Source organism: Antechinus flavipes, chromosome 1 (genome assembly GCF_016432865.1).
Source record: "Antechinus flavipes isolate AdamAnt ecotype Samford, QLD, Australia chromosome 1, AdamAnt_v2, whole genome shotgun sequence".
Lineage (NCBI taxonomy): Eukaryota > Metazoa > Chordata > Mammalia > Dasyuromorphia > Dasyuridae > Antechinus > Antechinus flavipes.
The window spans coordinates 113236988-113309076 of NC_067398.1; the positions used below are offsets into that span (position 1 = coordinate 113236988).

The 72089-nt window shown below is 36.4% G+C and overlaps 1 protein-coding gene across 3 annotated transcripts; it reads right to left on the minus strand.

The window, feature by feature from the left end:
- Positions 1 to 717: 717 nt before the first annotated feature.
- On the minus strand, positions 718 to 19809 carry ZKSCAN2 (zinc finger with KRAB and SCAN domains 2). 3 transcript variants are annotated; one of them, XM_051988185.1, is made up of 8 exons: positions 19739 to 19809; positions 18129 to 18590; positions 17462 to 17648; positions 14493 to 14584; positions 14006 to 14129; positions 12468 to 13145; positions 8137 to 8625; positions 718 to 2396 (listed from the first exon to the last, which is right to left on the minus strand). In XM_051988185.1, the coding sequence occupies exons 2-8, from the start codon at positions 18528 to 18530 to the stop codon at positions 1486 to 1488; spliced, it is 2883 nt and encodes a 960-aa protein (XP_051844145.1). In that variant the 5' UTR covers positions 18531 to 18590; positions 19739 to 19809; the 3' UTR covers positions 718 to 1485. The 3 variants fall into 3 exon arrangements, with proteins under 3 accessions (XP_051844145.1, XP_051844153.1, XP_051844164.1); XM_051988193.1 differs by lacking the exon at positions 19739 to 19809 and having other exon boundaries at positions 18129 to 19593; XM_051988204.1 differs by lacking the exons at positions 17462 to 17648; positions 18129 to 18590; positions 19739 to 19809 and adding an exon at positions 16844 to 17032.
- Between the last annotated feature and the right edge of the window lie 52280 nt (positions 19810 to 72089).

A 72089-nucleotide genomic window follows, 5' to 3' on the forward strand; every position in this document is an offset into this window, starting at 1 on the left:
CTCCCACAATTAGAATGAGAGCTCTTTGAGAATGGGGACTGTGTTGACTTGCTTTTGATTAGTAATTGATGGAATGAGGACTTGAACCTAGGTCTCTTAAGTCTTAACACTCTTTTCAGAGAAGTCCAAAAAGAAAGTTCCTCATTTGTCCCATGACATGTACCACATCTAGGATCATCTTCCATCCCAAATAAAATATCTAATCTGCTTTTCTTGGTATTAAATTCTACAATTCTTCCTCAGTCTAATAATTTTTTTCCCCTAAGGAGTTTTCCCTCTAAAATGAGAGAATCTGGACTCTTTGATTCTATTTTTTGTCTACCAGGATTCAGTGTTCCCATTCTCAGTTTTCTCTGAACTCCTCTCCAGTGCATAAAATAGGGTTACCAGTCAAATCCCTAAGGTTTTGATTTGATGTTTTATTATATCCTTTTTAGATTTTTTGATATCCTATGACTAGGTAGGAAGAAATTAGGAAATTTGGATTTCCTGACAGGAAACTACTGGTGATGTAGAGACTTAGAAATTATTCAGTGTGTTATAGGCAGATCAATATCTTGGAAAACCTCACTCACCTATTCAGTATAGTATTGTATTAAGTATAGGCTAAAGTAAAGTGCCATTTAGGCACTGGGGATTCAAGACCTTACTTTGGATAAAATGTTCACTGACAAACCAAGCTATTATTTTAACAAGAAAAATTATTGGGTAGAACTATAAGGTATTTGAAATTTTATTTTATTCTGACAATAATATATATCAGAAGCATGCATTCTATTTAGTCCAAGATGGATATAAAAATTCAGACATTTTAAACAACAGCAAGAATTTAAAAGAGTTAAGAACTACAAGAATTAAAAAGAAATAGGACTTTTCCTTGAAAAGGCTAAGGGAATTTAATCTCCAATTATATATTACACAAAGAAGGTGACCAGTTTCTGTCTTTCTCCCAAAGATAGAAGGACCGGAACAATGAACTTAAAATACAGTACAAGAATAGTTAATCATCTATTTAGGATGCTTTAGATACAATTCTGGGGAGAGGTTCTTGAAAGTCCCTTCCAGACCCAAGATTCTGATATACTAATGAGCCCAAATTCATTTGGGGATTGTTAAGTGATTATGTTTAGGTTTCCCATTTCCTTAAAGAAACATCTTTCAACTGATATTGTTGGAATCAATAATCCAGTATAATCAGCCATAAGATAGAGAACAGATTAACATCGTTAAGTAAGACACCATGTTTTCACCACTTTTTAAAAAACAGGTGGCATCAAATCATAGAAGAATCAGAGGAAGATTCAAGTTGAGACAAATAGGAGCTTGACCTGAACATCAACACTTCCTGGCTATCTTAAGAATTATTTTTTATAATAAATACAGAATTGATTCCAGGACTGTGACAGATTATTTTATGAATGAGGATGAGGAATGCAAATTATTTTTTTTAAGCCAAAGGGACATTTAATTAGAAGATGCCCTCTATCAAAAAGTCTTTCCAAACTCATCAGCCCTGTCTAAATTTTCTGGGGTACAATCAGATTTAAGTTGTGATGCAAGCTTTTCTCTCTCAGTGTTTAGTAAGAGCTGAGCTTTTGCTGAAGCTTTTACTACAGTGAGAACATTCATAGGGTTTTTCTCCTGTGTGAGTTCTCTGATGTTCTCTAAATTGGGTACAGTTGCTAAAACTTTTTTTTCACAATTCACACATTTATAAGGATTCTCTCCTGAGTGTATTCGAGGATGGGCACTAAAGTGAGAGCTGTTGGTGAAGCTTTTCCCACACTCATCACACTGATAAGGCTTTTCTCCTGTGTGAGTTCTTTGATGTATTATAAGGCTTGAGCTCTGACTGAAACATTTTCTACACATACTACATTTATAGGGTTTCTCTCCTGTGTGGATTCTCTGGTGAGCACCAAAGTTTGAGGACTCATTGAAGCTTTTCCCACACTCAGCACATTTAAAAGGTTTTTCTCCTGTGTGGATTCTTTGGTGTCTAATAAGGCTCCTGCTTCTACCAAAGCACTTTCCACACATACTACATTTGTAAGGATTTTCTTTCTGATAAGCTGTCTGACACATAAGAAGATGTGAACTCTGAAGAAAACTTCTCCCATATTTGAAAAATCTATAAGGTTTCCGTCCCATGAAAGGTCTCCGATGACCTGTAACCTTTCCTAAATCTCTCTGCTGGATAATGAATTTTTCTTGTCTATCTCCTGGGAGGAAATTTCTCCACCGTCTTTTTAACTTGTACTCCATTGTGTGATCTTTTCCTGGATCAGTATCATGGGGAATGCCATCTTTAGATTTTCCTGGTAATGTTGAATGTAGTTCTACTTTCTCATAAATTTGTGTTGGCTCTTCCTTATTCCTACTACTCATCTCAAAACCTGAAAAAAAAAAAAAAGAAAAAAAAATATGATTCTGTGCCAAAGCAATAGGAGTAAGTATGAGTTACTATGCTAGTTTCTGGAGATTACAAAGGAAAAAAACCAGACTCTGCCCTAAAGGGGCTTATAATCTATTAGAGGTAACATATATATCCACTAAAATACAAAATAAAATACGAAATTGAATTTGATGGAAGAAAGGGAAGACCCAAAATCTGAGAAAGAAAAATACCTTTTAGCTGAGGGAAGGAGGGAAGGAAATTAAGGAAAGATTGATTAAGAATTGGTACTTAAGCTGAGTCTTCAAAGAAGAGGATTGCTGTAGATAAAGATGAGAAGGGAGAATATTCTAGACATGGCAGATGGGAGCTGCTTGCATGAATGAAAAGAAGCAGGAGAATGTAGGACAAGAACAAGTAACAATTAGTTGTCCAATTTGGTTTAAATATAAACTATGAAGAGAATAAATCTGGAAAAGTAGATTGGAGCCAGATTGTGGATGGTCTTAAATATCATGTTAAAGAGTTTGTACTTTTGTCTTACAACAAGGAACCACTAAAAGTTTTTAAGTAGAGTAATAAAATGGCAAGAACTATATATAAGGAAAATTACTTTGGCAGCTATGAAAAGGTTGAATGGAAGAGAGAGTAAAAAAATTAAAATGCAATTAATAAGATCAAAGTAGGGCAAGTGTAATCTAAATTTTCAAAAAGGAGAAAATTCTGCAAGCTATCAGCCAATTTGATTCTGATTCCTAGAAAAATTTCAGCACTGATTATTCAAAGCAGGTTTATAAACAACTAAAAAAAAAACAGTGAATATAAAGAAAGATCTAACTAGAAGGAGACAAAGGCATATAATAGATAACAATCTATATTGATGGATCAAAAAACTAGTTGAATGGCTGATCTCTAAAAATTTTTAATGGCTCAATGTCATCTTGGCAGGTTGCTGGTAAGGTGCCCCAGGTATCTAAGCTTGGCCCTGTGCTATTCAGCATTTTTATTAATGACTAAGGTTAGCATAGTTAATATACTCATAAAATTGACACAAAACACTCAGTGACGAAGATCTAAAAAGATCTCAAGAGACTAGAGGATGTGATGGAATCTAATAATATGAAATTTTAATAGGAACAATTGTAAAGTCTTAAAATTGAACCCAAATTAAAACTGAGTTAAAATCAGTTTCACAAGTATAGGATGGGAGAGGTGTGGCCAAGAACAATTCATCTGGAAAACATTAGGTGGCTTTAGCGAACTGCAAGCTCAAGATGAGTTAGTGGTGTGATGTGGAAGCCTAAATAACTGAGATCCTAGATACACTGATAGACATAGCTTCCAAGAATAGATGATAATCTCATTGTAACTTGTCCCTGTCAAGACCGTATCTGGAGGATTATATTTAGTTCTACATATCAAAGTTTAAGAAAAACATTAAAATTTGTTCAGTGTCCAAAGGAGAGCAACCAGGATGGTTGAAGGGCCTTAAATTCTTGTCATGAGAAAACTGAAGACACTGGGGATATTTAGTTGGGGGAAGTAAGTGGGGTGATATCAGTATTCAAGTTTTTGAAGCACTGTCATATGGAAGAGAGATTAGACTTGTTCTCTTTGGTCCTTGACCGCAGAACCTCTGTATGGAAAATGTAAATAGGCAACTTTAGGCTTGACATTAGGAAAAAAACTAACAAAGCTTTCATAAAGTAGAATAAGTTACTTTGGGTTTAGTTGATCCCTAATCAATGACGAGCTCTGAAACAGAGGCTAGATGATCACTTGTCAGATGAATGTTATTATGGGGATTTCTTCCCAGTAAGGGCTGAATCAGAAGGCTGTTAAGGTTTCTTCCAACTCTTAAAATTTTTTGATTCTGACTCAATTCATTAAACTTTTATTCAATGCCTCTGATGTGCAAATCACTATGTTAGGCATTAGGAACATATAACTGAAAAACAATGCAATTCTTACCCTAATGACATTCATAATTTAATAGAGGAAATAAAAGAAGTACAGAAACAACTATAGTAAAAGTGAGACCACGTGTAAGGGATCAAAAAAAGTAACAGAAGATTTGAAGAGAGAGCACTGCCAGGTAAAGAAAAGGTGAAGTTATCACTGAAGAAGTCATTGAGTTTTAAGAAAAAGTGTGCTTTTAAGAGGTAGAGATGTGGGAGTTCTAAGCACTGGGAAAGATATGTGCAAATCCAGAGAGACAGAAAGGACAGGAAGAAATAAGGGAGTAATGAATGAGTGAATAGTACAATATAGTTAGACTGTAATTGGTAAATGTAGGAAATACAACTGGTAAAATAGGTTAAAAGTAGATTATAAAGAGCCTTGAAAACAGGTTAATTTTAATGAATGATGTGGAGTCATTGAAGAATTTTTTAAAAAGGGCAACATGATATGTTTGATGGAAAGTTTACTTCCGTAGAAATACAAAGGACAGATTTGAGAAGTTTGAGAAGACAGATAAGTTAAGAAACCACTGAAATTGCTCAAGTGAAGGCTTAAAAGGATGACTGTGAAATATATTTTGGAGGTAAACTGATAGGACTTAGTAAAACTGTTAGGCAACTGGAAATGTGAGCCTGGGGCACAGGAGAGAATTTGGTAGCAGAGATCTAGATATGAGAATCATTTGCAACAGAATTATCCAAATCATGGATGTAGTTGAGATCACCAAGAAACAGCCAATAGGGAGTAAAGAGCAGATTTTGGGGATGTACAAACTTTAGGAATGGGAGGAGAAAGAATTATCACATAAAGAGAGTGCAGAGCCAGAGAGACAGAAGCAGAAGACAACAATATCACTGATGTCAAGAAAGAAGACAATACTAAAGAAAGGATAAATTATATCAAATGTTGCACATAGATAAGGGATGAGTACTAAGGTCACTGATCTGACAATTACATCATTAATAACCTTAAGAGAGAAGTTGGAATGCTGATGACAGTGAGGAAGTAGAGGCAATACCTTATCTTTTTAAATGTTAATTTTAGCATTAAAGTAGATGATAGCTCAAAGGGACAAGATCAATGGAAGTTTTTTATAAGTCTAGGGCAGATTTGATGATGAATTTTGAAACAATATCTCATACTCTCAACCCCTACACGATCTCATTGGAGTAGGCCAAACAATATTCATGAAATTAGGTCATAAAAAATAATTTAAAAATGGTTCCAAAATTCTCCATTTCAGAAAGAAAATGTAAAACAAAAACATGTTGAAGTGTTATATGCAGTTTAGAGTTTCCAGTATTTCCTGCATTACTGACAATAGGTCTTAGATTTTGTTAATCTCATTTTTTTAAGATTCCTCAGACTGTTTTTTCCAGTATTAGAGAAATGTACCTTTCTCTTATTCCCAGCATTGCCACTAGCCGTGACTCTAAGTCATGCATCCTCTCTGGGCCCTATTGTTCTCATGTGTAAATTAAGAGGTTGGCCCACAAGTCCTTTAAGATTCCTTCTGCTCTAACATTCTATAATTTTATGAATATTAATATAAATAATTCGCACTTGAAGGTTTGTAAAACTCTTTCCTCACAACCATTCTGTGAAGTAGATTAATAAATTATTATCCTAATTTTGGAAATAAAGACACTGAACTATTAAAGGACTTGCCCATGATCACCCAGGAAATGTTTGATGAGTACTTTATTCAATTCAATTAAACAAACACTTAGCAGCTGAGGATGCAAGTTTCTACTCTCAAAAAGCTTATAAAATACCCAAGCATCTCCCATTTACTAATATGATAATAACCTAATAGCTAACATTTATCTAGAATTCAACATGTGCTAGGTACTGTATTAAGTGCTCTAGAATCATTACTGTAAAGTCTAGGAATTGCACAGAAAGTGCTAACCAGCCCTGCTAGAGGGGAGTTTCCTTATCTGGTAGTTCCTCCCATCTTTAGTGAACATGATTTGAAGACATATGACTGAAGCATAGACTTACTAAATTAAGTTGTTTCATCTCTTTGATAGATAAGCATTTTGTCTACTCTCTCAGGCACTGCTCACTCTATAGGTGAGATATTCTGAAGCAAAAACTGAAGATGAAAAATGCAGCCTCTCACAGAGATGCCATAGCTACTGGGCACAAGATGGGGAGTTCACATAGTTCCAAGTTAGTAGAATGAAGCAGGGACCTATAGCTAAAAAGCATCCATTTTTCTAACTTTTATTTTTTCCAATTCTAACCTATTTTCTATGTCCAACAATTAGAATGCCAGGCTTCCAAAAAATACCACCACCCTCCTCTCTCCCCGCCCCAATCCATTCCTAACCAAGATGTCCTTAGTGTGCTGCTTAGGTGAAGACCTCCTACTAGTTGCAAGAAGAGAGATTTGAGAACTAGAGTTGGATTCTATTCCCAGCTTTGCCTTTAACTTGCTCTGTGACCAGGGGTAAGACACTTCCTCTACGGGCTTCAGTATCTACAGGTACCAAATGAGCACAGTCAGACCAGATCTCTTCTAGCCCTAAGGGGCTGTGATTATGTCTACTGCTACCTCTTTGTTTGTCTTACCTGTCTCCCACAAAGCCTTCTATTATGCAATATAATTTCCATTCTAATGAGGCTGCCTTTCTCTCAACTTTCTTCTGTGTTCAGTGATTCTCCTTTGTACTTTGCTTGACATTCTTTTGACTCACATTCTCTCTTGTATTACACTTATGTATAAGAATGATACCTCCATTAGATGGTGAGCTTCTTGAGAAAAAGGATTGAGTAATTTTTCCCATCTTTATATTTCTAGAACTTAGTATAATACCTTGAACACAGCAGGTGCTTAATAAATGTTTGTTGAATTAAACAAGTTTTGATATTGCATAAGTTTACCAAGTATGGAAGGAAAAGTCCTTAATCTGCATTTCCAAAGGTTTCCTTTGGAACCTTTTGCAGGGTTAGAGTTATGTTGGCATTAAGCCAGCTTTCTGGCATGGTTGACTATTTTAAACTTCTAGTCAAGATTCCTACAATTTCACTTGATTTTCTTTAGAATTTTTTTATTCAATAAAAACTCACTAATTGTTTATTATATATGTGCACTTAGCTCCATATGGACACCTATTTCAGTAATTTAATTTCTTTCTTTTTTTTTTTCCATTTTTTTATTATAGTTTTTTATTTACAAGTTATATGCATGGGTAATTTTACAGCACTGACAACTGCCAAACCTTTTGTTCCAATTTTTTCCGTCCTCCCCACCATCCTCTCCCCCATATGGCAGGTTGACCAATATATGTTAAATATGTTAAAGTATAAATTAAATACAATATAAGTATTTGGTGATTTAATTTCAATACACTACTTTGACTTTTGCTTGGAAATTTCCTACCTTAATACAAAGAGTGGTTTATTTTCATTCTTCAACACTTGCCCATTGTTTAACTCCTTTCAGTTGGGCTTCTGCACCCACCAGTCCATCAGATGATCTCTTCTCTATCTTCATTCTTGCTGACCTCCCTGAGGTGCACCCCTGCTCTCCTGCTTTGGCTCCTGACTCAGTAATAATATTCCAGTTCTGTATCTCTCTCCACTATCTCTGCTGCTCATCCTCTAAGGGGGCTGTCTCTGACCTCAGGCCCTCCACTTTCCTCTTTAGATAAACGTCTTCTTAGGAGATTTCTCACCCACTTCAATTGTCACTGGTCTCTCTCCTCCAAAGCCAGCAACTAGGCCCTACTTTCTCCCTTTTAGGCTATGACCTCATTGAGGAAGGTTCTTACCGCTCAGGTTCTGACCCAAAGTTGGAGTGCACGGGGATCCAGGCTCTTCTATCAGTTCCTTGGTACAAATTCTTTGGCTTTCAGAGTCCTCCACCATAGCTGCTTGTAAGGACTCTTCATGTTCCCAGTCTCTCTGCTCTTGAGGTTTGATGTCAGTACCATGTTCTTCTTGCACCAGAGGCTTTATTTCCTTCAGGGTAGCAGTGGGGGCAGCAGAAGCCTTGGTATTCATCAGGGCATCCAACTCCTTATAGAAGACACATGATTCTAGCACACTGCCACTCTGTACTTTGCGGTAACTCTTCTGAAGACTTTTGAACTTGGTCCGGCACTGTTCTGGTGTCCGAAGGAAGCCACATTCTCGAAGCTGCTCAGCCACTGCCCCATATACTTTGCTCTTTCGATGACAGGCTTGAAGGGCTTCATAAAACCGAGACTCACTAAGAATGTCAAGGAAAGTCTTAGTTTCCTCATAGCCCCAGTGTACACCTGCCATCAGAGCACAAAGTTAAGAAATAAGATCATATGCATAGTAGACTCTAGAGCCAACAGCAACACAGGATGAACTATTGATTTTCTGTAAAAATTTTCTGAGGTATCAGAAATTATCCTTTCATCAGTCTACCATAAAAATATTCAGTCATATTACTTAAATTGTGACCTAAAAATACTACTCCAAAGTTTTTTACACTCCAAAAGAGCTCAAAGAAAGAAGAAAAGGACCCATATTTTGTGATATTATTCTTTTTGTAATAGCAAAGAATTAGAAACTATGTGGCTATCTATCAAATGAACAAATTATAGTATATAAGTGTAATGGAATGCTACTGTGTTGTAAAAATGGTGAAGAGGTATTTCAAAAGATCCATATGAAATGATGCGGAATGAAGTGAGCCGAACAAGAATTATTTATACAATAACAATAATATTGTGAAGACAAATGTCTGAAAGACATGAGAACTATAATCAATGCAATGATCAGGTACAATTTCAGAAATGTTATGAGAAAACATGCTTCTTACCTCCTGACAAAGAAGTGATGTATTCAAGGTGAAGATTGAGAATATATATTTTTGGACATAACCAAATTTGTTTTGAATGACTATATATATTTGTCCTAAGGATTTTATTTTTCTTTCTTGGAGGGGGATAGGAAGGAAGGAAAGGTTGATTTTCATTAATTTTTAAAAATAAAAATTTAAAAAGTCAATAAAATATTTTAATACTTTGAAAAGTATAATATTAAGAGCTGACATATTTTAAAATTCATCAAGAGAGCATTTTATGTGATGGTATCTATCCAAATTTCATAGGATCACAGGATGTTAAAACTGGAATTGATTTTAGAGATCATATAGTCAAAACCTCTCATTTAAAAACCTGGATGTCATGAAGGATAAAAACTGAATAAGAATGGATTTTAAAGCTCAATATCCTTAGCCTTGATTCAGGAGAAGTATGAATATTATAGAGTTGGGAAAGCAAAATCTTTTTGTCACTGTGTAGAGAACATGGAGTCAAATTCAAATAAAAATTGATCCTTGCCATATTAACTGACATAGGAAACCATAAACTAATATTATCTACATAGTATTGTTTTTATTTATTTTGTTAAACATTTCTCAATTACATTTAAATTTGGTTCCAGCCAAATTTGAAAGTTTTGTGGACTGTTAATTTGACACCTTTGATATGGATGACATACCCGTATGAAATAGAGAATTTAATGAAGTGGAGTAAATAATTAATATAATAACAACTTATACTTACATGGTACTTAAAATGCTTACAAAACGCTATTACAACAATCTTAAAAGGTAGATAGTACAAAAATTGTTACTCCCATTTTACAGAGGAAGCTGAAGTAAACAGAGTTGTGAAGAGGTCAATTTAGACTTTAGATTCTAACTGAATTCCCTATCTGCCACAATCAGACAGCAGAGTAAAGAAGGGACAGTTATGAGCTGCACTGGTAAAAGAAGTACCCATGCTAATAAAAAGCCAGATCTATATAAGTATCAAATTCACTCATTCTTAGGATTTTATATTAATTATACATAATTCATTTTTCACACTGAACTGTAGTGAAGTCCTTCTTTTATTCACACCACAGTTCTAAGCCTAAACACTGCACTTTCATGGAAGAGATCCTATCATAAAAGCCTCTCATTGGAGATTGAAATTTTTATTATCTGTATAGAACTGAAACCTGCTACTGAATTAGCGTAGTGTCACCTCTGGACAATTCCATAGGTAGTTAGAAATTTGTTTTTGTTCCCATCTCATCCTTAAGGATTTTTAGCATATACTTTGCCAAAGCATCAAATGAATGCCCCCCAAAAGATCATCCAAATGTCTACTAACTGTGCCTTTTATGTCTGTTTATTCCTTCTATATGTTCTAATCTGGGAATATAATTTCTTTTCAAGAATTTAGTTACTACCCTAAATTTAAACTACTTTATTTCTATCTAAACATTTTTTTATATTTTAAGTATTTTAAAAATGATCTGTTTATTTTAAAGGGATTAGGTCCCTTTCTTAAACAATTAGTGGGTTGTCAAATTAAATTGATAGTTGATGAGAATACTATTGTCTGTATGGAGGAAGGTTATATGAAACTGAAGAGAGGGAGTAAGTCTTTATAAAAAAGGAAAAATCCCAAAGGGATACATCTTTTTCTGACCAGAGAGTGTTCCACTGCTTATCAGTGGCATCTATCTTATTCCTTTCTACTTTTTCTTTTGGTAGGAGAGGCAGGAAGAACTAAGAGGTAGGGAAGATTAAAGGACATGTTTTATTTTTAAGTATTTGGTAACTGGCTGTATGAGAAGAATAGGGGCAAGGCTCTGACAATTGGAAAAGGTGCTGAAACATTCTCACAAACCTGTAACCATGGCATCACTGCTCACCTGTTGGAAGCATATCCTAAATACATGCAAAGTGGAACTACAGAGTCTCTTTTATGGCAGTACTAACCTCATAAAGCAACACTACCTTTAGGTAATTCCCACGTACTGATTTCTGAATTCTCTCTTTTCACTATGTCTAAAGAATGCTCAATTGCAGAATACCTTTGATAAGCTATTTTACTACTGACTCAAAAGGATCATGAGGAATTTCAGCTTCTGTTAGTACTCTGCTGGGGCCAACATCTTCCTCATAATGGGCAACATCATCATTCTCTAACATCTTGAGTAAGCAATCTTCAACTCATTCCCCATTATAACATTTTTACTGCCAAATCTTGCCACTTCTTCCCCTACAGTGTAGCTTGGGATCAGACACAAAACCCCATTCAACCCACAACACTCCTGAATGTGGCCCAAACCAAATTAAATTTAACTGGGAATATTTAACAAAGTAAATAAAAAATACAATAACACATGGAAATATTACCGTTTAAAACTAAATTCATATGTGGCCCCAGGCATGCTTCTGTATGGATTTGTGGCCCTGCTGCATCTTGAGTTCATCACCAGTGCCCTAGATAACTACAAGCAATTCCTCCTTCTTAATGGCTTTGCTGCGTTCAGTGTCATACTCCTCTCTAACCTTTCCATTTGCGTCAACATTTCATTTTTTGTCTTATTACCTTGACCATACTGTTCCCTTTTTCTCTAAAGAGTTCTTTTATAACTGTAGAAACAGATGTACAAAGCTGAGAAACCACTTGGCAATAATACAATTAATATAACTGGTGGCATAAAATGTACTTGTTGTACATTTTAGCAAATATGCTAATGAAGGGAATGTCAATAAAGAGTGTCACTGGCTTATCCTTGAATATGGATCAAGACCAACACTAACCAGTCCAGTCTAGAATCACTACAGATTGGCCCTAAATGTTTAAATTAGACAGACAAGGCTGATGTATAATATACTTATTCTAAGGGAGTGGGTGGAAGTATAAAGTCATCTAGGATTCCCTGTTATGTTCTTAATGCACCAGAGCTGCTAGACGCAGCCTCATTATTCAAGTTTTCAGGTTCAGAAGTTATTTCAGACTTGGAAAAGAACCATTTGCAAAGCCATAGATCCCTATGATCTGAGACATTTAAGATCAAGGTCCTCAAAAGTTCAAATTCACCTTGAGTTTTAAGCTGGAGGAAATTCCACTGTGATAATGTGATTTGAATTAGATTTATCCTGCTATTAGGAACAGAGAAGATAGGGATTGAATTTTGGAGGAAGTTAGAGATTCTATAGGAAGATTTGTGATATATAATTATGTTGTAATCTTGATTTAGTCACTTCTAATACAATGACTTCTCTCCACACCAGACAACACTACATTTATTTTTATGACAAAATAAGATAAAAAAATCTTACCACTTAAGTTTTGGAAGAAGTCTGGAGTCCCAGAGATCTCAGGCTTTGGGGTAAACTCAATGCCCATTTCATCACTATCAGATTCTTCTGCAGCTTCCTCCTGCTTCCATCTGTTCTGTTCTTCAGCTTTGGGAATGACATCCCCCTGCCTTTGAGGAGAGTCAGTCTCTTTTAGGATGTCAGTAGTTCTGGCATTGGGTCCAGGATTCAATAGGGCATCCATCTCTTCATAGAAGGCACAGGGCTCCAGCATGTGGCCATTCCTTACTTTTCGGTAGCTCTTTTGGAGACTTTTAAACTTGGTCCTACATTGCTCTGGTGTCCGGAGAAAGCCACATTCTCGTAACCACTCAGCCACAGCTCCATATATCTGGCTATTTCGAGGACAAGCCCGAAGTGTTTCATAAAACCGAGACTCTTTGAGAATTGCCAGAAAGGTCTTTGTTTCCTCATAGCTCCAATGTACCCCAGCAATCCTTTCATCTTCCAAGACCCATGGCTGCTGCTCTCTCCAGGTTTTTCCATTCCTTTTTGCTAGTACCTGGATGGGTCCCCGCTTCTCCCCTGTATGAATGCCTCGTAGGACATGTCTTTTACTAGAGCCTTGGAGGGCTAAGACCCATGGCTTTTTCCCTCGAGTTAGTTGGGACACTTTCTTAGCTGCTGAAATTGGAATTCCTTTTGGAAGAAGAATATATTTTATATTTGTCAAAGAAAGTACACCCTGAAGTCAATTCTTCCTTAATGCATTTTTTCTTTCCACATTACTTCTGCATAGAATACTTTTCTATAGATTCAAAATCTACCTTCAAAGTTCAATTAAAGACTACTTCCTATTATGTCAGTTCCATATAACACCTCTTCCATAATCCTAGTGCACTTTTATATTAGCCAGTTACTTGGCATAATAATATAATGCCTTGTATTATTATTTTTTACCAAACTTATACCTCACTTTACCAAATAAACTGAAAGCACTGTGAGGGATGGTATCAGACTTTATGTTCCTTTAAAAATTTTTTCCTATCACCTAGCATTGCACTAAACAGATAATAGGTACTCAATGAAATCATTCAAATATTCATGTCTATTATGTGAAGGTAAAATGCTATGGGAATTAGGACGCAAAAGAACGTGATGAATGAATGAATTTAAAATCTATCTTTTAAGGATATCATGGATCATAAGTAAAGAATTCTGGGAAACATTCTGTCTATGTTAAAAAAAAAAGAGGAGGAGGGAATAAGAAATGGAAATAAACATTTAGGTACAGAATGAGAATTAGTTCGTTTATAGCTTTGCAGAGAATAGTGTGTCCTCTGAGGAGAAAGTCTTTGCCTGGAAAGCAGAACTAAAAATTTCTTGTCTCTATATCCTGACGTAACATTAATTAAAGTTCCTGTTAGAAGACCTTAGAGGATGAGAATTTATTTTCACCCATGGAAAAAGTGGAAGTAGGGATACTCTTACTATCTTGAAGTCCAAAAGAAAGTGATAATTTTATTATTAGCAGAACTGAACAGGAAAGAAGTCCTTACCTAGTGAAACCATGTTCCTATAATTCTCCTTCATGATACCCCTGCAGAAGTTCTTATGAGCAGGATTTAGATGTTCCCACTTTTTGTAGGAGAGATTTCTGGACATTCCTGAACATATAGGTTCCTGTAACAACACTGACATCTAGTACCAACAAGAAAACCATCATTGCTCTTTCCTGAATGAATGACTGAGAATGAAACACAGAGGGTCCTTGAGGTAAGAAATGTGATAAAGTTATTTGGGATGGGTTATTTGTTGGCGAAGGAGAGAATCTTTGCAGGATAGCCATTACATAAGGGAGATTTGCCAGCATTATAAATAAAAAGCCAAGTCCAGTCTCCTCCAGAACATAAAACACAAGAACTCTACCAACCATCTCAATGTGGGTGCAAAAGGTGGTAAAGAACAAAAGGAAGCAATTAGAAAGGTAGGTGGCAAAGAGACCTTATGATTTCTGAGAAATCAGAGAAAAGAGCTACAATGTACCTGGGACCCAGCAGTAAGAAGGGGCATAGCCATTATTTCCTGTTGTCTAGTGTTCCTCTTTTCAGGAAAGTCAGGAACCCAAGGAGGAAAAGCTGAGGGAAGAGAAAGAAGCTATTAGTGCACTGGGCTTTTTAGTCTTTTAATTATTGCCTCTTATCTATTTTAAGGACTTATATTTTTGTCTTTGTATTCCCAGGGCTTTTAATGTGTTTTTAATATGTGTTTATATGTATACATAGAAGGATAGAAAGATAAAACCTCGCTTTGGAATTATAATGATTAAGCTTAGCCCTGGGAAAGAGTTGAGAAAAAGCATTTCCTTTCCTTCTTTGCAGAGGCAAGAGTACTACAGGTGTGAATACTATATTTATTGTCAAACAAGGTTTCTATTGGTTAATTTTGTTAGACTGAATTTTTTCTTTCTTTTTTATTTAAAGGAATAGTTTCCTAGGATGAGTGATAGTTATGAAAATGAAGGTGATACAAAACCCAAACATACCAATAAACTTAAAGAAAATATGATTCTTTAACTGAATTAGTATATACAATATGCTACCATTACTATAAGGAGAAGAAGAGATAAAGAGACAGCTCAAGCTATGGACTACTTCTCCCCTGAAATCCAACATTCTAGGAATAAACTATATACTGAAAAAGCTTACTTAGATCTCTAGACTTTTGAGTTTGTTCTACTTTTAAATCTCTTTTGTTGAAACATATCCTCCCTTAGGTGTACAATCATGAGGCTGTATTTCTCCCTTTGGAACCAATCTTTATAAAACATCCTCCAGGCAATCAATGTACCAAAATTGTACAAATATCTTAAAACCAGGAATTCCTTCTCACTGTGGGATACCACCATTCTGAGACAATTCCAAATGAATGAATACAATAGGAAGTAAAGTCACTCCAGGTTAGAAATAGCAATACATATAAGTTATTATATAACTTATATATATATGCCTGTAATCAATAGTAAACGAATATCATTCAGAATGATATCAGTCACATTTGATTATGCAATAAATATGATTTTTTTTGGGTAGTCACAGATTTATTTTCCTAACAGTTTCTTATTTGTTTATTAAAATTAGTTGATATTCTTTGAAGGATTATGAACTATTACATTGGGGAGGGGAGGGGAGCGGGGGGGAGGAGGGGAGAAGGTGGTGATCTAGCCAGAGGTTTAAAAACTGTTATGAATAATCTGTATACTAATTACTAATTTCTATACAAACTAATCTTTCCCCTTTAAGAGTCACTTGGAATAAAGACTTAAAGGAATGAGTTATCGGAGAAAAAAAGTTACAGGTTCCCTTTAACAAATTTAAGTTTTATAAATTTAATTTTAAATTTAACAATTCCTCCTCCTCCTCCTCCTCAGAGAGCCTAAGGGATTCGGTAGTATTGGTGTGAGTGAATGCAGATACTAGATGATGATAGACACCAAAGAGTTGGGATTCTGTCATGTGAAGAATTCACAATGGCTATTCTCTTTGGCAAAAGGTAGATTTATTTAGGGAAGAGGTTACTAACAAAATGAAGGTGAATTGGATAAACTGAGTGAAGATTTCAAATGGGAATGTGGCCTTAAACTGTGCCCTAATTGTGACTTGGGATTTTGCAATAACAAGTTGAGCTATAGCTAAAAAGCTGCAGTGTTTGATTGTCTTAAATGACCATTTCCCCTCCTGTCCAGCCCCCCTCCACCCCTTAATTAGCATTTAAGTATTTCTTTTAAAGATGATGCTGGCTTTGGGAATTCTCTCTCATCCAAGAATATCTACTTGTATAATAGTTCTCTAGGGAAATTCGAATTGAGTTTTACTTGTATTCTTTTGTTTCTGTGAACAGATAGAGTATAAGAGCAATCCATCAATAAATCAAAATGTATCTAACATGCTAGGGCATAGAGATACAAAGGCAAAAATGAAAAGCCACTGCCCTCAAGAGGCTTATAATTCATTGAAATAGTATATATACATACAAATATATACAAAATATAAAAAAAATTCAAATAAATATAACCCCTCCCAAAAAAGTAACAGGATAAGAAATATATTTTGAGTTACTTTCAAAAACTTCAAAATATCTATGTGATTTCATTATGGAATTCACAAATAAAAATAATATAATTTCAGCAGGGAGGCAATAGTAGCTGGAAGGATCATGAAAGACTTCATAGAGAAGATAGGGATTGAATTTTGGAGGAAGTTAGAGATTCTATAGGAAGATTTGTGATATATAATTATGTTGTAATCTTGATTTAGTCACTTCTAGTACAATGACTTCCCTCCACACCAGACCACACTACATTTATTTTTATGACAAAATAAGATAAAAAATCTTACCACTTAAGTTTTGGAAGAAGTCTGGAGTATTAAATACTAAAACTGGTTAATGATGTGGGATAAGGAGTCCTCTTCTGTGGAGATCTTTTGGAAGAATAACTACTTCTCTGTTCTTTGAATAGATACTTAATTTGGTGTAGTTCTAGCCAGGAGCCTAGAGGTAGAATTGTCTGGATCACTGCTTTTTTTTTAACCTGTGGGGTTAGAAATGAGGTGCAAAGAGCTTTATGATTTGTAGCAAGATCTTCCAGATATGGCGATAAGACCTTGCCAACCCAGTAAAACTGGGTGATATGTAATTATGCTCCTGGCTGCCTGGCACACCTCATAATTAAGTTTTCTATCATCTAATGAGACAAAATTTGTTCCCTTAAAGCTTTTCCATTAGCTAGCCAAGTAGCTGATCTACATTATTAGTCATCATCATGATGAACAATGAATGTGTAGAATCGATTGTAAGAATGCTATGCTATAAAGCAAAAAATAGATATAATGACTAGAAAATGGAAAATGATATTAAATTCTCACTTAGATGACTTTTGGAAGCTTTGACAAATCTAAGACTTCAAGCCCGATCAAGACTTCCTAATCTACTCAAGATAGGCATTTGCTTCTTACCATTTTTTTGTAAGGGTCGTGACTCCCCTTTATGGTTTAGTTGTCCCTGAAGTCCTAAATGTAGTTTCCCAGCCTTCTCCTCTGTTATCATCTTAGGCTGGCCTTTTACTTGTTCCATTTGAAAGCTTGGTACTTCCCATGCTGCTCCAAGGGACAGTGTCTTCTCTAAGTGCACATGATTTGTAACCTGGCAAATAATATCCATCATCACAAATGAAAATGGGGGAAAAGAAGGGCAGGAATCAGGGTTAAAAATCCCCCAATAAAATATTATTTAAGGATACAGGGAATAGAGAAGGAATTAGAATTGCGTTGTTTTGGGGCAAGAAAAAGCAGCCTGGAATGCTTTGAGAGTTAAGTTAACATATATCCAGGAAGAAGGCAAAAAGTATAGGTGGGCTTGATTCTCTTAAAAAGAAAAAGAAGAAAAAAACCTATTCAGACACAAAACTTTACATGTTCCCCAGAGAAAGACTTCAGACAGCTACATAAGAAATCTCCTGACTCTTGATACTGCCCAAACATTACCCATGAAAGCAAGTACACCTTTAGACGCTAATAGTGAAGTAATATGCACTAATTTATCCCCACTCTTTTATAATTATGTTTTTCTGTTCCTTATTCCCATTTCTTTCTAATTACATAGATCTGTATTTCCTCTTCTCACCTGCTGCCTCAGGCTTCCAGGTTCTTTTTCCAAATCTGCAATTAGGGCTACAGCTTCTTCACCACTCTCTGGACACTGTTTCCATGCCCAAGTCTGCATTTCTTTGGGCAAAATGGTCAGGAACTGCTCAAGTACCAATAATTCAAGGATTTGCCCTTTGGAATGCATTTCTGGCTTCAGCCACTGGCAGCAAAGTTTCCAGAGTTGGCTGAAAGCTTCGTGGGGTCCAGATACATCCTCATAACGGAATTGCCTAAAGTTCTTGCGCAAGGTCTCAGAATCAGAGTCATTCCCTTGATAGGTTGATTCAGAAGACCATGAAGTGTCCTTTTCTACTTTTATCAGGTGTCCCTCTAGCTCCAAAGGAGTCTTTACTGGAGGGCAAAGAGCTGTAGCCATCATCTACTTCATCCAGCTAGAAGTTGAGTCACAAATCTTGGTCTCTTGGTCAGAGGAATTTCTCTAAGGTGGCAGAAAGAAAGTCAAGAGAAATAATACAGGGCAGACATACTAACTTGATTCAGCTTCTTGTCTCTAATTCGAAAGACAAAGGGCATTTATACATCCATTGGTTTATAAACTCTGCTTTATATCCCACAAGGATTGGAGGAAATTAATTTTTTTGAATACTTTCCCCTCATAATCACTCGAGCATTAGGCTTTGAGAAGGAACCAGAGGAAGAAGCTAGTGTGGTATAATAACAAACCACCAAAAGGAACTAAGCTCTAGACCTAGATTTGCAATTAACCTGCTGGGTGACGGGAAAGTTGTATCATCACCTCTACTATGTGTTTGTTTTCACCTCTGTAAAATTAGTTCAGACTCCATGATCTAAGGTGTCTTCTCACGTTATAAGTGCTTCCCATCTATAACATTCTAAGTTTTAAGGTTCCTTCCAACTTTGACATTTGATTCTAAGATCTTCTTCCCTCTAACATACTAGGTTCCAAAGTTCCATCTAATTCTGATATTCTAGGTTCCAAAGTTCTTTAAGTTCGAATGCATCTAGTTCTAAAATCTCTTTCAGTCCTGCCATCTCCCACATATTCTAATGTCCTTCCAGTCCCCAAATACCATGTTCTAAAGTTTCTTACAGCCCTGCTATCACGTTTTAAGCTCTCTTCCAGCTCTGACTTTGTCCCTTCAAGCCCTAACATCCTGTGTTCTAGGTCTCTTTCTGCCCTGCCATCCCGAGTTCTAAAGTGTTTCTAGATGGCACAGGTCTTTCCTGCCCTGTACAGGGCCTGGCCTAACAACCCCGGGGACCACGACTGGGCCGGGGGCAGACCAGGTGGTCAGCACGCGGCCCTCTCCTCTCTTTTGTCTCTGAACGCCAGCGCTCCCGAGGAGAGAGGGGGTCCCAGGGCCGGCCTTCGGGCTGGGGAAGAAAGAAGCGGGCTTTTCGGTTGGGCCGGGTCGGTTTTCTCTGTCCCTTTCCCTCCCGCTCCCCCAGCCCTCCCCGCTGCAGCTATGGAAACCAGGCCCCGCCCCACCCGCTCCACCAGCCTTTCTCCAGCACACGCCCACCAACCGAGCTGCCGAAGCACCCCAGGCGGCCCGCAGCAGGGATCGCCCCCGCGGCCCGGCAGGCGTCTTCATAATGACTCACCCCCGGCCCCGCCGGTCCCGCCCCGCCTCGGATGCCACACCTGCCGAGCGAGCGACCGGAGTGAAGAACGCTGGGAACTGCGCATGCGCCGATCCCAGTGCGCATGTGCGGCTCAGGGCGTGGGGTGGCGGTGGAGGTATGTTTCCATACCTGAGTCCCTCCCCCAGCCTGCCCGGCTCTTCCTTGACAAAGGGGCGGGGTCGCTTTTCCTCCGGGACTGGGCGCTTCTTCTAAATCTCAGGGGGTCCCTCAGCTGAGATCCGTGAAGTTTTTAGAGTAGTTGATTGCTATTTCAGTGTAATTAGTTTCTTTTGTAATTCTGAGAAGGGCTCCAGAGAGTTCCAGGGCACACGAAAAGGGGAGTCTTGCCCTTGGAGAATGAACGTTCAGATTGGCAGGGCACGTTTTCCTTTGAACCACGTGACCTTGGACAAATAGCTTTCCTCACTGAGCTGCATTTTCCTTAACCAAAAAATGAGCTTTAAATCTCTACGAGCGGAATACCTCACTTCTCGTGGACCCCTCTTTCACACCCATGATCTCAGTAGACCCTCCTCCCAGCCATTTCAGGGAGACAGGGAAAATCATAGACTCTCAGAGGTGGAAGAGAACTCAGAGGGCAACTCGTGTAACCCACACCTGTCCTGAGATAATGCGTACAATACCCCGCAGTCAGCCCGGCTCTGCCTGGACAACAGTATAGCAAAGAGGAGCCCATATTAGGGAAGGCGCTTGTGATTCCCCATCTCCTCTGACACTTCGCCAGTCCTGGACAACAAAAGAAAAATCATGGGGAGTCACCTGAGAAGATTGCCTTCTAGACTCTTAAGGCCTTCATGATGCCTTTAAGAAAAACTGAATGAATGAAAAATGCTTATTGTGGAGACAACGACACAAAACTGGAAGACCAGTCCATGAAACAGATCCGTCCCTCTGTTGGTCTATCCATCTACCTCAGGCACTGCCGATGAGAATAAATTGGGCTAAGAATTAAAGAAGAGGGGAGATTGCATAGAAGTTGGGAAAATACAGTTGTTTTTTGTTTTTAAAGCAGTGCCAAATTGTTCTCTGCCCCCCAAACTCACCTTTCAAATAAAACACACATGATGATGGTTGCAAATCTGGCAATAGCACATGGCCTGAGGAACTGGAGTTTCAGATCAATGGAGAGATCTATAGTGAGTGGAAGTTGGCAAAGAACATTTTTCCAATGATAACTTATGTATGAGAGATGACGTAAGGGAAATCATTCAGGAAACATGATCAGAAGAGGAGATAAGTCTAATGTACTTTCTTTGAACAAATAGTCCAAATATTAATCTTCCTATCTATGTCAGCTGCCATTTGGGGGCCATTCAATCTGTTTGCTTAGATTCAATTTTTACTTTTTTACTTATATATACCAGAAGACTTTGTAGTTACTCCAAGAGCTTTGGGCAGTACTAATTATTTTTGTACATTTTGTATTTTGTACATTGCATGTGAAATCTAAAAGCTTTATAACAACTCCATTAATATGCTCCAATTTCTGCTTCCCCTATAACATTAGTTTGACTTCAATGAGTTAGATTCAATGCTTTAATGATTGTCTTTTCCTTTTGACCACATTTCTATTTTATCATTTTCTTATTAAACCCAATTGGCTCAAGGATATGCAATTTAATTTTACTGATAGCATACTTTCTAGAAGAAATACAAGACTTCCTGTCATATTTTGTTATGTTAGATGTCCAGTTTCTTTTGTTCCTCTGTAGAAAGTGTTATGATTTCTGAATCATGACACAGATAAATAAAATAGACCATATGCAACCAAGTTGCCTTTTTTGAATTATACATTATATTATATGGTAGATTAGAATTTAGTTTCTTTTTTTTATTTTTTATTTTTTATTTATTTATTTTTTTTTTTATTTTTATTTTTATTTTTATTTTTTATTTATTTATTTTTATTTTTTATTTATTTATTTAATTTTTTTAATAATTAGAATTTAGTTTCTAACATATGAGAGTTAGTTATTTTCTTGGACATACTTCGGCCACAGGTGTTCATTCTGTTCACACTGATTTTTTAAAAATGTCTAGTTGAATTATCGTGGTAGGTTCCTTTAATGGAGTTCCAGTGACTGACCTCATTGATCCATGAGCTTGAATTTTTCCAATTTTTTAAGAGGAAACTGAATGGCATCTTGGAACAGAATCTTGAAGGGAGGGGCTGATTTGGTAAGGTCTTCCCTCATATAGTCTTCAACACAGAACATGGTAGGCTAACTTTATTTAATTTCTTCATACAATTCTCTTCAATGGCTTCCTCTCCTCCCCCCCCCCCCCCCTTCTTGATCCATTTTTTTTTTAATCAGGTGCAATTAACTTTGAGGTAGATGCTGGGAGGCTATTCCTACTTTTTATTCAGCTGTAGTCCACCATAATAATAATTTACTAATCCTCCTTCTAATCCCGAGACAATGTAACCTAGTTCAGGCATCCTTGTTACTGGTTTATTTATCAGTGCTTTCTTTGATCCTTTCCTAGCCCTTTTACCATCTCTGGAAAGCTTTTTACCCTTTTCTTGGGTTGTGTTTAGGAACTGAATAAGAAAGGTACTCAAGAGTTCAGTCCTGTCATGGTAATTAGAAGCCTGGGGCATTCATGTTCTCTTAACAGATGGGTTTTCCATTTTTAAAGTAAGTTACTCATAAAATGAAGATGCTTTAGGCCCTCTAGCAGTTGTTCTCACTTTTCAGTGTCTGACACCTGCCGTTCTTTTGTTTTTGTTTTTTCCACCTGCTACTTATAGCATTTCAGCAGCATAAGCCTGCCAGAGTTCAGATTTCTCCAGTGTCTTCTTATTATAGGAGTTTTATTCAGGGTACAGCTGTAATAGCTGTCTCACCTCCCCAAAGACTTATGTTCTGACTTCTGGTGACATAACCATGTTTGAAATTGTGTGTTTTGTTATACATGAAATTGTTTCTATTTTGTTGGGAGAAAATGAATCTCTTCCACAACAACAATAACAGCTATTCATTTGACCATTTAAGGTTTGCAAAGAAATTTACATATATATCTTGATTTTCACAACAAACCCAAGATGTAGATTCTATTATTATCCTCATTTTGAAGATGAGAAAACTGTGGCAGACAGAGATTAAGTGGTATATAGTAGGTATTTGATAAATATTTAATGATTGAGTCTGAAAAAATTTAAATGACTTGTCCAGGTATACACGAGGAGTAAGTTTGTGAGCAAGATTTGAGGAATTCAGTGTTTAAGGTATGAGGGATCTTTTTCACATGCCTTTCCTCCTGAGATATTGATCCAGGAAATTTGAAAGGCTTTTTACCTCAAAAAACTTACATGAGGGTAGCATATTCATTGCCTTCTTTTCTGAACATCTTAGTAGTCTGTGCTATCTAGAGATTCCAAAAGCAGCCTTGTAGGGTCTTTTCAATAGTTTTACAATTTATTTCAGTTTATTCAGTTTAGTACATTTTTGGATTCTATGTAACTAATATACCAATTACTTCTTGCATTTCTAGAAAAATGCTCCTGTCAACTGAACTGGACCTGGAACAGGAATTAAGAGTATGTCAAAAGATGTAATGGATCATCAGCTTCTATCTGTCAGGTCCCTGGGAGTTCTCTCAGTGAACACCTGGGTATTATCAAAGCAATACATTTTGTCAAAGAACCTAATAGTGGTATTGATGGGTCAAAGGTATACACAGCTTTATATTCCTTTGGATAGAATTCCAAATTCTTCTCCAGAATTATTGGATCACTTCACAATTCTACCAACAATGGATTACTGTCCCAATTTTTCCACATTCTCCCCAACATTTTCATTTTCATTTTGTTGTATTAGACAATCTGATAGGTGTGAGGTGGTACTTCATAGTTGTTTTAATTTGTATTTCTCTAATCAATAGTGATTTGGAATATTTATTTCATATGACTATAGATAGCTTTGTTTGAAAACTGCCTGTTCATATCCTTTTATCAATTGGAGAATGACTCATATTTTACAAATTTGACCCACTTCTCAACATATTTGAGAAATAAAGCCTTTATTAGAGAAATTTGCTAAGAATTTCCTCCAATTTCTTGTTTTTTTCTAATCTTGATTGTATTGATTTTGTTTGTGTAAAACCTTTTTAATTTAATGTTATCAAAATTATCTATTTTACATCCCATAATGCTCTATTTCTTGTTTGGTCATAAATTCTTCCCTTATTCTTAGATTTGACAGATAAAATTTTCTATGCTCCCCTAATTTGCTTGTGATAAAATCCTTTATGCCTAAATCATGTGCCCATTTTGAACTTATTTTGGTATGTGATGTAAAATATTGGTCTATACTTACTTTTTGCCAACTGCTTTCTGATTTTCCCTTCAATTTTATCAAATGGTGAGTTCTTGTCCCAAAAATTTGGGACTTTGAATTTGTCAAACACTAAATTATTATGGCCATTTTATATTTATGAGGGAATTGAGGAGATTAGGATAGCAAGTGGTTGATTGTAGAAATTGAATGAACCATACTGATTCCATCTTCTAACTCAGTTCTGGAGCTAGTACAGTTCCCTTTCTGTTCAATTATGGACCTAGTACAATATCTATCCAGTAAGAAAACTTAATTCAAATGTGAGAATTGGGAGAAAACCTTATTATATTGTTTGAACCTAGCCATGGCTGGAAAGCTGGACCACCTCTACATGTTGCTTAGAGACCCTTAACTAAGGACCTAGCTTATGCTGACCAGAAACTCAATCAGATCCAAAGGCTGATGCAAAGAGTTTTCTTTTAGTTACATATTTCAAGTAACTCATATGCTTTAGTTGAAAACTGGCCCTCAAGTAATCCATTATTTTTTTCCATGTCCATCTGATTGTTTACTGACACTTGAAAGGAGTGGGACATCTCTTTTTTCTGATTTCAGGGAATTGCATTTGTTTGCTTTCCTCCTAGCAACTTGGAAAGTCCCTAATCTCTCCTCCAATTAGAAATCAAATTGTTTAATGTTGTATTGCTTACTTTTAACTAATTGACCTAATTTGATTGTTTTTAAGATATAAAAGTTCCTCTCCTCTTTTATTTGGGGTTCAGCCCTAAGCTGAGGAGTATAGTTCCATTTTATTGAGCAATTGGCATTCATTGCTTAATAAATCAATATGCTCAGTAAATTTGATCTACTGTTTTCTCAGTCATTTTATCTTTAACCTGCCACACTAAATATATTTGCTGATGCATCACTCTATTTCTTAACTAATACCAGATTGTTTTGATGATTATTTGTTATTTTCTTTTATTTTTTTTGTTAAAGCTTTTTATTTTCAAAACATTTGCATGGATGTTTTTCAACATTGATCCTTACAAAACCCTGTGTTCCAAATTTTTCTCCCCCTTCCATCCCCTCCTCTAGATGGCAAGTGATCCAATATACGTTAAACATGTTAAAATTTGTTAAATCCAACACACACACACATATATACATATATATGTATATTTATACAATTTTGATGGTTATGTGTGATGTAGTTTGAAGTCTGTTATTGTTACTATTGTGAGGCCACCATTCTTCATATTTTCTTTTCATTGTGTTCCTTAATATTCTTGATTTTTTGTTCTTTCAGACAAATTGTGTCAGTATTTTTCTAGCTCTCTAAATACGTTTTTGGTAGACTGATCGATATGACACTGAATAAATAAATTAATTTAGGTAGAATTGTCATTTTTATTATATTAACTTGTTCTATCCATGAGCAGTTTTATATCCTGTAACTGTTGGTTAATGGTTTTAGGTAATTTTAAAATTGATTCTCTAGAATTCTCTAAGGATATTATCATTTTGTCTCCAAAGGATAATAGTTTTATTTTCTCATTGCAATTCTAATTCCCTCAATTTCTTTTTCTTGTCTTATTGATACACCTAACATTTCTAGTACAATATTGAATAATAGTGATGATAATGGACATCTTTGCTTCATCTGTGATCTTAATGGGAAGGCTTCTTGTTTATCTTTATAAATAATGCTTCCTGATCATTTTAGGTAGATAGTACTTATTATCTTAAGAAAAGTTCCATCTATTCCCATGTTTTCTAAAGTTTTTAAAAATAAGGAATGGGTGTTATGTTTTATCAAGAGCTTTTTCTGCACCTATTGAGATATGTAGTTTCTGTTGTTTTTATTATTGACATAGTTTATGTTGATAGTTTTCCTATTATTAAACTGACCCTGCATTCCTAGTCAAAATCTAGCCTTGTATGTTCTTTGCATTGCCATAATATCTTTGCTAATATTTTATTTAAAATTTTTGTATTAATATTCATTAAGGAAATTGGTCTGTAGTTTTCTTTCTCTGTTTTGGCTCTTCCTGGTTTAGGTATCAACACCATATTTGAGCCATAAAAGGAATTTGGTAGGACTCTTTCTTTGCCTATTTTCCTAAATAATTTGTATTGCATTTCAATAATTGATCTTTAAATGAAGAACTTGTGGATTTATCTGGTACTGGAAATTTTTTCTTAGGGAAAAATTGAATTTTATCTTCATTGGTGATATTCATCCTTTTCATTTTTGGTAATGGTAATTTGTTTTTTTCTTTGTAAAATCAAATGAACAATTTTTTAAATTGCCTCTTCTCCAAAAATCAGATCTCAGTTTTATTTGTAAGTTCAATTTTTTTTAACTTTCACATTTATTAATCACTCCTTTGGTTTTCAGGATTTCTAATTTGGTATTTAATTGGAAATTTAAAATTTGTTCTTTATCTAGTTTTTTTAAAAAATTGTATACCCAATTCATTTGTCTATTCTTTTTGTATTTTATTGATGTAAGCCTTTGGAATACTATTTTGGGTATATCACATTAATTTTGTTATTATTTTAAAGAAATTATTGATTGTATGATTTTTTTGACCTATTCATTCTTTAGGATTAGATAATTTACTTAATATTTAATTTTAAATCTATATTTCCATGGCTGTTATTGAATGCAATTTTTATTGTATCATGGTCTGAAAAGGAGGCAATTAATGTTTCTGTTTTTCTGCATTGTTTGGGGGAGGTTTTAATGACATGGCAAATTTTGTGAAGGTACCATTTACAATTGAGAAAAAGGTATGCTTCTTTATTTTTCATTCAGTTTTCTTTAGAGGTCTATAATATCTAGCTTTTCTAGAATTCTATTTATCTCTTTAACTTCTTATTTATTTTATGGTTAGATTTATCTAGTTCTGAGAGGGGAAAGTTGAAATTCCCCATTTATAACCCCCACTTGTTTATTTCCTCCTGTAAGTAATTTAACATTTCATTTTAGAATTTGGGTATATAGGACTATTAAGTGGCACAGTGGATAGAGTACTGGCCCTGGGTAGGGAGGACCTGAGTTCAAATGTGTATCAAATGATACTTAACACTTGCTAACTATTTGACTCTGGGCAAACCCTTTAACCCCATTGCCATTGTTACCAATACATCACACACACACACACACACACACACACACACACACACACACACACACAAATTTGGGTAAACTGCCATTCAACTCATATATGAATAGTATTGATATTCTTTCACTATCTGTGGTATTTTTTTTTTTAGCAAGATGTACTTTCCTCATTGATCTCTTTTAATTAGGTCTGTTTTGGCTACTTCTATAATGAAGGGAGTAGGTACGTTTTCTTTACTCTTCCCAGGCCAGGCTTGGTCTCTGTATTAAGTATTATTTTATTGATGAATGCATTTTTAAAATGAAAATAAGCCTCTCTTAGTAACTGAGTTTTTTCCTTACTACTTTACATTATGACTTACTATGGGTCATAAAAGCTGTCATAAAGAAGCTAACCTTCAAAAAAGATATTTATCAGTGAATTAATTATATGTGAATTTGAATTCCACTCACCTCTTTGTAGGAGAACTCCTGTTCCTGTTTTCTTTTGGATGAATTTTTGAATGTTTTCTCCTAAGTAAAAGGATATCACAAATCCAGTCAAGTTGATCCCCTAATGTAAAGTGGTGTATTATCATAGAACAAAACTCTAATTTGCAGTTAGTTATAAGATTTAGGTTTTTGTTGCAACTTCAGCAATTGTTTAATGTTTGACATTTGCTAAATTAACCTCCAGGGTCTTCGATTCTTACATCTTGGAGAAGAGAGAGTTGGACTAGATGAACTCTGAGGTAATTTTTACTTCTAGACCTAGGACTCTATGATCACCTTTTTCAGCCTGTTTACTTCTTTACAAAATGGAGACCACAATATTTATATTACTGGCACCACTAGGCTGTTGCATGAAAAGTGCCTCGTAAATGTAAGTTGTTCTCTGGCTTATCATGGAAAATGTGCTCCAGGATTGTAAGCAATCTAGTGGAGCTTCCAAACTTCATTGAAACATTTTCATACTTTCCATTTTCCCAAAATTTGATTATGAACTAATAGGAATTTTTGAAACATCTGGTTCTATTATTAATAAAATCAAATGCCATTAGAGGATGTATTGAGGACTTACCAGGCCCTGGGCCTCCTGCTATCCTTTTTGGTGAAAATGGTCATGGTCATATCTTGAGGCTGGCTCCACCCTTGCTTCACTTTATTCCCCTAGCATCTTCCTGCCAGCTATGTTGCCTTTTTTCCCTCCTCCATTTCTTCTTCTCTTCCTCCATCTCAGTCTTTGCTTTCTATTACTGGAATTGCAACAATCAACATGACCACTGCTATAAGAAAGGGCATGTAAATCTACTTAGTATCCCAAAGCAAAATATCTATTCCTGGCCACCACTCCCCTCTATAGGTTGTTCTTTCTTTTAGAATATAATCTCCTTCAAATCAGGGACTACCTTTACTTTTCTATTTTTATCCCTAGTGCTTAATAAATGCTTTTTCATTCATTCATACGAAGAGAAATTATTTAATTACAAACATATTAAGCTTTTACTTATTATGTTCAGGGCACTATTCTAGTTACTATAGGGAGTACAATGAATTATTAAAAAATTCAACAAAACATTTATTAGATCCTACCATGTACAAGGCACAATGCTAGAAGACTGGGATACGAAGATGAAAAAGAAAAACTTGTGATTCTTAAAGAAGTCTAGCAGGTGAATAACATATATAAGAATATCATTAAATCCATAAGACTTGTAGAAATGAGGGAAGTGAGAGATTTGATGAGGAAGAGATGACTTCTTGCTCATGGTTTCATGGGTTTCATGGAAGAGGTGGCATCTAAGCTGATCCTTTCAGGAAGATAAGATTAACAAAAGGTGAAAATGTTAGGGTGAAGGAGAGGTATGAAGTGAGCATGAAGTATAAAGTTCAGTATAAAGGCAGGAAATAGGAGGATACTATTAGACAGTTGTATTAGAGCAATAGCATCAAATTTAAATAGAATTTGACATATTGATGAATATTTTCCAAATACATGCAAAAATAGTTTTCAACATTCACCTTTGCAAAACTTTGTGTTCAAATTTTCTTCCCTCCTCCTTGCCTAGATAGTGAGCAATCCAATATGTGTTAAGCATGTGTAAATCTTCTAAGGACATTTCCATATCTGTCATGCTGCATAAGAGAAATCAGATCAAAAAGAGGAAAAACATGAGAAAAAACTTCAAGCAAGCAAAAAACAACAACAGAAACTGCAAGATGAAAATACTATGCTTTGATCTACATTCAGTTTCCACAGTTCTCTCTCTGGATGCATATGGCTCTTTCCATCACAAGTTTATTGGAATTGCCCTGAATAACTCCATTGTTGAAAAGAACCAAGTCCATTACAGTTGATCATCACATAATCTTGTTGCTGTGTACAATGTTCTCTTGGTTCTACTCACTTCACTTAGCATCTGTTCATGTAAGTCTTTCCAGGCTTTTCTGAAATTCGCATGAATATAATTTCTTATAGAACAATACCATGCCATTCCATTCATATACCATAACTTATTCAGTCATTCTCTAATTGATGGGCATCCATTCAATTTTCAGTTCCTTGCCACTACAAAAAGGACTGCCACAAACATTTTTGCATATCATATATGGTTTCAAGAAACTATAGCTGCCATACCAGGTAAAACAATCTCAGAAGATGAACTAAATCATATTGAAGATAACTAATAAACCAACAACCTAATTTGTTGGTGATTTAGGGGGATATTTACTTCAGCATATGAATTTCTTTTTTTAAAAATTTGTTTACTGGTTATTCCTGTCAGAATTGGTACTTGGATTAAAATCTTTTGGTTTTCAGTCCTGTGCTCTTTGTGCTCTTGTTATGATGAACAACATGATCTAGAGATAGGAGAACCTTACTACGGACATTCTTTTTCTGTTTGGATTCTATATAGCCATCATTACTCAACCTATCCATAGTCATTTGTCAATGTCCCTTCTAAAATGTGCTGTCCAGAGCTGACCAGAACTGCAGACGTGGCCTGTCCATTGCAGAGAATAGCCATGCAGTCACCTCCTTTATGTCCTGTAGGCTCTGCTTCCATTAAATCAGCTCAACCTTGCATCAGCTTCCTTGGCTGCCACTTCACACTACTGACTCATATTAAGTTTTACATATTCTCTGGCTTAGAATTTCTTTTTTTAATTAGAAAAGCACATTAACACCAATTCATAACAGCTTTCTCATAATTTGAAAATACAGTAGGTGAGTTTATAATTCTTCTCCTTTGCTAATGAGGAAAGGTCAGACTTGAAGTACCACAAAGGAGTGAAATTAAAATTCAAAAAAAGCTCAAAGTCTATGATTACATCAATTGTAGATGGTACAAAAATAATCAGCTGAAATATGAAAAAATCAGTCCATTTGTAGTTCTGGGAACCATGGTCAACTATGTTGGCTTCTTTTTTACATTCACGAAACCTTTTAGGTTGCATGCTAAAGAAGGACCTTTTATTTGTTTGGGTCAATCCTTTAACAATCAGTGCAGAAAGCCACTGACAACGGAGTCTTATTTTCCATCCTATTCCTCCCTGGGGTGCACCATGTCCTCTTTTACAATCTTGTCTTTTCTCTGTTTTTTTTTTTTTTTTTTTTTTTTTTTTTTGCTTTTCTTTGTATTCCCAGTGCTCAGCAGAGATCCTGGTACGCAGTAAGTCCTTAAGGAATGCTTCTTGACTGACAAGTAAAGATGAATTCTTGGCTGGCCTGAGTCTAGTCTTATCACCACCAATCTTGTAGTGGTTAGACTTAGACATCAGTACACAGTATGGCCCTCCTTTTAAAAAATGCCTAGGGTTGATTAGACTACTCTATCCTAGGCCAGTGATTGAAATTCCTAAGTAGGCTCGAGACGCATCTCATGGGGAAAGGATGGCTTCCTTACAACTGTCAGACCCTGGGTTGCTTAAGTCTTACATTAGTGTTTTTGTCATTGATTTCTTTCAGTCAGGTTTGACTCTTTGTGACCCCATTTGGAGTTTTCTTGAAGAAGATACTGGTATGGTTTATCATTTTCTTCTCCAGCTCATTTTACAGATGAACAAACTGAGGCAAACAGGGTTAAATAATGTGTCCAAGGTCACATAGCTAGTGAGTGTCTGAAGACAGATTTGAGAGTGGAGACTATATGAATAATTAGATATATACACAGTAGATGGAAGGTTTATATAGTTCCTGATTTGAGTGACTAGGGAATGACCAAGGGCCATTCCCCTATGCTTTGCTCACAGAGGGAAACCTTTTGCCAATAGACCTTTCTTTGACATTAGTTATTGCTATCATTAGTGATCATGGGGCTAATATCTACTCTGGGGAGAAACCAAAGGAAACTTCAAGAGGCACAGGGGATCCCTGTGCCAATGCCCGATAATAGTATGGTCTTGACATTACCATTGCATGAGATCCAGGGACAGGAAGGAATATAGAGTGGGAGGACTGTCATGAAGGATGTAAACTCTACCAGAACAGATAATTTTTGTCTTTGTACTCCCAAGTATCTACCACTATGTTTGACATATAGGAGACATTTAATAAATACTTATTGATTGATTGATTGAAGGAGATTAGATTTGTTCTGCTTATTCCTAAGAGACACAACTAGGAACCGTAGATAAAGATTTCACCTAAGAGCAATTTGGAACTATGCTCAAAAAGTTATCAAACTGTGCATACCCTTTGATCCAGCAGTGTTTCTACTGGGCTTATACCCCAAAGAGATACTAAAGAAGGGAAAGGGACCTGTATGTGCCAAAATGTTTGTGGCAGCCCTGTTTGTAGTAGCTAGAAGCTGGAAAATGAATGGATGCTCATCAATTGGAGAATGTCTGGGTAAATTGTGGCATATGAATGTTATGGAATATTATTGTTCAGTAAGAAATGACCAGCAGGATGAATACAGAGACGACTGGCGAGACTTACATGAACTGATGCTAAGTGAAATGAGCAGAACCAGGAGATCATTATATACCTCAACAACGATACTGTTTGAAGATGTATTCTGATGGAAGTGGATTTCTTTGACAAAGAGACCTAACTCAGTTTCAGTTGATCAAGGATGGACAGAAGCAGCTACACACAAAGAAAGAACACTGGGAAATGACTATAAACTGCTTGCATTTTTGTTTTTCTTCCCGGGTTATTTATACCTTCTGAATCCAATTCTCCCTGTGCAACAAGAAAACTGTTTGGTTCTGCACACATATGTTGTATCTAGATATACTGTAAGTAAATGTATAGGACTGCTTGCCATCTGGGGGAGGGGGTTAAGGGAGGGAGGGAAAAAATCAGAACAGAAGTGAGTGCAAGGGATAATGTTGTAAAAAATTACCCTGGCATGGGTTCTGTCAATAAAAAGTTATTTAAAAAAATAATAAATATATTGTGGTATGTAAAAAAAAAGATTTCACTTCAATACAAAGAACTTTCTAATAATTAGAGCTATATAATAATGTGACACACTGCCTAGTGAGACTGTGAGCTAACTTTCTGTCACTATAAAATCTAAGCAGGATATAGATAGCTATAAATTAGGGGTATTTCAGAAGGGATTTCCACATTAGGGGGGATTTTGGATCATAGGACCTCTGAGGTCCCTTCCAACTTTGAAAATATGATTCTTTGACTTCACAAAGCAATAGTCACAAATTATGCAAGCCCTGTCCTTGTGATAACAAATGGCATCTGATGGGTGAGTGTAAATATATTTTAAAAACTTGTCTTCGAGTACTAAACCTACAGATGCTGGAAGATGAAACAAAATCTTTTACAAAAACCACATCTGAGGGAAAAACCTTAGCTCTTTGGTGTTTATCAATAATCTAATTTGATGTCAGAGGAAGAGCATGGGATTTGGAGTCAGTGAATCTGGATTTCTTTTTAAAAAAACTTATTAATTTTAGACATTTACTTTTATAAAATTTTGATTTCTATTCTCCTTCTCTCCCTCTTTCCCTTTATCCCTCTCCAAGGTGCCAATCATTCTGATATAGTATACATGTACAATCATATTCAACATATCAACATTAGTCATGTTGTGAAAGAAGAATCAGAACAAAAGGGAAAAAAAAACTGCTAAAAAGAAAAAACAACAAAAAAGTAAAAATAGTATGCTTTGATCTATATTCAAACTCCATACTTCTTTCTCTGGGTTTGAATAGTATTTTCCATCATGAGTCTTTTAGAATTGTCTTAGATCATTGTATTGCTGAGAAGAGCAAGGTCTATCAAAGTTGATCATCCACACAATGTTGCTATTTCTGTGTACAATGTTCTCCTGTTTCTGTTCCTTTTACTCAGCATCAGTTCATGTCTTTCCAGGTTTTTCTGAAATCTATCTGCTCATCATTTCTTATAAAACATTATATTTCATTACATTCCTATACCACAATTTGTTCAATCATTCCCCAATTGATGAGCATCCCCTCAATTTCTAATTCAGAAAAATCTGGATTTCTACAACCTGGGGCAAATTATTTCCCTTTCTCTAATTTTTAAAAATTTTCTTTTCTGTAAAATGAGAGAGTTGGCCTAAGTAATCTCTAACGTCCCTTTCCATTCTAAAATATTCTGATTCTATAGACTTCTATTCTTGAGAAGGTGCCCTGCTTCTGTTTGGCATCTGTATGAGTTAGCAAGCTGACAGCCACATTTGAGGTGTTGTTTATACATTCTGGGCACATGTAGTTTATGGTATTTTATCATTTTGTTTTTCCTGTCATTTTTACAAATGTAGTTTTGTGATCAAACATTTACTATGATTGAGATGATGAGAAACATTCACAACTGTTTTCAATAGACACTTTCCCACACATGAAATGCTTGCATACTATTTGCACAATCCACTCAATGTATATTCACATGAGAAGACACACACAATGGTATGTTTAAATATACTCCCCCACAGACATATGCAAACTCCTAACTGCAAACACTTTCACCCACATTCTCTCACCTATACAAACATACCAACATTCTTTTGAGAAGGCATTCTTGAGAATATATATATAATCACATATATTACCATCACTTTCATTCTTTTACACACACACATTCTTGTATATACCCAGTCTTGCACATACATTCACACAGAAATCAACACAATAATTCTCCTTCACTTTTCTCTTACTCAGAGAAATACATTCTTTCATGTGCATATTCTTACACATTCATTCACATATCTAGGAAGCTATTGACTCTTTCTTTCATTGAGTCTCTGCCTGTCTGTTTCTTTCTGAATCTCTCTGTTGTGTGTGTCTGTTTATGTCTGTCACATACACACAACATCCACACATTTACACTCAAACATGTCCACACTCCAGAAAAGTGCTACAAATCTTTGATTAATCATGCTCACGTGTCACTCGAATGTTTATAAAAAATGATTGTTTTTCAATCATGTCTATCTCTTCATGATCTTATGAACTACAGAACACTGATTCTGTCCGTGGGGTTTTCTTGGCAAAGATATTGAAATGCTTTACTACTTCCTTCTCCAGTGGATTAAGGCAAACGGTGATTAATTGACTTGTCTAGTGTCACATAGCTACTAAGTTTCTGTGGCTCGATTCTACCTCAGGACTTCCTGACTTTACTATTAGCACTCTATCCACTAAACCTAGCTGCCTTTACTAAAAATGAGTAGGTGACAGTTAGCATTATAGAAATTATCTTGGAAACACAATTGGAGCTCTCCTTTAGGCTAGAGAAGTGGCAATTAAGTTAAGATACCTAGTCTAGTCAATTCCATGGGTGATGAGTGTGGATGATGCTCTTCTGCTATCTGGTTTGGGGCAGCAGATGCAGATCACAAGCTGTGACAACCTCTTCCCTTTCCTTGTAAGGTTCAAGCAGTGCTCTTTGCACAGAGGAATGAAAACTGCTCAGAGAATTTGGGAGCCAGGCAGTACTATGGAAAACTTTCATAAGCAGATTTAGGATCAAAGCAGCTCCTCTGGCATCTAAGAACATTCCTTTCTGGCAGCTGACTTGTGATGACAGGATTAGGGAGTGGGGGTAGGGAGTATGACAAGGAAACAGTTTCACTATCCAAATTAGCTTGGTGGTTATTTGCTGTCATTACTTTCTAGGTTCTGGTTTGTAGAGTGAGTTTTTGAGATGGGAAAATTGACCCTGAAATTAGCGTGTGGTGCCACCAACTGGCCATAGATGCTCTGGTTTTGTGATTTGAATGATTGCATTGTAGATGTGATTAGCTAAGATTGTTAGTAGCTATAGTAAAACTCCTAATTGTAGTCTATTAAAAATAGTTCTTTTTTTTTTAGCACTCTAAGATAAAAATAATGCTATATATCTATATTATCTTCATAACAACCCTATGAGGTAGATAAAATAGTTCTATTCACATTTTACAGAGAAGAAACTAACTCCCAGAGAGATTCAGTGATTTTTTTCTTCCCCCCCCCCCATAGTATTTTATTTTTCCAAATACTTGCAAAGATAATTTTCAATTGTTCACCTTCATAAAACCTTGTGCCAACCTTTTTTTCTCTCCCCCTCCCTCTCTTGCCTCTTCCCAAGACAATAAGCAATCTGATAGAAGAATTGTACAATTCTTCTAAATATATTTCCATATTCGTTATGCTATACAAGACAAATCAGGTCAAAAGGGAAAATATCACATGGGAAATAAGAAAATTACAAACAAACAACAATAGTGAAAATACAGTGCTTTGATCCATATCCTCTCCATAGTTTTCTCTCTCTCTCTGGATTCAGATGGCTCTTGTTGTTTGTCCTTTGTTCTGTAAGAGGCCCATGACTTCAGGGAGGTGATGCCATGACATACAGGTAAATTGGATTTGAATAAGGGAGGTATGTGCAAGGTCACCTCACTTTCCTCTCCATAGCTTGGGTTTAGTGGCAAGAAATCGACTTTCCATTCCAAGTCTATGGAAATTGCCTTGAATCACTGCATTGTTGAAAAGAGACAAGCCATCACAGTTGATCATTACAAAAATTTGTTGTTGCCATGTACAATGTTCTCTTGGTTCTACTTACTTCATTCAACATCAGTTCATGTAAGTCTCTCCAGGCCTCTCTGAAATCATCCTGCAGATCATTTCTTATAGAACAATAATATTCCATAACATTCATATACCATAACTTATTCAGCCATTCCCCAACTGATGGATATCCATTCAATTTCCAGTTCCTTGAAACTGCCACAAATATTTTTGCACATATGGATCCTTTTCCTCTTTTGTGATCTCTTTGGGATACAGAAGCAATAAAGACTCATTCTGTTAATTAAATTCAGACTCAGGATTTGAACAGAGGTTTCCTGATTCTAAATCATGAGCTTGCTTCACTGCTTTCAATATCTCTTCCTGCTCACCTATCCCAACTGAGTCACGTGGACTTTTTCCTCTGCCTGACTGCTGAGAGGGCATTATCAGTGAGAAGAGGCAATTTCCTTTTTGTCTTTGTATTCTCATCCTCTGGTACTAGTGGACACATACATTTTACTGAATTGAACTGAGTTCTGAGAGGTCTTCAAAGACATTCTGAGAAAGGAGGCTGATGACTCGCAAAAGTGGAAATTCCTCCTAATGCTTGACTTTGCTACCTTTTTGAGCTCAAATACATAACAGCCTCTCTGGATGGATACACACACACACACACACACACACAGCACTATACAGATGAGAATACTGAGGTTAAGAGGATTTAAGTGAGGTCCAGAGTTACATAGGTAAGGAGAGGAAAATGTAGGATTTGAACCCCAGTTCTCCTGATTTCAAAGCCAGTGTTCTTTCAAGAACACCAAGATCAATCTTCCAATACTTTAGAGTTGAAATCTAATTCAATTCTTGGTTTGTACTCTTACAACTTTTCTTTTATCTTAATATTGCCCTCCCTTTCTATCCTCCCCTGACAAAACCTTCAAGTCTCATCTAAAGTCTCACATTCTGCCAGAAGTGTTTCTCTATTCCTTCAGTTTTGTATATACATATTTATTTATGTGTTGTCTCCTCAGTTGTATTTTAAACTCCCTGAGGACAAGGCCCTATTGCATTTCTTTGTTCCTTGTAGCCACAGTATGTGTTGTATGGTGTGTGTGTGTGTGTGTGTGTGTGTGTGTGTGTGTATGTGTATGTTAATGTCCACTGTTAATAATGTAATTAGGGGAATGTATTGAATCTATAGAAAGGAAAGGAGTAAGTTATACTGCTTCTTGAGGGATTGATTACCTTGGCATTTCTAACCTAAGCAGACATTATGTAGCTAAGGTTTTAAGAAGAAAAGAAAGCAATTACTTTCTTGGGATATGTTTGACTGACTACAACTTTCTTGCTTTTGAGTATATTTGTATCATTAGTGAAAGAGAAACTAACTCAGGTAAAACTGCTACATGTAAGAAAGTATATTTAAAGAAACAACGTATCTGGAAGAGTCCTTTCCTTAGAAAGTATCTAGGCTATTATCTTCATATCATATATGAGGAAACTGAAGATCAAATATGGGAAGTGACATTCAAAGGCACTCAGTGAAAAAATGACAGCAATAATGTGAGATGGATGAGGGGAGACCCTGATCAGTTTTATGAGTTTACAGGCATGAACCTTTGTTTGGAGTAAAAAAACATCTCATGGAGAGTATGGACATATCAATTGGTGCCTTTTTTTTTTTTTAAGACCAGAATATGGTTCCTGACCATTAAGTTATGTCAACATATATTTATTAATTGTTTATGATGGGCCAGGTACTATGCTAAATCCTAGGGATACAAAGAGAAAGACTTCTTAAACAAGGTGAGATTTTAGCTGATAACTGAAAGAAGTCAAAGAAATCAGGAAGCAGAGTTGAAGAGAAAGAGCATTGCAGGCTAGGGAGACAGCCAGTTAAAATGAAGATGAGACTAATGAAATTCAGAGAAATTGGGAGTTGGGAATCTCTCATTTGGGAGATGGAGTGTTGTATTCAGGGAAGCCAGTGCCGCTGGACTTTAGAATACAAGAAAAGAAGTAAAGTATAAAAAAGATTGAAAGGAGTTAGGTTAGGAAGAGCTTTAAAAGCCAAACAGAGGATGTTATGTTTGATTGCTCCCAAGATGATTAGTTATCTGGAATTCAGGTCTGATGAACCATATACTTTTTTGTTCTGTTGTATAAAAAATAATAACACATTTTTAATATAGAATCTCATTCCCCCTCCCATCTGAGCCATGGATTAAAAGAAGGACAGGAGAAAGATTCTGATGGAGGTATGGGAAGTCTAGGTCATGGTCTTTCCCCAATTGAGCAAAGATTATACATAGGATAATTTTCAGGGCTTCCTGGAAGACTAAATGTGGGAAAGCTTTTATACACTTTGAAGAAATCAGCCACTTTTAGAAATCCACAACATGGCAGTTATTAATGGCTGCCTTGGGGCAGAAGCATCTAGGAGCAGCATATGCTTTTTCAGCATAGGAGGTCAGACACCAGGGACCAGAGAGGAAATGTTTCCAGCCCAAGGGATAGAAGCAGCCAGAGCAATAAAAGCAGCCTTGTAGAAGCACATGGGAGAAGCAGATGCTTGCTCATGTTGCCTGAGAGGGGAGTTCATGAATAGAATGTAGAGAAAGGAGAGGGATTTAATTTCTTAGGCCGCATGACTCCAAAATCTAGTCTGCTAGGCACAAATGACAGATTTCTTAGGCAGTACCAGTTTTAGATGTTACCTTAAGTGTGAGCCAAAGTTCCATAGTTTAGGAGTTCTTGAGCAATGCCCCTCCTGGAGAAGGAAATTGATTAATGTATCATCCTTGAAGCTGGAGAGCAAAGCCAAAAGGGGCAAGGAAAAGCGACCAGAACTTAATTTTTCTTATTATTCCTGTGAATTTTTTCAGATAGTGTAGTTTTGATGGGAAGGGAATGATCTAACTAGCATCTCCCAAATATGTTTGTTTTTTTGTGGGAAAATCTAGACTGCAAAAGAGGCATTACCTATCTTGAGAGGTAACTTCAGCTTCAACTTTCCCTTCTTTCCTTCCTCCTTCCCTCCGTTCCTCCTTCTCTTCCTCCTCCCTCCTCCCTCCCTCCCTCCCTCCCTTCCTTCCTTCCTTCCTTCCTTCCTTCCTTCCTTCCTTCCTTCCTTCCTTGCTTCCTTCCTTCCTTCCTTCCTTCCTTCCTTCCTTCCTTCCTTCCTTCCTTTTTTCCTTCCTTCCTTCCTTTTTTCTTCCTTCCTTCCTTCCTTCCTTCCTTCCTTCCTTCCTTCCTTCCTTCCTTCCTTCCTTCCTTCCTTCCTTCCTCTTTCTTTCCCTTCTCCTTCCCTTTCTCCTTCTCTATCTCTGTCTGTCTCTGTCTGTCTGTCTCTCCCTCTCTGTCTCTTTGTCTCTCTTTCTTTCTATCTATATTTCTTAAATTTTTTGAGTCAACATTCATTAATGATACTGCCCCATAGGTTTTCTTCTATTTTATTTTTCTCTTATTTAAATATTAGGACTATGTATCATAAAAGATTTATTTTTGTAAATTATTTGTGAAGTATGGATATTAATTGTTCTTTAAATGTTTGTTAGAACTCTCCTGTGAATTCATAAGGTCCAGGAATTTTTCCTTTAGTAGTTCCTTTACCAATTCAATTTTCTTTTCTGAGATTAGTTTTTAAAATCTGTATCAGGGCTTCTGATAATTTGTCAGAAGCCTTTTATTTATTTTTAAGTAAAACACACACACATACATACATACATATATATATATATATATATATATTGCCAGAAAGAGTTAAGTTTTGAGTGTCTGAGGCCAGATTTGAATTCAGGTCCTCCTGACTTCAGGGCTGGCACTCTATCCACCACACTAACTAGCTGCCCTAGTATTCTATATTTTTGAAAGTATTCCTCTACTTTTTTGTGTTTTCTATTCTGTTAACATAATTGTGCATAATATGTTATGGTTATTCTTTTCATTTCTTTTGGTTTTGTTGTGATTTCACCTTGCTTATTTTATATTTTATTAATTTGATTTTCTGCTCTCTTTTAAATCATATTAGATAAGGTTTCCCCCCCTCTAATTTATCTATTTCTTCTCTAATTTTCAATACCTTCTCTTTTGCAATTATTTTTAGTTTGTTTATTTATTGGCTTTCTAGTTTTTAAAATATATGTTTAGTCTTCACTTTTTGCATTTTGTAAATGTATATTTATAAAGATATGATTATTTTTCCATGAGGATAGTTTTAGATACATCCCAGAAATTTAAATTCTATATCCAAAAATGATATGTTAGAATATATCATCATTATTGTTTTCTTTTACATAATGAATAGTTGTTTCTATGGCTTTTTCTTTGGCACACTCATTATTTAGCATTGCAGTGTTGTCTTCACAGTATTAAGATCTGTGTCTTTTGTTTGAAGTTCTTGAACCAATGACTTTTCTTATTGTGTTATGATCTGTAGAGAATGTAATAACTATTTATGCCTTTTAACATTTGTAATATCTCTGTGAACTAATACAAGGCCAGTTTTGGAATCTAGTCCCAATTCTCCCTCTTAGTAGCTGTGTGAGAGTACAACAATATTTTACTTTGAAGGGATTTAGCTTCCTCATCTATAAAAGGGAATGGCTGATAATAGCTGTCTTGCCTTCTACATTGAGAGTTCCAGAGTGTCCTTTCAGATTTAAGTAAACCATTCTATACCTTGGAAAAGATTTTGAACCTTTGAGAGCCTCAATTCAAGCAAATTTAGAAGCTAAAGGAAATTTTTTGATCATTTGCAGAGGCTGTGTTATGTTTATGGTTGTGCTAATGCCAAGTAACAGCTATATATATGTACCAAATTCAGGTCATTTTTCCTAATAAAGAAAGTAAAATAGCTGTTGGGTCATCTCTCTCTCTTCTCTAGATTATTCCTGAAAAGAATAGAACTGTTACTTACAGGGAAGAGAGGAAAAAGAAGAAAAAGAATGAAGGGGTAAGAATAGGGTTCTAAGCTGTGTCAGGAGGTTGGAAAGGGAAGAACTGCCAGTGAGCCTTTGGAGCTGTGGAGTAGACATGAGGCTCTTGCCCTCTACTCCCTGGCCACCAGCCAGGGAGAAGTATGGTACCTTTGGAGTAATCCTAGTAAAATTTGTACATCTTCTGAATCTTGAATGCTAGGGCAAAGCCCCAGCCACCACATTCTATTTGTACCTCTGTTCTCCATCTCCATGCCTTGGTTCATAATCTTCCCTATACCTGTTCACCCTTCTCCTATTTGTCTACCAATTCCCGTCCAAACTTTAAGGTTTTACACAAGCCTTACCTCTTTCATGAAATCTTCCATGACCACTCTGGTCCATACTGATTTCTTTTTTTGATAGTCCCTTGTATCATTTAATTAACATTTACATAATTTAGCCCTTAATTATATACTATTTTTTATTTTCTCCTATTCGTTGGGTAATAATAATGATAGTAGTAATAGTATTTACATATTGCCTTAAGGTTTGAAAAATACTTTACTTTTTTTTTTCCCCCTGAGGCAATTGGGGTTAAGTGACTTGCCTACAGTCACACAGCTAGGAAGTATTAAGTGTCTGAGATCAGATTTGAACTCAGATTCTCCTGACAAGGCTGATACGCTATCCACTGCAGGTCATCTAGCTGCCTGAAAAACTTTATAAATATCACTTTTTATCTTTACAATAACATTAGAAGTCAGGTGCTATTATTCCCATTTTACAGATAAGGAAATGGAGGCAGACAGAGGTTTGACTTGTCCAGGATCATATAATTGGTAAATGTCTGAGGCTAGATTTGAACTCAGGCCTTCCTAACTTCAAGTATACTGCTCTATCCATTGTGCTTTGATGAATTTGTCTTGTCTTCAGGGATGAGATAAATTTTTCCAAGTTTAGGACTGAGTTTCACATTTCAAACCTTGTTTCAGAGGCTATCATGACCCCAAAGAACACATTCTCTTTGGAAAAAAAATTTTTTCTCCTTCTTGGATCACAGAAAACCAGAAAACCTGAGAAAATGTTTGCATAGTATATTGAAATGAACTCTCTGTTTGCAATGACACAGTTCACAGTACTGAAGAAAACAATGTTATTAAAAAATGGAGGGGGTGGAAATAGAGACCCTTGTTATTTTTGGAATGACTTTGACAAGCTGGAGCACATTTATAAAGAGACACCAAAACAGGAGGAGAGTTGAGAATATGCCATATAGGGAAGGGCTGAAGAAATTAGAAACATTTAGCATTAAGAAGAAATTAACTATAGGACATAAAAGCTGTATTCAGGTATTTTAGTGTTAAGTGGAATAGGAATAAGGCTTATTCAATTTGTCTTTAGAGGCCTTGCCATTTGCCCTGCTCCTAGACTTTATTTATGTATTGTGTCTCCCAATTGGAGTGTGAGTTTGAGAGCAGGTACTATCTTGGTTGTTTGTTGGCTTTCAGTTATATCTCCAATGCTTTAGCAGAGTTTGAGACATAGTTAATACTTAATAAATTCTTTTCCTGCAATTAATTGATCCAAGATGCAGAGAAGAAAACTGTATTTTATTATAGAGGAAATATAATAGCAAGTGAAGTTACCTGAGAAGGAGAAAAATATGGACAGACTTGTGCTTTAGTGTTAATATATCAGCTTTGTGGAAGATGGATTGGAGAGGGGAGAAAGTGGAGTCAGGGAAGCTGATTAAGAGAAGATCTTGAACAAGGATAATAGGCATGTGAGTAGAAAGAAGAGCATAGATGTGAGATATGTTGTAAAAGAAAAATCAACAAATTTGATAGTTGATTTGATAGAGAAGGTAAGGGAGATGGAATAGTTGAAGACTGACTTCAAAGTAAAAAACATGAGTAAATCAAAGGGTGATGATATTGGCAATAAAAATTAGGAAAATTAGGAAGAGGTATTGATCTTATTGGGGAAGATGATGAGTAGCATTTGAGTTTTAGAGGCACACGAGGGCTTGTAGTGAGAAGAGAAAAAAGGGCCAGAACCAAGCCTTGAGAGTGCAACTGCATGTAGGGATTGGGACGTCTAAAATAATCGAATACCTAGTTTCTTAAACTGTGAGTTGAGACTCCATATGGGGTCACCTAACTGAATGTGGGGGGTCATGAAATTATGATTTGTTATTGTAAATGTTTGATTTGGATACCTATTTTATATACCTATATGCCTGATGTCACATAAAAATTTCTTGGATGAAAATGGGTTACAAATGGAAAAAGTTTTTAAGAAGCCTTGATTGAGCAAAAGAGAAGGTTTGATTAGGCAGCTAAGAGGAGAACTAGGAGAAAATAATGTCATGAAAAAAAAAAGAAAGTAGAGTGTCTGGAAGAAAAGCTGATATCACCCAATGCTCAGAGAAACTGAGAAGGGGAAGGACTTAGAAGAGTTCACTGGATCTGGCAATTAAAGGCACCTATGACTGGTGAGAACAATTTCAGTCAAGTCAGGGATAGAAGCCAAATTATACAGTATGAGAAGTGAATGGGAGATATGAGGCAATAAGTCTAACAGTATTTTTTTTATGTTTGTGAAAAGGGAAGAGAAGAAGGGATAAATAGTTTCACAGCATTACAGGGTCAAATGAAAGTGTTTTAAGGAAGGAGAAGATTGGGGCATGTTTTAGACAGCAGGGAAGGAGCCAGTTGATTAAGAGAAATTGAATTGATAAGACCTGGCAACTGACTGCACCAGTGTGAGTGGGAGGATGATTCTGCAAATGAGCAATTAGTCCCAAAGATGTTTGAAAACTCCCAAAGTCATAATGATCTTTTATCAGATGATAGTAATGAAACCTCTCTATAGCAAAGTTCTATCTTGGTCCATTCTTTCCTTACTTTTTAATGGGGAGAGAGAATGATATTCTCTAATATTCTCTTTCTCCTTTTCCCTTTCCCTCCTCGCTCCATATTCCATGAATTACAAAGACTTTCACATATATTATGCTCACAGTGTGTTGCTCATAGTAGACTTCTTTTAGATATTAATTGAATAGTTCTTATTTTCATTTCACCACAACAATGCTATCAGTTAAGTAGTACAAGTGTGAGCATCTCCATTTGACAGATGGTATGATGGATAGCCAGAAAGGAATAGGTAGAGTTAAGTCATGAACCCAGGTTGTCCAATTTTACATCTTATACTCTTAAGTATTGCCCTATGTTGCATCTTTGGTTCTTGTTTTCCATTAAAACGAACAGAGCACATCCCATTAGGCCTCATTATTCACTTCAATTCATTTCGATGTATTGGATGCCTATTGTTGAACATCCTGCTAGGTATTGGAAGCGTAAAGTAGATAACCAACATTTAGATAATCATCATTTATTAAGTACCTCTTTTGTTCTAAGAACTGTGTCAGACATCAGAAAATAACAGGACAAACGTGACAGTCCTGATTTCAAATAGCTTACATTCTACTGAGGAAGATAAGACCCCATTTCTAATTTCAAAGAGCTTATGTTATAAATTTGCAAGACATACAAGTGTATAGGTGGAAGGGATCTTAGGGATCATCATCTCATTTTATAAAAGAGGAAACTGAATGCCAGAGATGAATTATTTTGATGAAGGTTACATAGCTAGTAAAGAGCAGAGCTGGATTTGAAGCTAGGTCTTTAGGATGTTGTATCTAATCTTTTTTCCCTATATCTAATATTCTTTTCATATACCATAGGATGGGACACATACAAAAATTACAGACTCTAGATCTGGAAGGAACCTTAAATCATTCTGGCATTTTACAGATGTTGAAACCGATGCCCAGAAATAATTATATACGAAATAAGAATGAGTGGCAATAATGATAATAGCTAACAGTTCTATAGTGCTTTAAATTGGCAAAGCACTTTATTGTATCATGTGATCTCAGTTGTAGAGAGAGGTTATGCATTTAATGCAACATATTGAAATGAAATACTGTGAATGCCATTTTGGGAACACTTTTTGTCATGTCCTTGGACAAGGAAGTTGATTTTTCATGCACTTGCACCTTGTCACAGGATGCAATACCAGATTGATTCAGCAGAGGGTATTCTTTGCTTGCAAACAGTGGTTTTCCTTCAGACTGCCAACTCTCAGCAAATTATTCCTATTCTTTGATTTGAACAGATGACTGAAGAAGCAGGGATGCTGAGCTCTGTAGCTGGAATCCATCAATGACAGCATTAGAGACTGAAGCTCCTGAAGAGGTCTTTCCTTTGCAAGTATCAAACAGAATTTAAGAGATTTCAATCAGCAATAAACAACAATAAAGATCATTTTCTATCTGTCCAACGTGGGAGTTGGTTAGAAGCCTATTAACTAGATCATCTCCAAAGTCCTTTCTAGCTCAAACTCCTAACAGTTACCAAAGTACTTCCTTTATAGTGATAAGGTTAGTCGTGTCTGTATTATCTTTATTTTGCAAAGTAAGGAAACCAGGTGAAGATCAAAGGGATTAGATGACTTGTCCCAAGTTATACAATAAATGAATGTTAGAACGAAGACTTTAATTCAGATTTTTTGATTCTGAATTTAGTCCTTTTCTCTACACTCCCAATAAAGATACTGATTTGACACTCATGGAAGATGAACAGTTTGCTTTATGCACAGGAGAAAAGGATACCTATCTACATAGCATAGTTTGAGGGCACAAAAATTGTGTGAACAAAACATTTCCTCTATTAGCACAGAATAACAAATCTCAGACCTGAGGGAGCTCAGAAGCTGACCCAATCTATATTCTCTCTAACACCTCCCACAATATTGTTAGCTTCACTATTAGCATCATCCCTTATAGCTCTCCTAAAAATGTGTGAATTTTAACTGAGATAAGGTAAACTAGGAGATGTGCTGCCTGCATCATTACACTAGATATAATTCCCAGAATTGTCTCCTAGTAGAGATCTGGGACTGAGGAGATAGTGTACATTTTGATGAAGGGAGCCAGTAGGTCTGGACCCTAGAGGGTCACCTTGATTACAGAAGCAGCCAGGAGATAAGATGGTGTACTAGGATGTGATAGAGGATAATAGGAGTGGTCATAGAGAAAGGATAGTAGGTCTCTAAAAAGAGAGTTCCCTTGGAGCCAGATCTACGCAAGAGGTAATCCAGACTCTGGATCAAAAAACCTTCTGTACTAGGAAATCCACCATTCTCTATCTTCTCCCTACCCCAGACATTCTGTTAATTTACTTTAATGTCTAATTATCTTCCCTTATATCAAGTCTAAATCTGTTTCCCTGTAACTTCTGTCCATTATTCCTACTTTTGTTCTCTGAGGCCAAATAGATTATGTTTAATCCTTCTACCTATTGTTACTGCATCATTTTAAAGTCATATCTGAGTCTTTGTGATTCTACTTAGGGTTTTCTTAGAAAAAGATACTGGAGTGGTTTGCCATTTCCTTCTCTAGCTCATTTTACAGATAAAGAAACTGAGGCAAACAGAGTCAAGTGATTTGTCCAGAATTTCATAGCTAGTAAGCGTCTGAGGTACATTTGAACTCAGGTTTTCCTGCCTCCAGGCACAGCACTTTCTCCACTGTCCCTAAACATTCTCTTCTCCTCACTGAATTCTCCAGTTCTTCCAGCTTATTCTTTCATGGCACGGCATCCACTCTTCTCACTACACTACCTTAGCTGCATTCTTGTAGATACAGTCCAGTTTTTCTTTTTTAGAAATCACAACATAATATTCTAGAAGTGGTCTGGTTAGAGCAGAATGATAATAACGATAATAGCTGTTCATTTATTTAGTGCTTACAAGTTTTCACTTTATATACCTGATCTCTTTTGATCCTCACAACAACACTATAAGGTGGATAGTATCATTATCTCCATCTTATTGATGAGCATGTTGAGAATGAAAGAGGTTGTGATTTGCCCAGAGTCCCAAAGCTATTAAGTGAGGCAAGATTTGAATTCAGGTCTTCCTTTTTCTAAGCCTAGCAGTCTACCTAATTTCCAGAGCACAATATGACTTTCATTCTACATACATACATACATACATACATACATACTAATGTGGTTTACTATTTTTTAATCTTAAGAGAAGGATAGGACATAGCCCCAAGTCCATTACTTATCAGTTGTGTAAACTTGGACAAATTGTATGCCTCTCTGAGTCTCAGTTTTCTCATTATTAAGTCTGTATTAGGATTAAATGAAATAAAGGGCATAAAAGTGCTTTGGTATAGTTATCAAATGTACAGTTTAGTTTTCTTGAGAATCTGGGTATCTGAGATATTTAATAGTTTTCTTAGAAGGTCTCTGTGGGTTCACTATACTTTTGGCTGCAACTTGCTTCTTCCTTATCTTCCATGGCTGATGTCCTGTAATGATTTATATCATAGCCTCTTTCACTGTATTAAAAAAAAACACAACACAACACAACACAACACTCTAGGTTGTCAGAAAGCTGACCAAAGTCAGACACACACAGCTGATGGAAAACCCAAGGCTGCCATCGGGGGATGCTCAGAGTCAAGCCAGAATGATCAATGGGAGGATTGCAGAGCTGGGAAAGATAGAGACATTTATATTTCTAAAGGCAGGGCATTTTCTCCCAGGGGCACAGGTGTAGTGGATACAGGGTAGGTACAAATCACTTGGTTTGAACTCATTTTTCTGACAAAGAACCTCTCATAGTCAGGAAGGAATGATATAGGGAGGGGACCATATATTCTCTCTCTCTCTCTCTCTCTCTCTCTGTCTCTGTCTCTCTCTCTCTCTCTCTCTCTCTCTCTCTCTCTAATTCAACATGATAAAGGCTTTAGAAAATTAAAGAAAGGAATACACAAAGAACAGGAGAAGCATTGTAATAAAAATAACAAGCATTTTTTTCACAACCACCCCTTGAAATTGCTAATGTGTTATTTCTACTTTACAGGTGAATAAACTGAGGCTCAAATAAAATGAGTAGATGAACTGATGCAGAATAGAGTGAACAGTTAATATTTATATGATGACCACCACTAATGTTGAAAAACATAATAATTCTATCAGATGTAATGATTGACTGATTATAGTTTTGTAAGACTATTGGTGAAACAGATTTCCTTTTGAAAAGAAAGCTGGCACTCTACAGTTGTTCAGTGAGACATGCATTTTCAGATTTGCCTGATATGTGCATTTATTAGATTTAATTGTACTTCTTTGTTAAAAGGAAAGTGTTTCATTGATAATAGGGGTCAAGCAGTCATTGGGAAGTGAAATCTATATAACAAAAGAGCATCAATAAAGAAAAAAAAGAGAAGTTAAGTGATTTATTCATGGTTCCACCCTTAATATGTGTTGAAGCCAAGACTCATTACAAGTTTCCTAACTGAACACCTAGAAGTGGAGTAGAAAGAGTCCTGGGTTGCAATGCAAGAGACTTGGCTTCAAGGTTTGGTTCTGACACTAATTTTTCTGTGACTGAAACTATTTCATATTCTCCTTGTGTACAAAATGGAGAGATGTGGACTGGATAATGGTACGTTAGAGGGACTGGAAATATATCAAATGGCTGAATCCAAAGAATAGTATGTCTTTGACTTTGTGCTTTTCATCAGTGTTTATTAATTAATTGAATAAGTCATAAAAATCAGTAGTGAGTTAATAAACATTTGTTAAACAACTGCATGTACCAGACACTATACTAAACTCTGGGGGATACAGAAGACACCTCCTGCCCTCAAAGAGCTTACATTCTAACGGGGGAGACCACAAAAAACAAATATATACAAAACATACTATGTAAAAGATAAATTAGAGATAATTAACAGAGAAAAACATGGGAAACCATGTTTTTCCATCACTAGATATAAGAATACATTTCAGGGAGTAAGGTATAAGACGACTGAAAAGGTAGGAGGGGGCTAGGATATCAAGGGCTTTGAATGACAGACAGGACATTTTGCATTTTCTCCTAGAAATAATAGGAAGCCACTGGTGTTTATTGAGTAGAGGACTGAAATAGTCAATTAGACTTGTACTTTAGTAGGATAGATATAGAGGATGGACTTGAAGTAGTAGAGAGACCCACCAGCAGCTTATTTCAGTGGAAAGAAAGTGAGTTAGAGGAGAAAAGGAAGAAGGGAAATAAAGGGGGGGGAAGAGAGAGAGAGAGAGAGAGAGAGAGAGAGAGAGAGAGAGAGAGAGAGAGAGAGAACGAACAAGGAGGTGAGGGAGGAGGTGAGGGAGAGACAGAATTTTTGTCACATTTGCAGATGATGTAAAGGTCACTTATCAATGGAGATTTTCGGTGGGAAGGAGGCTGGATGTGTAATTGTTGGGAATATTTGGTTGTATGAATGTATGGTTGGGATGAGATGGCTTGTGAAGTCCCATTTGACTCTGAGATTCTGTTAGTCTTTGTGTTCTTGTGCATGCCATTTATCTCTTTGGCCCTTAGCTTTTTCTTTGTAAAATGACATTTAACTAAATCATCTCAGAGCTACCTTTTAGCTCTAGGATTTTATGGTAAGCCACAATCGATCTTTCTGAACCTGACGTTCACACTAAGGTAAGGGTGGGAGCTGGGGCTGGGTGGGGCCAAAGACATACTTGAGCTGGGTTTTCTCTAAATGGATGCCTGTATGGTGGAAACCTAAAGGCTTGTTATAGAGGGATGGCCCAATCTGACACCTAGACAGAAGAAATGACTTGCCCAACATTTCATAGGTAGCAGGTAAGTTGCATTGTGTTGGGTTTGAAGTCACAAAGAAATAAGTTTGTGTAACCCTGAGAAAGACACTTAATTATTCTTAGCTTCAATTTCCTCATTTGTAAAATGGGAATGATAATAATATTTACTTCATAGAATTGTTGTGAGAATCAACATAATCAAGATAATATTTTTGAAAGTGTTTCATAAATTTTAAAGCACTCTATAAAGGCAAACATAATTTTTCTTTTAGTGGAACTGGTATTTGAAATTATTTCTTTCATCTAAGTTTCTTTGCTGGCCATCCTAGTAATCAATGTCAGCCTAGACAAACATTTTAGGACAATATTCTTAAGCTATTGCCCTTTTTTCCCTTTGGAATCACCAATATAATACCTTTAAAAAACCCAACCTTAGTCTCTAGAGAACCAAGGAAACTGAAGGGGGCACTATGATAGGTCCAGTATGATTTGGGCTAGGAAAATTGAGAATTTCCAGGAAGCAAACAGGGCTTGGAAGGAGAAAGATAACAGAATTTTAAGATCTCAGGATTTGAAGAAGCTGTTACTCTTAGGGATATAAGTCTGATAGAGAGTTAGTAAAGAAAGCTGGAAGAATTGGTCCCTTTACTGCTTGGGGCTATCTCTGGCTAGAAGAGGTTAGAAGGATACAGAGAATTAAGCGGGGAAGAAGATGGAATAGAGAGAGAAACTGGGACAAAGCAGAGAAAAGGGTAATAAAGATAGAATGGGAGATTTTGGTTGGTGAGAGAGAAGAATCAGAATAACACCACATGGGAACATGGTGGAGGCAACTTCTGTGACTTGAAAGAGCTGACTGTTAAATTTTCAATGTGAACATTTGTACTTCAGAGTAGTTTTTAAAATTTTTAATTATTGGAGAGCTGTTTGTTAAACATTTACTAGCACATCCCTATCATTACAGATGTGGTGGCAATGTGAAAGAATACTGAAAATAGAATCAGAAGACTTGGGTTAAAAATCTTGATTTTATGAGCTTGGGCAAGTGATTTCCTCTAATTAAAAAAATGATTGTTGAAAGAATAGATCAGAAGTGTCTGTCTCCCCATGTACCAACTGCTGAGTTTCCTAGGGGGGCATTTATTTATTTATTTGTGTATTTAATCTATCTATCTATCTATCTTTCTATCTACTTATTTATTGAAGCTCTGAGCTCATATTCATTGGATGTCCCATGAGCTGGTGGAATTAATTTTAGATACCATTTTACCATTGAGGGCATCTGGAACTCTATTCTTTCAACTCCAGTAGGAGAATAAACTGAACCTACCCATGTCTAATTATTAGAGTCAAGCCAGACTTAAACAAAGCTTGACAAATTTTCTGGGAAAAGCCATTTTTCTATGAGTCTTGAGAAACTGCAGCAATGTCAAATTCTTTTAGTACACAGCCACCCTTGGTAGGGTGCTAAGAATATGTTATGTTCTTTTAACAAAAATATGTCAGCATAGCTCTAAACATCTGCAAAGCCTCTCTTTTCTCCTTCTCTCTTCCCCAGTTATAGAGTGGAGTATCACAGGTACTCCTGAGAAGTTGTTCCTCTCTCTGACTGCAGATGGCATTAGAAAGCAGTAAGCTCAGATAGCTCTTTGTGCACCAGCAAGATGTAATTCTCTAGTGACTTTCTGCATAGCCTCTCTGGTTTCAGTTGGCACTTTCAGCTGACTTAGCCTTTCTTCAGTCAGTTAGCTCTCTGTAAAGCAATTTCCCCTTTCTAATCAGCATATGTCTCAGAAAATATCTTATAAAGTGTTCCTGTCATTTCAGGGACTTTTAGCTTCTGTGTTTTGAATTGTATAAGTAGTTCCTATCATCATCTGCTATGTCTGGTCCCAAGCTCCTCCTGTGCTCAGCTTCTTCTCCTACTTCTATCTTCATCTAGTCATCTAACCCTCCAAAAGCTTTTGATTCTTCAAATCAGGGCCTTCTTATAAGCAGTGACACATCTCTAACTTATGATGTGAAAGTCAAAACCGACTTTCTGTCAGATATGACTCTTGCAGTACTGATTGCAGTAATGATCCCACAGTCCTCAATTATTTGATTTAAAATTTGTACCTATAACCTCCACAACTCTGGAAACAGTTGTTGCAAATGAGTTGATGGAGCAAAATGCCCTGTAGCCTACTTCAACTCAGTCAATCCTCTGCCTTCAAATAGGTTTCTCAGTACATTTATTTGAGGGGTAGAGTTCTCTCTAGTTCTTTATATTTCCTCAAGTAGGCATAGGTGAGAGTGTATGTCTCCTCTTAAGCTGATTTTATCAGTGTGCCTTCCATAAATATCTTTTCTTCTGCCTCCTTCATCAACCCAAATGTTCACATGTTAAAGGAGAAGTACCTTACACTAGCAAAGATAGATCAGGGAGAAAGAGAAAACAGCTTTATGGACATCATCTCACATAGAGTTACAAAGGGCTATAGTGAAATTCCTGTGAATATCATTGAAGGATGAAGGATTTTTCCCCTCATTTTTGATTCTCTTGTTTTATCCAAGATTTTTAAAAAAACTGGCACCTGTGCAATTCCTTCCTCTCCACCCCACCCCCCTTCCAAAGAGTAGGGGATTAATTCTTGTAGCTTTTGGCTATCCTTCCCCACTTATGAATCACAATAAAACAGTAGGTTAAAATTTGTAGGTCTCTTATAGCTCTAAATCCTAAGTGTCCTAGTTATAATTTGTTAATTGTTTCAGGGATTACTTTTGGCATTCCAGTTTATTAGGGAATGGACAGAGTCTAAGACCCAATTCAGGTCAAGGCAATTCAAGTCAATTTCAATTAGATTCCACAAATATTTATTAGGCACTCACCGTGTATAGAACAGTAGCAAGAAGCATTGGGGGAGATATAAAGTGTGTATAAGACCCAGACTTTGTTCTCATCAATCCTATAGAACTTGGAGGGGGACAAGATACAAACACTAAATGATCAATGAATGTTACCCTCCTGGAAAAGCTGCCATTTTGTTATTATTTGTTCCTCATTAGACATTAGGAAGGTGATATCATGACATGAAAGTGAAAGTGAATTGGATCAAAGTGAGGAAGGGGGAAACTCCTTCCATCAATGCAGGTTGACATCCTCCTCTGTAACTCCTTAGTAACATCTTAGAATTGCCTAGAGCATTCGGAAGTGGCTTCCTAGGACCCAATCTTTTTTTAATTGGTATAGTCAGATCTATCAGGGAAAATTTCTTTTAGGGGCTGGGAAGGAAATGTGAATTTGTATTCAATTAGATCTCATTTCTGTATGTTTCTCCTGGGTTAGGAGGGAGACATGGGGATTTGCTTTCGCAATATGAGTGAAAAATTTCTTAGGAGTAATCCAGAGTGGCTACCATCTCTTGAGGACTGCATAGCAAAGTAGAAGGAATCTTGGATTGGGAGCCAGGAAACCTAGATTCTATAACCAGCTTTGCTACTGAGAAATAGCATAGTGATGAAGAGGTGATTTTTTTTTTTTGCCTTTACATGTATCCTTGATCCCATCTGCTAGGATCTTCTCCAGCAAGTTGTCTCTTGCCTCCCTCAAATCTTCATTTTTTCCCAAGTTACAATCTCTTTTCCAGTTGTTTACAGGAAATGTGCCCAAGTGTCTCCATCCTTAAAAAAACCCTCATTTGGTCTTATTATCTCTTTAAGCAATCTTTCTATATCTCTCCTCCCTTTAAAATCCAAACACCTAAAAAAAAAGTGGTCTATATTGCCTTTATTTTTCTTGTCTTCTATTGAACCCTTTGTGATCTGGTTTCTAATCTCACCACTCAGCTGAACTTGCTCTCTGCAAAGATACTGGTGATCTCTTCCTTAACAAATCTAATGGCTCTTTTTTCAGTCTTTATCCTTCTTGACCTCTTTGCTGCATCTGAGGATACTCTCTTCCTGGGTATTTTATATTCTCTGGGTTTTCATGATACTGCTCTTGGTTCTCCTAAGTGCTTTATTTTCAGTGTCTTTTCCTAGTTCATCTGTTGATACCTCATTGATCTATCTCAGGACTCTTAGGGTTTCCTTTTTTTCCCCTATTCACTTTCACTTGGTGACCTCATTTACTCCCAAGAGTTTACTTGTCTTTATACAAATGACTCAAAAAATCTATGAATAGAGCCATTGTCTTTTCCAGAAATCATAGATTTTTGAAAAGAATCTTAGAGATCATTAAATCCAACTCCCCACTTAATAGTTGAGAACACTGAGACCTAGAAGAGCTTAAGTGACTAACCCCGGTTTACCCAGTAAGAAAGTGTCTGATTCAGTGTTTGAATGTAGGCCTTCCTGATTCTAAATCCAACACTATCCATTCTTCCACATTGTCTCTGGCCAATTTTCTATGCTCCAGGCCCATATCTTCAACTACCTATTAGACATTTCAAAGTAGATGTACAATAGACGTCTCATATTCATCATGTCCAAAACTGAACTCACAACCCCTTCCTCCCAAACCTACCACTTTTCAAACTTACTTATTTGTGTGGAGAGTAACACAACTTTCTAATGACTCGGGTTTGTAACCTCAGTGTTATTCTTGATTCTCTGTTCTCTCTTATATCATAAAAATATCCAAACTATGGTTGTTTTGACCTCTACGGCATTTCTCCTTTCTGTTCACTTGTGTCTACTCATACGGCCAGCACTCTAGTTTGGACTTTTATCACCTCTTTTCTGGACTAATCTTCCAATTGCTCTTTTAGCTTCTGGTCTCCTCTCTTTAATTCCCAATAGCTGCCACATTTTCCTAAGTTGCAGGTATGATCATGTTATCATACCCTTACTCCCACTGCCAGCATACTTAGATGGCTTCCTATTGCTTCTAGGATCTAATAAAAAATAGAAGCTCTTTTATTTGGTTTTTAAAGCTCTTCATAACTTGGCCCAACCTATCTTTCCAATTTTACTATGTTTCATTCCCCTACTTATCTATGCTACAATTTAACTGGCCTTCTTGCTATTCCTTCCACATGAAACTCCACCTTTCCTCTCTCGCCTTTATGCTGGCTGTCCTGCTAGCCTGGAATGTACTACTTTATCTCTGCCTCTTGAAATCCCTTGTTTCTTTCATAACTACTAATTTGCCATTTTCTCCACCTTTTCTGATCCCTCCAGATTCTAGCAGTTTTCTCTTCAAAGTTTATCTTGTATTTTTACAGATGTCCTTTATATACTCAAAATGCTCTAGAAATGTCAACTAGTATTGAGAGGATGAGGTAGTGTGGTAGAATGGATATCAAGCTAGTCTTAAAGCAGGAGGACCTGGGTTCAAGTTTTGCCTCTGATACATATTATCTGTATGACCTTGGGCAATTCCTTAATCTCTCAGTGCTCTTGGCAACTCTCTAGCTTGCAGAGAAATTACTGACCTGCATTGCTAGGAAGTTTCTTCATTGGAGAATTCCCTAAAAAAAAATCACAGATCCCATCCCTAGCTCTATCACTTGTTTATGGACATGTGGTCTCTCTTAATAGAAGATAATCTCCTTAAAGGGAGAGAGTTCTTCACTTCTATCTCTGTGTCTTTGATACATAGTACAGATTCTGGTATAGAGTCACATAATAAATGTTTGAGTTATACTGAGTGAAGGGATCCTTTGACAAGTATGCTCCTTTTAACTCTAAATTCCTTGGTTGTTTTTGTTTTTTTTAATCCAAGGTCCTTCTAGGTCTAACATTTTGTTAATCTCTCTTTGTATTTCTGGGACTTAGCATAGGACTTTGTACAAAGTGAATTATTGCCAGATATTGATTGATTAATTATTGCTCTTTTTTCCTTCCTTCCTTTTTCCCTCTCTCCCTCCCTCCCTTCCTTCCTCTTCTGATAAAAAGAAAATAATCTTTGCTCTCAAGGAACTTGCACTGAGTATTGTAAAGGACATTGAATTTAGCATTAGAGTCCTGAGTTTGAATCCTGATTCTACTACTTACCACTTATATTAACTTGTGTCAAAAATAGGATATTGTTTCATAGGTTTTTCAGTTAGAAGAGGCTTTAGAGACTCTTCAGATTGATTCTATTATTTGACAAATAAGGAAACTAATATCTAGAAATGGGAAGTGATTTGTTCAGGATCACAAAGCAAGAAAGTAGCAAAGACAGGATTTGAACCTGAGTTTTCTAATTTCAAATGCCCTTTCTACTACAATATATTTACTTTTTCTGATCGCCAGTTTTCTGATTTACAAAATGGAGAAAATGATGATTAATTATCATTTTTTAACTCCATTATTGAGAAGATTCAACAAGTGGATATAAAATAGATACAAAAACTTTTGCCAATTATAATAATTTTATATTTATTATAATTTATCACCACAATTATTTTTATTATCTGCAGTCTGGGATGTAATGGGCTGAGGCTTGAGTTGATGCACTGAGGTCCCAAGCATGTGAGGCTAAATAGTAATTGGACCATACTCTATTAATATGTATGCTTGGAGAAAGAATGGCCCCGCCCACTCTTTGTGCAAGTCCTGATGTGTTGTATAGGAAATGATGATTTTGGTGGGTGGAGGCAGGGGAGTGGAGAGGGAAGCGGAAAGAGAGACTGCTGGCTGGTTTCTTGACACAGCTGCTCACATTGCTATCATGATGGCCCTTCATCTCCAATCCCCCTCTGCTAGCTGGCTTCCTGTTTGCCCATATTGCTATCGCAATCCTTCCTCACCTCTACTGAAAATAAAAATTGAAGATTTTTCCCTTAACCTGAATTTCTGACTCCAGCTGATTTTAAATATGCAGTCATCACACTGGGACTTATTTCTTTATATGGAGTGTGATATGGTCATGTGTAAGAAGTTTATATTTTTGAGGGATTCTTCAGAATTTCCCAAGCTTGAAACACCAGTTGTTTTGATCTTAGGGAGCTGACCAGTCTGAGAAGGTGCTGCTGTCATTATGACTTACCCAATGGAGAAGTTAGGAGAGAAAGGATAGAGTTATGTTTTTAGTGGCCCAAATAAGAAGCCCCAAACATGGGTAATAGCAGCCAAGGCAGGACTCCTCCCAGGCTACTGCATGTCATACTAACTTTTGAAGAACAGAGAGCAACTCCTTTCTCTTTGCTATCTTACCCTCAAGTGTCAGCAGAGAGCAGAGCAACATCATGAATTGAGATAACCAGTGTGGTAGAACCTATATAAAAATCAGCATGCCAGACACATCAGGAGAGGAAGGCAGAGAAAGTAGAGATTTTGGAGCCTGCATCCATCACTTTTCTGTATGGGAAATCCCCCATACATTCCTGAACAAAGGCTATTAAAGTCTGCCATGTGTAGCTGTGGTTTATCTGGGTCTCTAATCTCTCATAATGGGCATTTTGAGGGTAATAGCAAAAATGACATTCATAGGTAGAGCCTCTCCATTTACCCCATAAGAAGCTCCTCTTGCCTTACCAGTTCCTATAAATTGTTCTTTTTATAAATTAATGCTTAAACCATCTTCGGGAACTGGAAAAATGCCTCTTCCAAAGCCTGAAGCTCTGGGTCTCATGGCCTTTTTTCTTCTCATTTTTCCTGTACCAGAAGCAGCAATATTATTGCTATTTTTGCCATTACAACTACTACTGTTATGTTTCAGTACTTCAGTGTTGTGTTATTTCTTAAAGATAGGCAGAGCCATACCTAGGAGTTTTTGTGCCTGGGGTAGCACAAACTGTTATTGGGACTAATAATAAGAAACTTGCACACTTTTAAATCTTTTTTTTTTTTATTAAATTTAAATTTTATTTTATTTAATAATAACTTTGTATTGACAGAATCCATGCCAGGGTAATTTTTTACAACATTATCCCTTGCAATCACTTATGTTTCGTTTTTTTCTCCTCCCTCCCTCCACCCCCCACCCCCCAAGATGGCAAGCAGTCCTATATATGTTATATATGTTGCAGTATATCCTAGATACAATACATATTTGCAGAACTGAACAGTTCTCCTGTTGCACAGGGAGAATTGGATTCAGAAGGTAAAAAATAACTCGGGAAGAAAATCAAAAATGCAAATAGTTCACATTATTTCCCAGTGTTCCTTCTCTGGGTGTAGCTGTCTCTGTCCATCATTTATCCATTGAAACTCAGTTAGGTCTCTTTGTCATAGAAATCCACTTCCATCAGAATACATCCTCATACAATATCGTTGTCGAAGTGTATAATGATCTCCTGGTTCTGCTCATCTCACTTAGCATCAGTCCATGTAGGTCTCTCCAAGCCTCTCTGTACTCATCCTGCTGGTCATTCCTTACAGAACAATAATATTCCATAACATTCATATACCACAATTTACCCAGCCATTCTCCAATTGATGGGCATCCATTCATTTTCCAGCTTCTAGCCACTACAAACAGGGCTGCTACAAACATTTTGGCACATACAGGTCCCTTTCCCTTCTTTAGTATTTCTTTGGGATATAAGCCCAATAGAAACACTGCTGGATCAAAGGGTATGCACAGTTTGATAACTTTTTGAGCATAATTCCAGATTGCTCTCCAGAATGGTTGGATTCGTTCACAACTTCACCAACAATGCATCAGTGTCCCCATTTTCCCGCATCCCCTCCAACATTCATCATTATTTTTTCCTGTCATCTTCACACTTTTAAATCTAAGATATCATCTATTACCCTAGAGGCTGGAGAGTGGGGAACTCACTCGGAACATGGCTCATAGTGAAGAGGATATGATCTGTCTGATAATTTCCTGGTAACTATTGGATAGAATTTTGAGTTGGAAAGGGCTTTAGAGACTCTTTAGCTCAACTCTGTCATTTAACAAATGAGGAAAATCATGTCTGTAAATTGGATGTGATTTGCCCAAGATCACAAAGCAATAAAGCATCAAAGAAAGAATGACTATGATTTTTCTGATTTCAAGTCCAAGTGTCCTTTCTACTACAATATATTTACTTTCTTTAAGCCTCAGTTTCCTGATTTATAAAATGGCAAGAATCAATTTGTATTTTTTAGTTCATAGAGTTTTGAGGAAGATTAAATGAATCAATGATATAAAGATTTTTGTTAACTGTAAAGCATGAAATATCAGATTTTGTTGATAAGAAATGAAATATTATTGTTACTATTATTATTACTATCTGTAGCCTGGGACACATTTCTTTACATGGAGTGCAATTGTGATCATATGTAAGGAGTTTATTTTTCTTGCTACCAAGGTGCTAAGTTCTGCTTTTTTCAGTTGCTGAACAATTACAAGGACTTTACAAGTCTCTAGATTTAGTGTCTTGGATTAAAGTTCCAGTTGTCCCCATCTCAGTTATTGCTCTAGGTGTGGGGATTCTTACCATCAATAGAAGTCATAGCTATTCTAAGATATGGACCTAAGAAGATAATTTCATGATTTGCTTTGATCAAAAAAACCTTAATTATCCTATCACCAACATAATGAACTCAGCTTGGCTGATCGTTAGACAGATGTAATCTATTGCTAAGCCTTTACTCAAAATCTTTATAGTATACAGGACTTGCTAAAACTTGTGTTCTGCTGGCATAGACTTAAAGAGCTTGGGGTCATTCCTACACCACAGTGAGGCATCAGATTAGGACTATAGTGGAGAAATAATAATAATAATAGTTTTTAGAGGTAACATTTGTAGATTATTAGAACTGGAAGAAACTTGAAAGTTTCTCTAGTCGTTATTTTATAGATAAGGAAACTAAAATTCAAATAATAGAAGTGACTCCTCCAGCACATCAGTAGCAAAACTTGGATTAGAATTAAAGTCTCAATTAGTTTAATTTAATTTAACAAACATTTATTAAGCATCTACTAGATATAAAGCAATTGCCAAGTGCTGAGGATAAAAAGATAATAATAATTACTAATACATATGACTTTAAAGATTATGAAATGTTTCATATCTTATCTCATATTATCATCCCCATTTTACATATGAGTAAACTAAGTCTCCATTGGATCTACTGGAGAAGAAAATGGCAAACTCTTTCAGTACCAAGAAAACTCTAAATGGGATCACAAAGGATTGGAGATAATTGAAATGGCTGAACAATAATGACAAATCAAAGCTCAGATAGCAATGTTGTGACTTACCCATGGTCTAGTGAATGTCTGAAGTGGGATTTGATCTTACTGACTTTGAAATCCTAAATTCTATCTGTACCAATGAAAATGAAAGAAGATGCAAAACTATCTGTTTTGTTGTTGTTACACCCAAAAGACTCCTGGGCTTTTCTATCTGATTACATTGATTACAATGCAATTTAATTAGAATATGAAGATTATAAAGGCATAAAATATAAAATGCTTTTAAAAGACAGGTGAAATTCAGTTTGTAGAAGGATGTAAATGTCAGGATGAGGAATTTGTATTTTATCTTAGAAACAGCAGGGAACCACTTACTACTCTTGAGTAGGAGAGTGATGTGGTTAGAACTATGTCTTAGGAATGTGACTTTGGCAGCTATTTGAAGGATGGATTAGAGATGGCAGAGATAGAAGGCAGGGAGATCAATGAGGAAGCTTTTGCTAGAGTCTAAGTAAAAGGTGATAAGGGCTGGAATAAAAGTGGTGACTGAATAAAGATAAGGGGATGGATGTGAGAGATGTCTTGTAGGGTGATTGCCCAAACTCAAATAATAGTCATTAATGAGTTCATGTAAATTTGGAAGAAGGGTTCAAGAGGGCTCCTTTCTTTCCTTTCCCATTTGTGTTTGACTCTTTGATATTTAACATTTTTATTAGTGATTTGGATAAAGTTATAGGTAGAATGCTCATCAAATTTTCAGATGATGCAAAACTAGGAGGGAAAGGTAATTCATGGATGACAGAGTTAAGATTTAAGAAGATTTTGACAGGACAGAACACTGAGCAGAATCTAATAATTGGGAACAGTAGGAAGAGTATTGGATTTGGAGTTGTAGGATGTGTATCAAATCCTGGCTTTGCCATTTACCACCCCTGTGATGTCAGGTCAATCACTTAAATTTCCTAGGTTTCCATTTCTTCATCTATAAAATAAGGTATGATAAAGCTTTTTACACAATAAAGTTTTATATTTGGGTTAAAAAAATGAACTCCAAAAGTTCAGGACAGGGGAAAAAATGCTTGGATAGTAGTTTTTAAAAGATCCGAGAGAGTTTTAGCACATTGCAAGTTTCATATAAATCAATAGTGTGATATAGTAGACAAAAAAGCTAATGAAATCTTAGCATACATTCCATGTCATGGCTTCTAGGAATGAAAAATTGGTAGTCCTGATATGCTCTACATTGGTTAAAGCACATCTTAAATATTGTGATCATTTTTGACTACCCTAGTTCAAGAAAGTTTAGAAAGGGAATTGTTAAGTTGGAGATCATCTAGAAGAGCCTCTCTTGGATGGTAAAGGACTTTGAGTCCATGCCATCTGAAGATTTATTGAGAAAGGGAAGTTATGTGGAAGAAGAAATAGATGGTAGAACTATTAAAAATGGAATGGGCTAATTCTGGAGATAACAAGTTCATTTTCAATAAAGGTCTTTAAGGAGAGGCTCAATAACCACTTATTGATTGGGCTGTAGTGAGGATAATTTTTGAGGCATGGTTTGGCATTCCATTTCTAAAATTTATTCAACTCTTTGATGTGTTATAGGATCATATGTACAGAACTCAAAGGCACAGCAGAAGTCCAACCTCTCACTTTGTAGAAAAAGAACCCAATACCTGAGGTATTAATTGATTTACTCAGGACCACAAAGATAGTGGCAGAACTTGGATTATGACTCAGGTTCTATGAATCCAAATTGTCTTGAAGGGCAGGGAATAAGGAAGTAGAAAGAGGCAACATGACTCTGAAGTTGTGAATGCTGGTGACTGGGATAATGACCTTAGTAGAAAGAGGGACATTTGGATAAAGTGAGGTTTAGGGGGAAAGTAATGTCTTTTATTTTGGAAATACTGAATTTGAGATGCAAATGGAATATCTAGGTGATTGATGGTATGAAATGCTCGATTGGAATTCAAGAGAGAGAGAGATTAGGGCTAGAAATAGAGATTTGATTTGAGAATTGTCTACATATAGATGATAATTGGAGGTCTTATGAATGTGGGAATGTGTGTGTGTGTATGTGTGAGTGTGAATATGTGTGTGTGTGAAAGAGAGAAAGAGAGAGAAAAAGAGAGAGAGAGAGAGAAAGAGAGAGAGAGAGAGAGAGAGAGAGAGAGAGAGAGAGAGAGGGTGGGGTGGGGAGGGAGGGAAAACATAGTTTGAGGGGAGAGGGGACCAAGAAAGAATTCTTGAAAGATCTTCAAGGTAGTCTCAAAGGCAAAAGATGGTACTATGAAAGCAAGTCCAATCCAGATGTTTCTAAGCATCTTTAGGCCTATACATATCAATCAATTTAGCTTTGGGAACATTCCTGATACTTAATTCTTGATTCCAGGTTAGAGAAAATACTCAGCTGGATAAATGCCATCTAAGCTGGGTTAAGCTTGAGTTAAGTTCTCACAGGATCCTTTGTAGAATAATCCTATTTAAGATATGCTTTCCTCTCATCCATAGAATAGATTTCTCAACTCTAACAGAAATATTATATAGAGAGTAGACTCTCAGCACTGGCTGTTTCATCCCTGGAGCATGGGATATTCCTGGTGTCCAGGGGATCTCTGTAGGACAGCTATCACTTCTTAGAGACATCTAGTAAACATTAATTTGTCTCTCCGGGGATTCTTTAGTAAGCTTGAGCAAGTAAAATCAACCTTAAATATGTTCTTTTATGTCATGTTATAGGAATCCTTTGAACTTAGGAATTGAGACAGAAGAATAAGCCAAAGAGCCTGAAAAGGAGTAGTCAGGTATCATGAAAATGAGGAGAGAGCCGTGGCATGGAAGCCAAGGAATTAGAATACTAATAGATTTCTCTGAGTGGACAGTAGTGTCAGAAAGTTGCAGAGAGATAAAAAAGGATGAAGACTGAGGAAATAAATGCTATTAGATTTAAGAGAGAAGTCATTGGTAACTTTGGAAAGAACAGTTCCTGGAGAATGGTGGGATCAAAAGCAACAGGAAAGTTAACACCACCAATGTCAACAACAATAACAATAATGCTTCATACTTAGATAGTACTTTAAATTTTACAAATCACCTTTAGAAGTGAAGAAATCATTGGTAGTCTTAGTTTGCAGTTTCAGTAGAGGGATTGGAAATTAGGATTTTAATGCTAAGAAGCACGCAGTAGATAAAGGAGTGGGGAGAAGTAAATGCAGTTAAACCTTTGGAGGAGTTTGGCCATGAAAGGGAGAAGAGAAAGACTATATATCAGCTGAGGAAATGTCAGGATCTAGTGAAGATGTTTGAAGGATGGAAGAGACCTAAGCATGTCTGTAGGAATGAGCAAAGAGGCCTGTAGAAAAGGAGATATTGAAGATGAAAGATGAAAGATGAAAGAGAGATTGAAGATGAAGATGAAGTTACCAAATTCCCAGAAGAAGCTGGAGGGGATGAGATCAAGGGATTAGCATCGGTAAGTAGAAGGGCTAACCCTTCTTCAGAGGCCAAAGCAAAGAAAGAGAGAACAGATGAAGATACCAAGGGGATTTGGGGATGTGGACTAAAAGAAATGAGGTAACTCATGAAAGAAAGCTTTGATTTTTTTTCTCAGTAAAATAGGAAGAAAGGTCAGTTGTTGAAAGACAGAGGTATTAGAGACGACTTGAGGTTTTAGGAGGAAGAGAGAGAGAATGGTTTGGAAGAGCTGCTGTGGGGAATATGAATAAAAGCCAATTATCACACAGTGGTGAAGGGTCCCAGCTGAGGTTAGTAGCAACTTGGGAGTAGGAGCAGAGAAGGCACATGAAGGGGCTGAATGAGGGTAGAGAATTTAGATAATCAATAGATCAATAAAGATTTCTCTAGATCCTACTATGTATGGCCAAGCAACATGCTAGGTCCTGTGGATGCAACGTTCAAAGAACAATGAAATCATTTTCATGTTCAGGGGCTTCCATTCTTTAAGAGGAACACATACACCTAAAAAAAATATAAAACATATTTAAAAGAAACTGAAGTCAATTTATTGGGGACAGTGGTGGTGATATTGAAGATCAGCAAAGTTTGAATGAAGGAGGAAAGGTAGAGATGGGAGGGCTGCTACAAAATCAAGAGTGAAGTATAGGACATCATTAAAAGTTCCCCTTTGGACTGACTTTAGGCTTTCCAAACCTCTGTCCAGTGTTTTATGGCCTCAACCCCTTTCCACTTCCCTCTCCTTATCCAGCAGACTCTGAGAAACAGATTTCAGCTCAATGTTTGGAAGAATTTCTCAATAGAGTCATACATTAGTGGAACAAGATGCTTCATTGGTTCATTGAGAGTTCCTTGTCACTGAATGTTCCCCTCTGTCCCCCTCTTCCCCCCCACCCCTGAGGCAGTTGGAGTTAAGTGACTTGCCCAGGGTCACACAGATAGGAAATATTAAATGTCTGAGATCAGATTTGAACTCAGGTCCTCCTGACTTCAGGGCTGGTGCTCTATCCACTGCACTAACTTCCTTCCCTGGATGTTTTCAAGCAAAGGCTGGATGACTGCTTTTGCAAGATATTGATTGAATTAGTCAATACATCAACAAACATTTATTAAATGCCTACTGTAGATATCATACTAAGCAGATAAAGAAAATCAAATGAATCTTGATGGAAGAGAGAGCATGCAAACCACTATGTTTACAAACAAGACAGGATAAAATGGGGATGATCTCAGATGAAAGACTAGTTGATCTGATAATCTGAGGTAAGTCTGAATCTCTGTGTTAAATAGTTGTGTGATATTGGGCAAATAACTTGTCCTCTCTGGGCCTTATTTCCTTAATGTTAAATTAAAAAGTTTGGCCAGTTCTAAGATTCTACATATGTCTGATTAAAAGTGAGGGAAATTCTCATTCTGCTCTGTTTGCCTGTAGGTGGTATTTGCATGACCATCCCACAAGGCTCTGTTAATCATAAAAGGTGAAGCAGCATTTCAAGCCTGTTCTGAGTAGAGCAGAAGTTCAGTGATTCTTAGAATAGAGAAGAAGCAAAAACTGCTTTCAGAGATCTGGGTTCAAAATTTACCTACATGTTCCTAGACAAGGACCTGTTAACATTTCTGAGTTTGAGTCCTCTCATTCATAATATGAAGGGTTTGGACTATGTGGCAGGTCCTTCCTAGTTCTAAATCTATGATCCTAGATCATCTAATCCAAACTTCTTATTTTACAGATGGGGAAACTGAACCCCAGAGGGCTTAACTGATTTCCCCCCAAAAAGCTGTGGTTCAAGTCCAGGTCTCCTGAGTCTCAGACAGCTGCTTGCTTATTAAAAGCATCTCCACAAAGTCAAAGGCAGATAGGAAGTTGACGCTTCCCTTAAAGAGATCTATAGCCATGGAAATGAAATCAACTTAACAACCTACAGATGAAAAATCCAGTGGATGAAGAATGCATGTTGTCCAGATTACGATTTAAGAGTTGGATGGGTGGCTAATTGAGTTAGTCTATCAGTACATCTATCTTGGATTGTGAGTCCAGCCCAGAACTGAATACAGGTAAGAGAGTGGGATGGATTGCACTTGAGAAATTGCGAACCATGCAGGCTTATAGATCAAGAGTGATGAGGGTCCTCAGAGTCCATCCAGACTATCCCCTCTTTTTACAGATGAGAAAATTGAAGCCCAAGGAGGTAGATGTATGTTTGTGGCAGATAGGATACTGGACTTGGAGTCAAGAATATCTGAATTCAAATCTTACCTCAAACACTAGCTAGCTGTATGGTCTCAGTTTCCTTATCTGTAAAAATGGGGATAATAATAATACCTACCTTACAGGACTATTATGAGGATCAAATGAGATATTTGTAAAGCACTTAGCAAAATGCCTGGAACACAGTGAGTACCTAATCAATGCTTATTTTCCCCTCCCTCCCTCCCTTCCTTCCTTCTTTCCTTCCTCAGTTTCCTCATCAGTAAAATGGGGCATTTACCTAGAGAATGGTTGTGAGGATGAAATGGGATAAATAATGTAAAGAGCTCTTATGAACCTTAATGTGCTTCATAAATACCAGCTATTTCTATTGTTAAGTGACTTGCCTAGAATCACATAGGTAATAAGCATTAGAGGCAGAATTTGAACCCAGTGCCTCATAATCCTGAACTAGTGTTCTTTTCAGCTGATTAGTGTTTTCGTTGATTCTAAGCTGTTTCCTGGGGCAAAAACTTGTCATTTAAACTGCAGCAGTCTCCTGAAGATGTGATATGACTATGAATCATGGAACACTTAGATCTCAGTAGAATCATAATTGTAGTGACACAAAGTCAATGGAAAGATACATGTTGGGTATTAAGGTACCTGCTGCATATTACCAATGGTGACTTTCTCAGGAGAAGTAGCCTAAAATACCATCCAGGACAAGTATAATGGGAAAAAGAAACAGGCAGGTCATATAATGAGAGTAAAAGATAATTGATGGACGGTTTGAATGTTGAGAAGGACTTTTAGTATTTATAGAGCATTGTAAGATTTTTTTAATAAGGCAATTAGGGTTAAGTAATATGCAGGATCATATAATTATTAAGAATCAAGTATTTGAATTCAGATTTGAACTCAGGTCCTCTTGATTTCAGAGCCTGTCTCTATCCAGAGCACTTTAAATTTGCACAAAGCACACACACACACACACACACACACACACACACACACACACACATATATATATATATATATATATACACTTTTTTATCTCATTTGATCCTCACAACCACCCTTGGAATAGATGTTAAATTATCCCCATTTTGCAGATAAGGAAACAGGATCAGAAAAGGAAAGAAGAAGGGAAGGAGGGAAAGAAGGAAGGAGGGAAGGAGAGAAGGACATTCTTTGTGGAGGACTTGTGGAAATAAAGAGATGAGAATTGCACATGATTATAGATCTGAAAGGTACATTTGAAGTCAAGTCTAATTCACTCTTTTTTTGTAGATAAAGAAATTAGGGCCCAAAGAAATGAAGATTCTTGACTAGGTGGTGCTTACTAGCAACTGAGGCAGGATTTGAATCCAGGTCTTCCTGACTCCTAGTTAGCTCTCGCTTTGCTGTGCTATGCAGGAATGGGCCATAAGCTGCACTGGTGGAGAGTCCTCCCATCAGTGATATCATGGATCCATGCACACCCATAATATATGATTTACTATTTTAATGCACTTTTCTGCCTAGTGCTGACAATTGCCATGTGGAGTAGTTATTGTCATTTATATTATCTCTGTTTATAAATAAGGATCTGAGACTCAGAGAGGATATGCTGCTTCATGAAGGCAACCAAGAACAAGTAAAATTGAAACTTGAACTCAGGTCTTCTGACTCCTATTTCGGGATTTTTCTACTACTATGTTGTGGAAGATTGAGTCTTAAGAATCACTTCTTTGATTGTGGAACATATGTGCCCATATATATTAACACAAAAGATTCAGACATTTTAAAAAACTGTATATTTTGAATTACTTGTTTAATAGTTCAGAATTGTTTCAATTGCATGCCATATCTTTTTCTCACTATTTTTCTTTCTTCTAGATTTGTATTTATTCTAATCTTATCTGTAACAAGTTTGTGGCTCGACTGTACCCAGTCAACTGTTTCAGAAGTGACTCTTATATCAATAATGAGTCTTTTCTTGTCTGTTAATACATAATCAATTTCATTTTTTTGTGATGTTATTTGGTGCTCAACATTCCAAGGACCTTCTGATTTTTTTCTTGTAGATGTCATTCATAATATGAAGGCATCTGTAAAGGCTACCAGTCTTTGACCTTTCTTGTTCCTTCTTTCTGCTCCCTGCTTTTGAATATATTTATTTCCATCCTCACCTCGTCAAATTTTTATACTAAAGTCATTGAGAATCGGAGATTATGCTGATTTAATTGGGAGAGCCTTATCCTTTTCTTCAGAGACCTTTCCTACCTTTTTATCCAATGTGTAATGCATAAATTATAATTATTTTCATGGTTGTCTTATTGTAAATATTGGCCATGAGAACTACCATATGAGATGACCAAATAGCTTATGAAATAATTTGATTTGTTGCTTTTGGTAATCAGAGAAAACCAACTCTGTTAATTCTTTTCTGTGCTTTTCTAGAAGGTAACTGTAAACCATTCTTCTGCAATCTCTTTTTTAATAGTTCCTTTTATAATAAGATGATACTTAAAACAGGCTGGGTGGTACAGTGGATAAAGTACTAGATTTAGTGTCAGAAAGATCTGAGTTTGAATACTGACTAAGGCATTCTTAGCTGGACAATTCTGGGCAACTAAGTCACATTCTTTCTCCACTTCAGATTTCTTAGCACCTGTCTCATAGACTTGTTGTGAGGATCAAATAAGATAATATTTACAAAGCACTTTGAAAACCTTAAATCACTATAAAAATTCTAGCAATCATGATGATGATGACAAGACTGATGTGATTCAGTTCCTACAGTACTATGTCTACTTGTTGATAATAGGACAGTTATCTCACTGGAATACCAATCGACAAATTAAAGTTTATAGATATTCTAAAACCTTTTTGATTCTTAGCACTCACTTAACTACTTCACACCTCCTCAATCCCTTTCTTGTCACTTTGCTATTGTCACTCCATAAGTAGAAAAGGACCACAGGGGCCTGAAAAATTTGTGTTTTTCTTTGTTTCCTTAATTGCTTTGATCAAATAATTTATCACACATTGGCCATCCTATTGATGATTAACTCTTCCAATTTAGTGAGATTGTCCCTTAAGACTAAATCTGTTGCCAAGACCATGCTCGAAGCTTTGTGTATCAAGAAACCAGGTTCATCTATGTGTCATGTTGTTGTCATGGGATTTATGGAGGTAATTGATAGTTAAATAGTAATATATTACTAGGTAATTATTATATATATTATATTACATTAATATAATAAATAGTTAAATAATAATATTAAATAGTAATTAATTGTTAAAATGGTTAATGGACAGCAGAAATATTATTGTAACCAATTATAATAATCTTATCAAGAAGTGATTTTTTTTCCTAGAGAAGTGATCTTATTATACTGGAAACTCCTAGTGAGGAAACTCCTTCTATTGTAGATCAGTAACTGGTTTACAATATGTACGAAGTTGCTTATGGATGAAGAAATTACATGAACTCCATATAGTATGTGCCAGAGGTGGGATTTGTATCCAGATGTTGATTCCAAGGCTGACTCTCTAGCTACCTTGTCATGTTTCTTCTTTAAGTATTGTATTGTTATTCATGAAAAAATAAAAGACCCCACAGAAGGCTTCTAATTAAATCTCCAATTGGGTAGGTCCTTTTTGGAAGATTTATAGAAATACATGCATGATAATCTATTTTTAGATTTAACCAATGTAGATGTTACCTTAACAAGGAGTCCAAAGAACATCAAAAGTGCTTTGATCAGCAAACACTTGTCTTGCTAATTAAGTGGATATATATAAGTCCAGGAGCAAAACCAGTTTAAAATACATGCTCATTTGTAAAGTCTTATTACAAAGAATAATGAATGATCAGATCAATCAATCAATCAATGACCTGATGGAATATTATCTCATAAAGCAGAGAGAAATGGAAGGCAAAACCAATTTTTTAAAAAAGTATATTTCCTTAGTTAGAAATTCCTTTTTTAAGTAAGGAAAATCATATGGAAAACATTTAAGAAAGAAAATGGAAAGAGAACGATGAGAAAAAATGGAAAAGATCTGTAAATTTTTTTAAATAAAAAGTTTTACCACTATGGACAACTGAGCAAGGATACTATTTTTGGGCTCCAGCATCACATTAAAGAGAACAAAGACTTTTTAAGTCTGTAGATTGGACCAAGTAATGGGGAGAAGTAAATGTAGTTAAACCTTTGGAAGAGTTTGGCCATGAAAGGGAAAAGAGAATGACTATATATCAGCTGAGGAAATGTCAGAATCTAGTGAAGAGACTTTGTGGGGAAGGTTTGGTGTCTTAGGTGAGTCATAAAACAAGAAGTCATGGTTTTCCATGCTGTTTGCACAGCAACAGAAGAGAAGTTCCCTTATTGACCACAAGCTTCTCTAATAAATGGATACATTTTTAAATACCCATATTCCACCAGAGTTGTTGTATAGTCGTTATGCTGATCAGAGTTCCTAAGTCTTTCAAAGTGGAACATAATAGTCTTAAGTAATCTTTTTTGGTTACTATGTGTCTGTCCTTGTTGTAGCCTGTCATTTGTCCTCTCCTGTCTGTGTCTGGGCTCCATATGCCCCCGGCCCCAACCCTCTTTTCTTCTCTATTTCTGTCAAGTTCTAATGTGGTTGGCCTGGCCACTTATTCTTCCTCCTGCTCTTACTTTTGTTCTTGGCCTCAACTTGTCCTTGAACTGTGTTCAGTCCTTTCCTGCATGGACACAGACCCCTTCTCCCTCCCTTTCTCTGTCTCTCTCTCTCTCTCTCTCTCTCTTTCTGTCTCTTTCTGTCTCTCTCTCTCTTTCTTTGTTTCTCTCTGTCTCTCTCTGTCTCTCTCTCTCTCTCTCTCTCTCTGTCTCTTTCTGTCTCTCTCTCTCTCTCTCTGTCTCTGTCTCTCTCTTTCTCTCTGTCTCTGTCTCTCTCTGTCTCTCTCTGTTTCTCCCCCCCTCTCTTTCTGTCTCTCTCTCTCTCTTCACCTCCTCCTCCCCCCTTTCTCTGTCTCTCAGTCTTTCTTTCTGACTTTCATGGATTGCATTATATAAATATACTTTACCTAGAGGTCTGCAGAAAGGTCCACTTACCCAAAGTGAGAACTGGCTGGATTTAATATAATTTGAAATCTTTTCCCTGGCTATAAGTTTAAGACAATATTTGAGTCTATCTACAACAGAGACTTTATACAAATTTTCTAGATAAAGAATGAAGTTTGCTATTCATTTGTGGGTTTGGATTTGTAAGGTGAGCACAGTTAAAGTTATTTCTTCCTCAGTACTTTGATAGCAATTTGCAATTAACACAGAGTAGTTCCTAGATTATGGTTGTTTGCTACAGCAGCATGATTTTTTCTAACATCAATTATGCTTTTACTTAGAAAAATATTTTAACTAAAATAGAGAAACAAGAATTCACCAATAAATAGTAAGAGTTATTTAATCTTTTCACATTCTCTATGTTCTAGTTGAATTGAATTATTGACCATTCCTTCAACTCAGCATTCTGTATCTGTCTCTGTATATTTGCACGTCACACTCTGTGCCATATAATATATTCCTTTCTCATCTCTATGTCACTAAATCCTTAGTTTTTTCTTTCTCTTTCCTTTTAAAAAAAGGAATCTCAGACTTTATTGCAATAGCAACTGCATGGCTATTCCATATTTTAAAAAAAATAGATTTTTATTGATTTTTAGGCTTTAAAAAATCTGGTTTCCCCCTTTATTTTTCTTTTCCTGGCCTCCCAGAAAGCATCCTTTATAACAAAAACAATTAAACAAGAAAGAAAAAGGGGATGAAGAGAAAAAAAATCCAGCTACATTGATTAACAAATCTAAAAAAAATCTGATGTCCCACAACTGTGAATGCTATCTGTAATGACCGTGTATTTAAAATCAGCCGGAGTCAGGAATTCAGGTTAAGGGAAAAATCTTCAATATTTATTGAAGTGAAGACGTGAATAAAGATTGCGATAGCAAATATAGGCAAGAAAGATTGCGATAGCAATATGGGCAGTTGCGACAGGAAGCCAACTAACAGAGAGAGATGTGAGCTGAGCAAACCGTGGCAATGGCAATCCCAAAAGTCTCTCCTACCCCTTCCTTTTCCATTCCCCTGCCTCCACCCACCAAAATCGTCATTTCCTATACAACACATCAGGACTTGCACAAAGAGTGGGCGGGGGCCATTCTTTCTCCAATCTTATATATTAATAGAGTATGGTCCAATTACTAATTAGCCTCATGTGCTTGGGACCTCAGTGCATCAACTCAAGCCTCAGCCCATTACAGCTATCCTTTGCAAAGTAGGAGGGGGATGCCATCTCAATGTCTTCTTTGGATCCTAGTTTGTTTTTGATAATATTGCCCATTGAATTGTTTTTGTGGTATTGTTATTTCCATTTATATTGTTATTATCATTGTGTATATTATTTTCTTGATTCTGCTTACTTCATTTTGCATTAGTTCATCCAATAATTATCCTCTGTTTAATCATTTCAGTTGTGAATGACTTTTCACAATCTCATTTGGGATTTTCTTGGCAAAGATGCTAGTGTGCTTTGCCATTTATTTTTCCATCTCATTAAAAGATTCTTGGCCTTGGTTCTGATGTCAGAGTCAATAATA

Excerpts from the sequence above, each read along its gene's own strand:
- ZKSCAN2 (XM_051988185.1), bottom strand. The coding sequence starts at position 18,530 with ATGATGGCTACAGCTCTTTGCCCTCCAGTAAAGACTCCTTTGGAGCTA. Across the intron at positions 14,130-14,492 it reads TTCTTACTGCTGGGTCCCAG|GAACCTATATGTTCAGGAAT; the intron begins GTACATTGTAGC and ends GTGTTGTTACAG. Across the intron at positions 2,397-8,136 it reads TTTGGGTCAGAACCTGAGCG|GTTTTGAGATGAGTAGTAGG; the intron begins GTAAGAACCTTC and ends TTTTTTTTTCAG.